This window comes from Chenopodium album, chromosome 12 (genome assembly GCF_948465745.1).
Source record: "Chenopodium album chromosome 12, dcCheAlbu1.1, whole genome shotgun sequence".
Taxonomy (NCBI): domain Eukaryota; kingdom Viridiplantae; phylum Streptophyta; class Magnoliopsida; order Caryophyllales; family Amaranthaceae; genus Chenopodium; species Chenopodium album.
In genome coordinates this window covers 50262689-50334496 of record NC_137845.1, presented here as the reverse complement: position 1 = coordinate 50334496, position 71808 = coordinate 50262689, and the positions used below count along the sequence as shown (strand labels likewise).

The 71808-nt window shown below is 35.7% G+C and overlaps 5 protein-coding genes and 1 pseudogene across 7 annotated transcripts; 4 read left to right on the top strand and 2 right to left on the bottom strand.

Moving 5' to 3' along the window:
• The first annotated feature begins 4781 nt into the window (after nucleotides 1-4781).
• Nucleotides 4782-4879, top strand: LOC145573547 (small nucleolar RNA R71; annotated as a pseudogene).
• A 21190-nt stretch (nucleotides 4880-26069) lies between these two features.
• LOC145572521 (uncharacterized) lies at nucleotides 26070-29807 on the top strand. Of its 3 annotated transcripts, none has more exons than XM_081631491.1 (11): nucleotides 26074-26405; nucleotides 26599-26651; nucleotides 26792-26849; nucleotides 27400-27591; nucleotides 28039-28115; nucleotides 28370-28452; nucleotides 28565-28616; nucleotides 28797-28865; nucleotides 28986-29072; nucleotides 29223-29287; nucleotides 29439-29807. In XM_081631491.1, exons 1-11 carry the CDS (start codon nucleotides 26267-26269, stop codon nucleotides 29548-29550), a joined length of 987 nt encoding a protein of 328 aa, XP_081487617.1. In that variant the 5' UTR covers nucleotides 26074-26266; the 3' UTR covers nucleotides 29551-29807. The 3 variants fall into 3 exon arrangements, with proteins under 3 accessions (XP_081487618.1, XP_081487617.1, XP_081487616.1); XM_081631490.1 differs by having other exon boundaries at nucleotides 26081-26405; nucleotides 26557-26651; XM_081631492.1 differs by lacking the exon at nucleotides 28565-28616 and having other exon boundaries at nucleotides 26070-26405; nucleotides 26557-26651; nucleotides 28370-28435.
• A 3645-nt stretch (nucleotides 29808-33452) lies between these two features.
• Nucleotides 33453-38409, top strand: LOC145572522 (uncharacterized). Its single transcript, XM_081631493.1, has 4 exons — nucleotides 33453-33658; nucleotides 34891-35002; nucleotides 37282-37353; nucleotides 37492-38409. The coding sequence occupies exons 1-4, from the start codon at nucleotides 33534-33536 to the stop codon at nucleotides 37570-37572; spliced, it is 390 nt and encodes a 129-aa protein (XP_081487619.1). The 5' UTR covers nucleotides 33453-33533; the 3' UTR covers nucleotides 37573-38409.
• Nucleotides 38410-39022: 613 nt separating this feature from the next.
• Nucleotides 39023-43986, bottom strand: LOC145572520 (uridine nucleosidase 1-like). Its single transcript, XM_081631489.1, has 9 exons — nucleotides 43566-43986; nucleotides 42015-42130; nucleotides 41853-41912; nucleotides 40492-40674; nucleotides 40303-40407; nucleotides 40025-40121; nucleotides 39833-39940; nucleotides 39397-39532; nucleotides 39023-39299 (listed from the first exon to the last, which is right to left on the bottom strand). Exons 1-9 carry the CDS (start codon nucleotides 43690-43692, stop codon nucleotides 39191-39193), a joined length of 1041 nt encoding a protein of 346 aa, XP_081487615.1. The 5' UTR covers nucleotides 43693-43986; the 3' UTR covers nucleotides 39023-39190.
• Nucleotides 43987-50398: 6412 nt separating this feature from the next.
• LOC145570585 (transcription initiation factor TFIID subunit 12-like) lies at nucleotides 50399-60727 on the bottom strand. The gene is made up of 8 exons (XM_081629706.1): nucleotides 59996-60727; nucleotides 59474-59635; nucleotides 52678-53286; nucleotides 52512-52586; nucleotides 51811-51889; nucleotides 51632-51696; nucleotides 51233-51268; nucleotides 50399-51142 (listed from the first exon to the last, which is right to left on the bottom strand). Exons 1-8 carry the CDS (start codon nucleotides 60683-60685, stop codon nucleotides 51035-51037), a joined length of 1824 nt encoding a protein of 607 aa, XP_081485832.1. The 5' UTR covers nucleotides 60686-60727; the 3' UTR covers nucleotides 50399-51034.
• Nucleotides 60728-64453: 3726 nt separating this feature from the next.
• LOC145571277 (uncharacterized) lies at nucleotides 64454-68579 on the top strand. Its single transcript, XM_081630341.1, has 5 exons — nucleotides 64454-65076; nucleotides 65296-65365; nucleotides 65735-66016; nucleotides 66231-66479; nucleotides 67992-68579. Exons 1-5 carry the CDS (start codon nucleotides 64454-64456, stop codon nucleotides 68577-68579), a joined length of 1812 nt encoding a protein of 603 aa, XP_081486467.1.
• The last annotated feature ends 3229 nt before the right edge of the window (nucleotides 68580-71808 follow it).

The window sequence follows — 71808 nt, the reverse complement described above, 5'->3', positions numbered from 1 at the left end:
GGGAAGACCGAGTATCTCAAGAGCCGATGAAGAACACGAAGGAACGGTTGGAATATATCACTTGCTAGAGAGTAGCGGGCAGTGAACTCATTCAATCCCGAGATATCATTCCACCATGCATTTTGGGCAAACCTATCAAAGAACTCATGCTCGGGAAAGAGAATATCCGCTCCCGGATTAAAGTCAAGGGTTGCATTGAATTCAGCCAAAGACATAGTCTCACAACTTTGAAGAGTTGAAAAGAAATTTGGAAATCTTTATCACCAACCAGAGTGGAAGATAATGAATCAAGAAACTCCCTAGTAGGCTCAAGGTAGTTTCGGTAGCATGTGTTAATAAAGCTACCCAACCGAAGGTTATCAAACAAAACCCATAAATCCTCATCAATCCCCAATTTGATCATACTCTCTCGATGATAATGCCGTGAGGGCTTTATGGTTCATTTTTTGTAGTCGGCAAAAAGTGGTTTGTGGTTTGGATTAGCAAATCATGTTTTTGGCAATGGTAGAGGATCATTGTTCGGTTGTGTTTGAGATGAGGGTGAATTTGTGGGTGAGGGTTCTTCAATTGTTATTTGAGTTTTTCTCTTTTAGGTGAGGGCTTTCATGATTTTCGACATATTTGCTTCACAAAGATCACAACCAAAATTCAATCACAAACTCCATTATCCACCATAATCACAAATCAACCACAATACTACTACACCACTTTCAAGCAAACCATTACACAATCACCAAACTTACTACCAAGAATTCTAAATTTCAATCTTTTTCAAATAGCCACCAAATTTCACAATCATGCTATAAAATCAACAAAAACACAATGTGAGGCAATTTCAATCAACAAACAACAAATATAAGCATCCAAATTATCTAAACAATCATCATATTCAACAAAATCAATACTACTACTATTCACAAATATGAATAATCAAATTCTCACTACAAATTGATGTAACAATGCAAAATAAAGGTAGAGAAGATGATTATACCAAACAAGAAGCAAATTTGACCAACTTTCGTGATCTAAAATCCACCAAAACGAAAAACCCCAATTTGCTCTTTAATGGAGGAAAGAGAATGGAGAAGATGAAATGGTGGAAAATAGTATGTATTTTGGTGAAATTGATGAAATTTGAGTAGGAATTTGGTGATTTTGTGAGGAATTATGAGGATTTGAGTGAAAGAATTGAAGTATGGTGGTTAGGGTTTCGTGGGTAGAGAAGATAGGAGTGCGGACGAGGATGAGGTTATGAAGGAAATGAGGAAAAGAAAGAAGAAAGGAAGAGAAATAGCCTCGGCTGGGCTCGTACGTGACCGCGCAGCAGGTGTGTGCGCCCGCGCCCCTACTGTTTCTCTTCTTTGCTTTGATCCTTCTCTTGGTGCGTTCGACCATGGGCTCTATGCATCTTCATCATCCCGAGATTATTGAACTCACTAAACACATCTGCTTCAAAACCCCTTGACTGTGGGTTCAACATCCCAAATTAATAAGAGCACCATAATGAACCCACCAAGCACAAATTCCCTTCTCATTTAAGCACATTTTTTCCTAATCTTACCTCCTTGATTAACTTACCCTTATAACTCGAATTTTAAGAAAATCGAGCATACTCTCATCATTTATCACGAAACTCCTTCCTATTATGCTCATGCTCATTTGAGGGATTCGATTCCCATGAAAACAACCTATAAATCCAAACACAAAATAAGTGAAAGAAAGAAAAGCAATTATAAGAAAGATAAGAAAGATAAAATCAAAAGAAAAAGGTTAGAAAATCGGGTTACCTTCTGGGAAGCGCTTGCTTAAGGTCCTAAGCTCGACCCTTCCTCCATATCACGGAGGGTCAAAGAAAACCACTTTGTCCAAGGTGGTAGAGGAAACAAACTTCATGCCATTCCTTGGCAACTCCACTTCCTTGTTGGATGCATTATCTTGTTTTGAAAATTCCGACTCAAGTTTGCTTTGTTTCAATTTCATTTTCTTCTTCATGAAAGCTCTCTTTTTCTTCTTTGTCTTCTTGCTCCTTGTAGTGGACGATTTCACACCATAAACACATTTGGAGTCATCTTCAACCTCTCTTGGATAGAGCTCAAACCATGAAGGTATATCAATCACATCATCATCCACAAGCTTTGAGGGCTTCATGCTATCTTCACCAACCGTCTTGCTTTCAACACTTAAAGGAAAATCATCACAAGCTTCAAGAACATCATTAGTAGAAGACACAAACATGCATATATTATCATTGGAATGAGGTGAATTGATACACATAATTCCTTTCACAAAAGACAAAGACTCATGCATTGACTTAAGCTCAAAACTCGCCTTATTGTTACCAACACGCAATGTAATAAGGCCACCTTTCACATCAATCAAAGCATCTGAAATAGCTAAGAATGGTCTCCCTAAGATGATAGGTATATTGTCATCTTCCGCAATTTCAAGCACAAAGAAGTCATCGGGAATTGTAAACTCACCTATCTTGAGGGGGACTTCCTCAATTCTTCCCTTAGGAAACTTAATAGAACGATCGGCCAATTATAAGGTCATGTTGGTTGGGAGAAGCTCACCTAGCTTAAGCTTCTTAAAAACCAAATAAGGCATTATGCTAACACTAGCACCAAGATCACAAAGAGCATTTTGAAACATTTTTTCATTAATCATGCAAGGGATTGAAAAATTGCCCAGATCTTTCATCTTTATGGGTAAGTCATTCTGAATCAAAGCACTACAAAACTCCCCAACTTTTACTGAATTAACTTCATTACACTCTCTCTCGCCACTCAAAATTTCCTTAAGGAACTTAGAATATCTTGGCATTTGTGCATAACTTCGGTAAAAGGGATAGAAAGATGAACTTCCTTAAGCATATCAAGAAATCTCCCAAATTGCTCATCAATCTTGTTTAATTTCTCAAAAACTTTTGGGGATATGGAAGTTTGGGTTTGATCACATCTTCATGTAATTTTTTTTATCAATTTTCTCTTCATCTTTGGCATCTTGACTCACCTTCCTTGACACATCAAGCTCTTTCTTCTCACATGAATCACTCACCTTTTCACCCTCCTTACTCTTCCTAGAAACACTCTCTTCAAGCACTTTACCACTCCTAGTGGTGATAGAATACACCGGTTTCTTAGAATCAACTCCTTGAGAGGGTAAAGAAGTAGGGCTAGCACTCACACTCTCCTTCAAGGTGTTTGCTAATTGGGTGATTTGTGTTTCAAGCATTTTGTTGCGTGTCATCATCTCATTGAACTTCTTGTCACTCACTAACATGTAAGTGTTCAAAATCTTGGTTTGGTTCTCAATGATTTCTTCCAAAGTAGTCCTAGAAGATGGAGGTTGGGCATAGAAATTGTCACCATTACCTTGAGTTCTTGGATCAAATTTGGGTAGGGGTCCCCTTTGATTGTTGTTTTGAAAATCACCCCAATTTTGGTTGCTCCAATTACCCCGATTTTGATTTTAGCCATTGTTTTGGTGATGATTACCATAACCTTGGTTTTGGCTTTGGTTTCCATACCCTTGACCTTGACTTTGATTATTATAGTCTTGATTGTTATAGTTGCCTAGGAAATTTTGATTTCCTTGGTTCTTATAATCACCATTTTGGTTATAATTATCAAAGTTCCCTTGTTGGCGAGAATTTCTATTCCCAAAATTCCTTTTTCCATCAAATCTTTGCCCATTATTATTGTTTGAAACAAAGTTCACTTGTTCATATTCATTATTATCAACATCATCACAATTATAAAAAACATGTGGACAATTAGAAGCATTGTGGTCATATGATCCACATACATGACAAAACAAACATCCATTTGGTATATTGTTTGAAGTAGAAGGAGGAGTTGAGTTAGAAGGTGTACCTCTCCCCTCATTGTGGGAGGGAAGAATTGGTGCTTGTGATGAAGCACTCTCAAGATTTGCTTTTATCAAGGTCATCTCCTTTCCCAAGTTTGAAATTTGTGAGGACAAACTGTTGATGGCATTGAGATGGTCGATTGAATACACCGTAGAACCACTCTTGCTTGTCGACTCTCTCTCACTTCTTGCCAATACATGTGATTTGAGTCATGAGCGGCTAAGAGGCTCCACCTATTTTTGATCAAATCCCGCAGCACCCGTGTGAGGAAGGGCGAGTGACGAAGAAAGAAGTGCCAAGGCGATTCCATCCCGATCTCTGTTCCCGATTCAGTTTGAGTCATGGTAGAAACCATAGACGAGAAAAGCAGCAGGGAGCTTGTGAGCAAGAGTTCTCCCCCGAAAGTGGCTTGACTCTTTGACCTGGTTATCACTGCTATTTCTCCGGTTGGACAGTACTCGTTTAAGGGGAGAAGAATTAGGCTGCTGTAAAGGCTTGTGCAGTGAAGGGTCTTTCGTCAGAAGCAGTCTTTCTTAACTTGGAAAAAGGGGATGTGATCGTGATGAGGTAGATGCCTTCCAGCCGGGGGGCGGATCGAATCGGAGGTGCGGCAGGTGCCCCGGGGTCCGGTCGGTCGATGGTGCAGCGGGGAAGGGGAGAGGTGAGGAGGGCCCCCTTCAAGCAGACTACACCAGAGGGTTTTGCAGACAAGCGCTTCAGGATCTTAATTACGGATTTTCTGCTGCCCAACAGACTTTGCTGTGCAACAGACCTTACCACATCTTCAATTAAGTCCACCACCTCATCCTCCGTTTTGTTCATGATAGGGCCTCCGGCACCGGCATCTAAGAAAGATTTTTCTTGAGGGCTTAGACCTTCATAGAAGATTTGGATGATTTGATGGGTGGGAATCCCATGATGTGGGCACTCTCTTTGGTATTTCTTATACCTCTCCCATGCCTCATAAAGACTTTCATTGGGCTTTTGCTTGACGCTTTGAATGAGAGCTCTTGCTTCGGCCGTCTTCTTTTGTGAGTAGAACCGAGATAGAAACTCCTTAGTCATTTCATCCCATGTTCTCAAAGAGTTTGGCTTCACCTCTTTATCCAACCACTCTAGAGCACGTCCGATAAGAGAAAAAGGGAAATGTTTAAGTCGAATAACTTCTCCAGTAACCCCATTCACCTTGATGGTATTGAAATACTTCTAAAACTCCTTAAGATGGTTGAGGGGACTCTCATGCTTGGCTCCACTAAATTGACGCCTCTCTATCAATGTAATCATCGTCGGTCTTATCTCAAAGTCATTTGTCGGTGTCGTGGGGGGAGCAATTCCGCTTTCAAACCTATAGGCTCCCGAAGTTCCCAACTCCTTCAATGCTACTATCGGATTAGCACCCATGCTTTCTCGTTCTTCTTCTCCTTCTTGATGGTTTTCCTCTCTTGAGGGACTTGAGCTTGAGGAACGATTAGCAACCCTTATCCTTGTTATGGTCCTCTCAATTTCCGGATCAAATGGCGCTAAATTTCGATTTCGTGCCCTACGCATACAAATCTTACACTACAAAAAAATAGCCTTTTTCCGACGGAAAAATTCAGTCGGAACAACCCCGAAATCCGTCGGAAAACTCGTTTCCGACGGAATTCTGTCGGAACGGGTTGTCGGAAAATGGTTCGTAGAAAACGGACCCTTCCGACGGAAACACTATTCCGAAGGAATTCTGTCGGAACGGGTTGTCGGAAAATGGTTCGTAGAAAACGGACCCGTCCGACGGAAACACTATTCCGAAGGAATTCGGTCGTCGGAAGAGGTTTTCCGGCATCGGATAAATCTGTCGTAAATCTCCGACGGACACAATTCCCTCGGAAAGTTGCGATGGAAAATTTGTCGGAAAATTATTAAAAAAAAAAAGTATCCCACCACCAGCTACCACCCCCCACCACCAGCCCTTAACCCGTATCACAAACCCACCCCTAACCCGTATCACCAGCCCCCCTAACCCGATCCACCACCCACACCCACACCCACCAGAACCCCTACCCACCTAACCCTAAGTCCATTTCCACCACCCACACCCACACCCACACCCAAACCCGAACCACACCACCACTCACCCCTAACCGAACACTAACCGCACCAAACCCACACCACCCACCCCTAACCGAACACTAACCAAAATCCCACCAAACCTACACCACCCACCCCTGACCGAACCCTGACCAAAACCCTACCAAACCCATACCCAGATCTACCCACCTAAAACACCCAAACCCAAACCAGACCCTGACCGAACCTAACCAAGCCCACCTAATCTAACCAAATTAACCCACCCCACCCTAACCCTTATCCCTGGCGGCACCCAAGACCACCGCCACCAACAAACATAAAAAAAAACACCACCGCCACCGCAATTCAACCACAATTCACCGTAAAATTAAAAAAAAATCTCAAAAACCAAAAAAATAAGTAAGAAAAAAAGTACATACCTTGAATTTCACCAATAAAACCCCGAAATTGGCTCGAATTTGACATGAAAAACCTTACTTTTGTTCAAAAAATTATATTTTCGTGAATTTGACATGAATTCGATTTTACATTTCCGTGAGAAGAAGAAACGAAAAAGAAAAGGGAAAGGGAGAAGAAGAAACGAAAAAGAAAGGGGAAAGGGAGAAGAAGAAGGGGCGAAGAAAAAGAAGGGACAGAAGAAGAAGGGGCGAAGGAGAAACCGAAGAAAGGATGAAGGAGAAGAATAGAGGAGGAGGGAGAAGGAGAACAGGAAGAGAGGAGAGAGAATTTGGGAGGAGAGAGAAAGAAAGGAGTGAGAAATGAAGGGGTAAGGAAGGGGACGGCTATCATCAAAATTAGGGTTTTGAAATTTTTTCTTATATTTTTTTAATCTAAATTCCGTCGGAAACCCACTATTCCGTCGGAATTTAATTCCGTCAGAAACTAATTATTTTCCGACGGAATAATCCGTCAGAAATTATTAAGTATTTTCCGACAGAATTAAATTCCATCGGAAATTTCCGATGGAAATTCCAAATTCGTCGGAAATTTTCTACGAAAATTAAATCCGTCTGAAATGTCGTATTTTCCGACGGATTTTCGTGTCCGTCGAAACCGTTTCGTCGGAAATGGACGATTTTCTAGTAGTGTTAAAGGAAAATATTAATAGCACGGCTACAAATGTAGCCTAAAAGAAAGAAAATCTTTTTGTATTTTTAAATAAAATGGAATAGACTCAATCAAAAATATCAAATAACCATGCCATTTCCCGGCAACGGCACCATTTTTGACGGGTGGAAAACCTAGGTCGTTGAGTTCTAAGTATCCCCCGATCAAACCAAATTTATAACCAAACCCAACCCTAAGTATAGGGGTAAGTCCGGGTCGAACCCAAGGGAATGAGGTATAAGCTAAGGTCTCTAGTTAAGCTATTCCGAAATCTTAACCAATTGGTTTGGTCTAAACTAGCAAATCAACACAATCAAAGCTAACAATAGAAATCAATATCAAAGTACTAGGGATTTAGGATCCACATGCATTCACGATAAACTTGCTAATTTGTCTAGAAATTGATCAATCAAGCAATGCGAGGGGAAACGGTATTTGCAATCAAAATCACTTAAAGAGCTATTTCCTAGGGTCAAGCTAGAGGTCTCTATGAATTATTTCAAAAGAAAATTGCAAAACAAGATCAATCGATAATAATAGCCTCCAAATCAATGTGTCGTATCATTGAAAACTACTATGCAATCTAGCTTGATAATCAAGGTAAGCTACTCCTCATCAATCAAACAAATGCACGAATTCCATCAACCAATTTAATCACATTATCTAATCAATCAAAAACCCCCAAATTAGCAATAGCTTATCATTCATACATGCTTCACCTCATCCCTAGAAAAGGAACTACTCACTACATATTGTAAAGTTGAAAAACATAACTAAATTAATTATCAATTTCATCATCAACATTGCAATCCAAATTTCAACAATCAATCAAACAAACTATAGAAATTCAACAATATATCAAAAATAAAACACTAAAATTGCATTAAAGAGAAAAGAATTCTTACAAAACTTTTATCAATATCAAAGTGAATGAAGATCAAAATGTAGCAATCATCAATTACCAAGTTTCTCTCTCTAAAATCTAAGAACAAAGTTTCCCAAAATCTTGAGCTTCTCTCTCTAAAACTAGTCTAATTCTCCTTCATCTAAATTCATTCTCTCTCTAAAAAGAAGAAAAATCTATATATAGTAAAACTAACAAAGTAGAATTTAGTTAGACGTCCAAAAAGAACCCCAATAAGCGCGCCATCTCCTAATCATGCGCGGCTGCAATGAAATGGGTACAAAACAAAAGGAGAAGAGCTGCACGGCTGCACCTCAATCTTGCGCGGCCGCTCACATGCCCTGCGTGCCCGCGCTTGGGAGAAGGGGAGGACTTTCTCGTGCGTCCGTTGATGTTTCCGTGCGCTCCACTTGATACATGATGGGGGTGGTAGTTTTCAAAGGCCTCCACGATGGGTTCAACACCATTTTTTATGCCCACACTGCTTGAGAGCGCGTCCTAGAAGACTTGGAATTTGCACTCCTTGACATTTGAGCTTCAAAGGGAGAGACCGGCGTGCACCTTGAGCCTTACAAATCACGTGAAAAAGCAATTGAGCTCCTTGAATGATAGGCGTGTCGCGTACCTAACAAAAATAACCGAACTAACTCTACTATGTAGTTAAGCAAGTAGGGGTCGAATTCCAAGAGACTAAGGACTAACTAATTTAACAGACTCAAATCAATACTAAGCAAGTAACAAATCAAAGTTGATAATATATACTAAAACAATATTAGCTAATAAAATAATAATAATAATAATAATAATACGGAATTAATCAAGAACTAAAGACATCTAAGATTAAGTATTCCCACTAATATGAATCAATGCAATAGAACAATCCCTTTCCCTCAATTAAATCAATAAATATTCCACAAGACAAATGCTCCCTTGAACAATACTAAGAGTTTCTTTCGATCAACTAATAGCTTCCACAACATGCAATCATACCTATTTTCATGGAATCATACATATTAAAGACATTAAGAACGACATCCTATAAGTCCTAGCAAGAACAATTAGCTATTTTCATGCATAAAAGCTCTTACTTTTAATTAGGGTTCTAAAATCAATTAAGAATCAACTTTCGTTGTAAACCTAATTACATTCAATAATACTATTTCTAGTTAATCATTGATAATAAAACCAACCCTAACAAAGAGGAATTATAAATTAATTAAATTGGGAATTGGGAATTAATTGACACATCAATCCATATTAGGGTTCAACTTAACCCTAGATTATGAAACTACTCACACATGATAATAGAAATAACAAGACAATTAATTAAAGAAAACATAAAAACAATAGAAATTAAAGAGAATAAGGAAAAGAAATCAATACTTGAAATTTAATATGAAATCTTCAATCTTCAAAGCAAAACCCTAGAAATTATTGTAGAAGAACGTAGTAAGAAAAAAATCTCTAAAATAATGTATAAAAGTGATTAATAAAATACTATCTAAAACCTATTTATGTGCTAGGAAAATAGTAGTAGTCTTTACTTAGGATTAGGACTCCTAAAATCCCAAAAATAGGGCTAATTTCGCCACTTAATAAGAGGTCGCAGCTAGGCTGCGGAGTAGGCTGCCAAACATGAGTTTGTTGCTCCTTTGTGAAGTTCGCCGCAGGCAAGCTACAATAAGCCATAGAAAACCGCAATCAAGCTACGGACTAGGCTGCCTTGAAGCTTCTTGGATGCTAGAAATGCTCCATATGAAGAATATCCGGCGTCCAAGTTGATTTCCACGCAAATCGAGCCCTATTCCTATAAAAACAAAAACAAACAAATCGAGAAGAGCAATATCGAAATAGGAAGAGTAATAACTCTAAAAGATTAGGATAATGAAGAAAACACAATAAAATATGACCAAATATCACATATAAATCATGTAAAATATCGTGTTATCATTGAACATCACCAATCTCCTGAAATCAAAGAAAAGCAAACAAATGAAAGAGAAAAAGCAAAATAAACTAAGAAATGCAAGAAAACGGGAAAACAACTAAGGAAAACATAAACTAGAGAAATAACAAGTAAAACTAAAGAAAAAGAGATAAAAGAGCTATAAAAGCGATTAATATCCATCCTAAAAGAGGCTAAATGAGTGCCATAAATGACACTCATCAGGGCCTTCTTATTTATTCTTGGATCTTTAATATAACTTTAATCTCTTGTCTTTAATAATCATGGCCTCTTTGTCTCGTGGTTTGCTATTGAGAATAAGGCTTTGGGCCATTTTCACTAAATCGATCCCTTATTCACTGAGCTAACTAAATTCCTTTAACAAGAAGAAAAAGGGATTTCATTAATAAAATATAGTCAAACGACACTTACTTATAATTCCTAAAAAATCAAGAATTCCAACATAAGTACACACCTTAAAACTAAATACATCGTAGATTTGATTAACAATCGCCTTAATAAAAAACTTCTTCAGAGGCAATACAATCTGTGAGTTCGCACTAATTTGGCTTGAAATGCACTTATGCGTAGTCGTTTGAGTGAAAATACTCATATGGTCCTCCGGATTACAGAGATTATGAAACCCTAGATCTACAATTTTCACCAAACATACACAAAAGAAAATAAACTCAAGAGAAAAATCATCACAATGATGAAATTTATTTATTGAAAGCAATTGAAAGGTTTTTGGGGCTTATTACCGGTAAAAATACCAGTGGAAGCCCCTACAAAGATTCACAACTGAGACCAAGAAGAAAAGAGATGGTAGAGATGGAGAGAAAAGGGAGAAAACAAAAGGAAAACCTTCAAAGAAATTGAAAAAACCTAGCAATGGAGGCTAGGAAAACCCTCCCAAGGGAAAAACCCTAGAAGGAACCAAAAAATCCTTCCCAAGGAGAAACCCTAGCTTGGTCTAGGACTTCAAATATACGGTCATAAAATACGATCCAACTCTAATGTCTTCGTAGTGTTTCAATTATTATTAGTAATAAAAACACTAATACCAACTATACAAATTCCTACAAAATAATATAAGCTCGGGAATTATTATAATTCTACAAATTCCTACAAAATAATACCAACTATACAAAAACACTAAAAAAAACACATATTAGTAATAAAAATAGCTCTATAGAGGTCAAATAAGCACAAATATGACCGTGGGACGGGGAATAAAAATGTATATATAATAGACTCATCACCAGCCATCCCGTCCCTTTCCTCTTCCAAGGCTGCCACCTATCCAACCCCCCACCTACAACCTTAAGTGTCCTAACACTGCACATTAAACCCACCCTAACCACCATGAACACCACTCACCCACCTGAAATTACCCACCCCACACACACCCGACACGACGACAAAACCCACCCAAAATCAGCCCCTGCACCCACTCATTCCCATCTGAAATCAACCCCTCCCTTTCTCCTTTCATTTCCTCATCTTCCCGATTATGGAGCACCCAATTCGTACCCTTGCTTCACATAATTATAAAAGCAATTAATGATACCTGTAAATTTGACACTTAGTTTGGAGGCGAGGAAAAATAGGGATTGACAGTAACAAATTTAATTGTAATCTTGTTTAGGTTGCATTATCAGTATTAAAGCTTAGTTTGTAGAAATAAATATTGTTAGGTTGGTGTAATCAATAATGAAGCTTGGTTTGTAGAGAGTTAGCACGACTTGTAGTGATTCTTGTTTGGTCTAGGGATATAGCTTTTGAAATCTCCATGGTGGTGGGGGTTAACTGGCGGTGTGGTGGTTGTGATGAGGTGGTGGTGGTACCAATGTATCATGGTGGGTTGCCAATTGCCATGGAAGAGATTGTCCGAGTCGTGAGGTGAAAGGAAAAAAAGATTTAATTAACAAAATAAAAAAAAAAATTGATTAAACAAGTAGTAGGTAAAAAGGATTGTTTTACAGTACTAGAGAACGCGCACCACGCTCAAGACCCAAAACCCAAAACCAGAATACTTCTTCAAGCCCCTAATTTCTCAAAAACCAGCCCCCTTCTACCAACCCAGGCGGGCTGCCGGGGATCAGAGTAGGTGGTCCCCCTTCTCGATTGCCGGCAAGTCCATTTTCGCCCAGATCGTGGTTACCCTATGTCCTCGTTGGTCGAGGAGTGTTGGGCTTGTGAGGGAGATTCGATCAATGGGCCGAGCTGTGATCTTGGTTACAGATTGCCTTTGTTTACGACTAGCCGGTTTCTCACGACGGGTGTCGGCTTGTCGCCGCTGGCTGCACCTCCTTTTCGCTAGCAAGGTTTCGATTTTTTGGGGGTGGTGGTTTGACCACCGATTGACTGCAACTGCCCTTATCTTACTTCATTAGAAGTTTTGTTATTTTATTTTGTAGTGCTAGTTTGTGGTTGAGCTTGGATACTGTAGTTTTGCTCAATCCCTCTCATTTGTGAATTAGATTCAGGGTCTATTTCACTTTGTTTCTTTTTGTGTTGGTATTGTTTGTGTGTTTCCCCTTCGTGAATTTGTTTATCATTTCCCTTTCGGGTTAGAGAGTTTGTTATGGACTGCCGGAATTTAGTTAACTCCCTTACGTACACCCACTTGAACGTTGATTTTGACGATAGCATTGTCAATTTTGCCAATGATAATTATCCCTGGAACATCCTTAATCAAGCAAAAGATTTAAAGGTGGAGGGCAATATTTACTTTAAGAAAGGTGAAGTCGTTCTTGCTGGGGCTAAGTATGATAGAGAGATGAAACTTTTGTGCTTTTGTCTACTAAGAGATGAAGATGATTGTGCCTTTTTATGGAACCTTGCCATATCCCTTGAGTTAAACCTCAAAGCTTGCGCGCTATAAGTCCGAGATGTTGAACATACTAAGGAGCTTTGCTCATTAGTCATTATTCTTGATGATAACAATACTAAAGCCCATTACAGAAGAGATTTAGCCGAAATCAAGCTTTATCAACTCTAGGAGGCCCATGAAGATCTTGGAAAAGCAGTCAAGAATGAGCCTAAAAATCAAGACATCCTTCGCGAGATGGAGAAGGTGGAGGGGTTGAGAAGACAAGCTAGCAAGATCAAGGAAAAGAGGGGCACCGAGGAAGCCGATTTACCCCAGATCATCTTCAACAAAAAGGGAAGATCAACAACCCCTCTATTAGATCTATACTCTTTCAGTTTGCCCAGTAGCGAGGCTCAGAGTGATATTATAGTCTTATCTACCATGGATGTTGCCAATGAGATGATGGTAGAGAGCCTTATCACTACATCTAATGTCCTTACCCTAAAAAGGGGACGATGATGCTACTAGCCCTCTGAACAACCAGGATTCTAGACATGATATGGACAAGGGACTGAGGAAATCTCATATTTTCCTCATTTGATCGAGAAATAATCAGTTCCTTAAGATTTTCAATTTATCTTATTCAAATCTCAGACAAGGGAAAACCTTGAGTTTCTTTAAGCATTCTGCTGTATCATGGATGACGGTACGAGTGAAAGAAAAGACCACCTATAATGGGCATCCTGAACCTCATAAGGCAAACGAATCAAAAGTTCCTGAAACCTTATTCACGCCACTAGGATGGTGGGTCCTAAGAAGAGGTGCCGCAATAGAAAGGGCCAAAGTAAAAAGGCCAAGCGACTCCTGGACACTGCCGAGGTCAGCCGTGTTGTCGGACCGCCCAAGCCTAACACTGTTGCTGTTAAGAAGTTGGATGATCATATACCTACTAGCCTAACTTCTAGCAGCAATGAGGGTTCGATTATTATTGAGAAGGGAATCAAGTTACCTGCGAGATATTTAACTACCACTGATATCGATGAAGTGGAATCCGTAGGCTCTAACAACGAAGATCCCATGACAATTGAATACGACTAAGTGCAGCGCTCTCCACCACTCTTTACCTTCACGTTCTCTTCCATGTTAAGAAAAAATGTAAGACCAATCACGTCAAGGGTGAAAAATAAGAAAGGTAAAAGGTATCCCCGTTGTTGTTTTTGCAGGATCAAGAAGCGCAAGGGAACAAGTTTGGAACAGCTTAGGGCTAATTCTGATGATGGATCTTCTCATCCCCCTTATTTGCATTGCTTAGCAGTTCATAGTGTTTGTAACCCTAATCCCCCGTTTAGTTCTTATATTAGTTTGGTTAAGAGGTTTAAATTTTCTCGTTGTAAGGTCGAGTCTGTTGGGAGATAGCCTCCTTTTGAACCCTTGCCAAAAAAAAAGGATTGTTTTAAGAATATAGGGGTAAAATGTGGGCTTATTCCCAAATTATTGAAAGGTGGATTATTTTGAGCAGAATGACAAAGGTGGGATTATTAGTTTTCATTTTTCCTACAAAAAATTGAAATTTTTAATTTTAACACCACAAAAAATACAAAAATGATTTTTAACACTACAAAAAAAAAAAAAAAAAAAACATTTATTTTAACACCACAAAAAGTTCAAAAAATTGGATATTACCACCACTTACCAGTTTTTGTCAAAATATCTGATAAGTCGATATTATACCATTACTTTTGAGCTATTTGGGATGCGTTTACCATAGAATTTCAACATATAATTTTTGTTTATGTATGTTTTATCCAAGTTCGACTCAATTTCTTCTATTTCTAGTTATTTGGTTGTTATGCTGTGATTTCAAGATGAATTAGAGCATTTGGAGTGATGATGAATATGCTATGACATTTTGAGATAGATTGGTGAGTTTCATAAGATGATTTGCAAGTCATAAGAAGTCGTATGTTAGAGTGAAGATGATGACAATACTACACGGTCATGTACCTCTAACTACACGGTCATGTGATATTTTCCAAGTACGACTGTTTGCTACATGGCCGTGTACCATGAGCTACACGGTCGTGTGATGCCATCTCTATATGAACGCAGCATACCCGTCATGTACCCCTTAGCTACACGACTGTGCACATACATGATGGAATCTGGGATCGAGTAGAGACTAGATACACGGTCGTGTACCCATCAGCACACAGCCGTGTACATGTGCGCAAAAGATAATTTTATTTTTATTTTTTATGTTTATTTTTAGGAAAGTATAAATATAATAGTGGTTTTAACCCTATTTTAAAACATCTAATTTTTAATATAGCTTTTTTCTATTTCATGTTGTTTTGTGATAGAACACATAGAACTCCATTGAAGCATTCAACTTAATTTAATTCAAGTATTTCTCTTTCATCTTTACTTAATTACTTTAATTTTCTATTGTTATTATGTTTTCTTTAATTATTTGTCCTGTTATTTCTATCATCATGTGTGAGTAGTTTCATAATCTAGGGTTAGGTTAAACCCTAATATGGATTAATGTGTTATATAATTCTCAATTCTCAATTTAATTAATTTATAATTTCTCTTTGTTAGGGTTGGTTTTATTATCAATGATTAACTAGAAATAGTTTTATTGAATGTGATTAGGTTTACAACGAAAGTTGATTCTTAATTGATTTTAGAACCCTAATCAAAAGTAAGAGCTTTTATGCATGAAAATAGCTAATTGTTCTTTCTAGGACTTATATGATGTTGTTAATATGTATAATTCCATGAAAATAAGTATGATTGCATGTTAGGGAAGCTATAAGTTGATCGAAAGAAACTCTTAGTAAACATCTATCCTGTGGAATATTTATTAATTTAATTGAGGGAAAGGGATTGTTCTATTACATTGATTCATATTAATGGGGATATTTAATCTTAGATATCTTTAGTTCTTGATTCACTAGTAGAAAAATATAAAAGTACACCGGTTTAAAACCCCCCTATAGCACCGGTTTTCAATCGGTGTTCATTTGAGGGATGCTAAAAAACTAAAAAAAATCGCACCGGTTCAAAACCGGTGGCAATTACTAACTTTGGCACCGGTTCAAAACCGGTGGCAATTATTAACTTTGGCACCAGTTAACCGGTGCGAATTAATTTTTTTGGCACCGGTTAACCGGTGTCAAAAAACCTTGCCGCATTTTTTTTTTTTTTTTGTTATTAATAAGATGTGCTAAATACACTTGAAAAAATTAAAACATTTTTTTTTTGTTTTTTTCCTCTAAACTGGTCAGCATTCAATATATATATAAAATCTTATTTACTTACATTAATAACTAGGTAATATTTACACTTTTCATCCAAAAAACCTATAAAAAAAATTTTACAATAGCCTTTTTTTTCAGGGGGAAAATTACAACTTAATTTCAATAAGAGTAACAACAGCCTGTCCACTATCCAGCAAAGCAGCAACAACATTGCATCTCACTGTTAAGCTCTACGTATTGCATACCCTTTTCCACTAATATCATTATCTTACTTTCTGCATTGCATATATTCCATATGGCTGATGCTTGTAGAACATTCAAATTTATTCCATCTCACTGCCAAATCTGTAAGAGATTTTAAACACATTAGCTTATCTTCCATAAAAACCAATTTGGTGTGCCTCAAGTTGTTTAAGATGATGATATTTTCAACAAAGCTTATCTCTACATGTTGAAAAATAAATGCACAAGATTACGGTAGTAGTAAGATTGGGGAATAAAGAGTTTAATAATACTTTCAAACACCCTCAATATACCCTAAATCACACAAGAAATCCCTAGAGAAAATTATAGAACAACCCTTCCAAACAGCAAGAATAAACCAATTCGATCTAAAACAGACCAATCCGAACAAAATAGTCCATTTTAATATCAAATAAGCTCCAAAAATTTTGAAATTTTATAGGAGGAAAGTAGGCAGAAAAACACCGAAATTCAAAAAAAGAATCACTAAAAAATCTTCTCTAACGAAGGAGAACGAGCTAAACGAAGTAAGCAGTCACAGAAGTTCCTACGAAAATCAATGCGATTTGTGATGGAATTGTGAGACGAAAAACAAGCGATCATGATCAATATTAGCCCATATATTAAGACATCACATTATAGACATTTGAGACAAAAGCTTCTACAATTATACACAACTATACTCCATACATATAAAGACATCAAAAGTGCAAGTTTTGTGTGTCCACAGACTCCACACTACGCAACTATTGAAAGTCATACATGTCTATTTAGACAAAAAACCAAATGGTCTAGTTAGGTTTATTTTTGTTCGATACGCGACAAGACACGCCTATCAATATCCGTTAAATGGTGTCCATTGTGCCACGTGTCTCTATATTATTAGTTAAAAAAATGAAAAATTTTAAAAAACCAAAAACCCTAAAACTAACCCAGCCACCCCAACTGGCAGCGAACCGCCACCACAGCCCCACCCTAACCCCTCTCGTTCCCAGCCTAGCCACTAAAATAATCCTATTTCTCCCTTTCTTCTTCCCCAAAACCAAAACCCTCTCCCACAAACTCCCTCAAAATCGGCCGGAGTTTACGAACTCCCTAAAATTCGCCACTAAAAACGACCACTAATGGTTGAAATCGGTTGATATAGGGCTTAGGTGCGCAATTTTGACCCCAAATCGGTTAATTCTAACCATTAGCGGCGTTTTTGGTGGTCGTTTGTGGGGCATTCGTAAAACGATCGACCTTTTTTAGTGGTCGTTTTGGGGAGATCGCCGGGTTTAGGGTAGGGGAAAGGGAGGGGGAGGAATTTCCGGTCATTGGGGCTGGGAAAGGGGTGTTAGAGGTCCGGGCAGGGGCGGGCGGCGGTGGGGTTGAGGTGGCTGGGGTTACCCACTAACGGATATGCCAACACGTGGCATAATAGACCCCACTAACGGATTGTGTCTAAGAACTAGTTAAGTGGTGGTTAAAGCCAATTTTGTAAACTTTTTGCGATGTTAAAATAAAAGTTTTTATTTTTTTGTAGTGTTAAAAACTAGTTTAGCGGATTTTTTTTTGTGTGTGTGTGTGTTAAAATTCAAAATTTCCAAAAAATTCATAATAAAAATATGTTCATGCATTTCTATATCATTGGATTTTCATATATAAATTACAGATGTTCATATACAAAATACATGTGCACTTCTCAATGTCACACAAAATGTTAGCTTTTCGATAGTCGACCTTCGTACTTTGGGTGTCAAACAGCAATAATCTACAGCAAGACGAGCAGGAAATTAAAATAAAAATGCAACAAAAAAGGACTTTGAGTTGTTTTATAAAAATTTCTTCACCATCATATGTAAACATTTTGCTATTATATCTTTACTATTGACACCATTATTGATTTTACGACATGTTTCACTTTTTATCTCACACTTGATAATTAGGAAAATTTCACATTTGCTACCAGGGAAAGCACCCTGCTTCACATTTGCTACCCTTTTAATTTTTTATTTTATATTACTACCACACAAACACACTAACTATTAAAATAACTACCACTTAACAGATTCCGTCAAAGAATCGTTAGTGGGGCCCACACAATTAACTACCTCCATCTAACTCCCTCTCTCTCTCCCTTTCTCTCTCTTCTCCCATTAATTTTACTCAACCTCCATAATTGACCAAGTTGAAGTTTTTTTTCCCCTTTTTTCTTTACGCATCTTTCTTTCTTTCTCTTTCACTTGGTCAATTTGTTTCTCTCTATATCTTATCCTCAGATCTAGGGTTTGAGTGCGTGTACGAATTTGATTGAAGGAGGAGGTCCAGCTGGGAGCAGCGTCATCTTCCTTGCTGAAGTGGAAGCTTGAAGAATCTTCTAACAGCATTTGACAGGTAACAATGCTTTTCGTACTTGTAGTGGTCCAATAAAGCTTCAATGGTGGTCAATTTGCAATATAATACTGTGAATGTGGGAAATTTAGACAAAGTTGTTGTTTTAGTATACCCTAGATTTCCGCGCTTAGGTAATTAGTTATTCCCTAATTGTGCAATTAATTAATCATGTGTGGGTATACAGTCATGTGTTATGCTGTGTTTGTTTACAATTGTCGCTTTGTGTTCTATGATGGATGAATTAAAAATTGATTTTTTGTATGGTTTACTTGCTTTAATTATAGAAACATATGGATGGTAAGGATGATACTATTGACATTAAGCTTAGATTATTTGGAGGGTTTGTGGAAAAGCATCGTAGGGGGAAGTAGTATTTGGTTTATGAAGCTAGGTTTGTTTATTGGAAGTATGTTGTCCCAGTGTCATTTGTGAGGAGTGTGACTCACTTAAGGTATCTGTGTAGTGAAGGATTAATAACTTTGGGGTGGGAGGTTCTTGAGATTTATAGCTTGTGGTATAAGGAGAAAGGAAAGACTTGGGTAAATGGGAAGAGAAAGATTGAAAATGATGATGATGTTAGGGGCTTCTTACAGTCCAAACACAGTGAAGGGCATGTGGAGCTGTTTCAAACTGTGGGGTTGGAAGAATGGGACAGGTATCACCCTCCTGTTGTAATTTTGTCAAACCCACATCCAACCCATCTGCATTTGGATCACAACCACCCCATTCTAATCCAAATGACCCAAAGCCAAATGATAATGGATCTCAACCTTCTAATTCAAACCCATCCCAATCCATACAATCTCAAACATATCAGCTTACTAATTCAGAAGCTCAGCCTGCATCTACAAACACCCCAAAACCAAACAAAGCCCATGTGACTAGGAGGAGCCCAAGGAATGTTAAGTATGCTGAGAGTAAGCCACCTACAACTGAGAGTAAGCCACCTACAACTGCCTTACCTAGAACAAAACTAAAGCCTAGGAAACCAATTCAGTCTGTGTGTAGGAGAAGCCCTAGGTTTATTAAAGATTCTGGAAATGGGGAGGGTGAGAGTGGTTTCAAGGAGAAGGAAGAGGGTGTGAGTGGTGTTAAGGAGAAAGGAAAAGGTGTAGCTGGTGAGGAAAGTGAACAGGGGAAGGTGAAAGAGAAGAGGAAGTCTGTATGAAGTGTACAAACAGGCTGTTCAAAGATGAAGATTCTAGATCATAATCTGGATCATCTTCTACAGAGCTGAGTGACTTTGATATTGAGTGGAAGGCGGGTGAAAAAGATTTGGAAGGTAGTGATGAGGAAGAGGAACAGTGGCATATCCAGACAAGAAAGGGTATATTAGGTGAGGTGGAAAAGAGTTTGCAGGTTGTAAAAGCTGGTAACAGTTCAAAGAAAGTAGTTGAGCACTCAGAGCAGAAGCTAAATCAGCTTGTGAAAGACATTGGGTGCACAGATCTTCAGCTGCAGGTGGAGGGAAGTGACTTAAATGAACTCAGGAGTCTTAATGGGTCAGATGAAGAAGAAGACTCAAGCCCATGGTTCAGGGAAGACACTGACTTTAAAAAGCCAGTTGTTCTTTTAGATAGGCAAAAGTTTAGCATTAGTACTGTGCTAAGGAGAGCACTGAGAATTCATGCTGTAGAGAACATGTATGAATTTTATTACCTTCACAATGGTGGTAAGAGGATCACTATTTTCTGTAGAAAAAGATGCAACTGTGAGTGGAATCCTAAGAGAAGCAACTTGCCTCAATGCAAGTGTGGTGATGAAGTGAAGAAGTGTGAGTTTAAGGTGTCTGCAAGGAGACTTTATAATAGTTGTGCTTGGCAAATCAAGGAGCTGAGGTTAAAGCACAGGTGTATGAGATCAAGGATGAATGCATGTATTTCAGCTGAATACTTGGCAAAGAGGTATGTTGAGGAGTGGGGGAGCAATCCCACTTGGAAAATCAAGACATTTAGAGCTAGGGTTCTGAGTGATTTAGGAATACACATTGGGTATTCATTAGCTTGGCTAGCAAGATCCAGAGCAAATTTCATGATTTATGGCTCTGCAACAGAGCAATATGCAAGGGTTTGGGATTATGGCAAGGTTGTGTTCAAGTATAATCCAGAAAGTGGGGTGTATGTGGTGGTTGAGGGAGCAGACAGACCAGAACCCCCTCTATTCATGAGGATGTACATGTGTTTGGCAGCATTGAAGAAAGGTTTTAACAAAGGTTGTAGGCCTCTCATAGGCCTAGATGACTATCATTTGAAAGGGGCCTATCCTGGTCAAATTCTTGTTGCAGTTGGCAAGGATGGGAATAATCAAATTTTTCCTTTTGCATGGGCAACAGTGGAGGTGGAGAACAAAGACATATGGGGCTGGTTCATACAGTGTCTGCAGAAGGATCTTGGAGATTACAGTGAAGGCTTGGGTCTGACATTCATGAGTGATAGACAAAAGGTTTGACTTTCTCTGACTGAATGCTTCTTTTACTAGTTGTTTAGCATGCTACAGTTGTATTTCTAGCAATTGACTTGTTTGTTTGACTTTTACCTATAGGGATTGCTTGAAGCCTTTGATGAATTAGTCCCAAATGTTGAGAAGAGATATTGTGTTAGGCATATTTGGGCTAATTTTAAGCTCCAATTCACTTGAACTACTTTCAAGGAATTATTCTGGAATGCAGCAAGGGCAACCACTTTGGTAAGTTTCTTTCATCATGAATTGTGTTCTGTCATCCTTTGTGCACTGTGTTCTGTCATGCTATGTGTTTTGTCCTTGTGTTAGTGTGATCTGCCATGCTTTGTGTTGTGTTAGTAGTTCTCTTATCATAGTCTATGGTTTTGTGATATAGTTTGACTTTGAGGTTGCAATGGAGTCCATTAAGTTCTTGTCAGAAGATGCATATGAGTAAATATCTCACCATCACACTGGTAAAGACATGCATTTTCTGATTGGTGTAAGTCTAACATGCTGCTAAACAATGTTTGTGAAACTTTCAATGTTGTTATAAAAGATGCAAGAGATAAGCCCATTCTTACTCAAATGGAGTGGATGAGATGTTACATGATGAAGAGGAATTGTGAGAAGTGGGAGGCAGTTCAAAAAATGGAAGGAAAGAACATGCCTTATGTGAGTAAGGTTTTTGGGAGGATTGAAAAGGCTGCTAGATATTGCATTGTCCAGTTGTCTATAGGAGATAGCTATAAAGTTGAATTGAATGGGGATAAAGTGGTGGTTGACCTAAAGATGAGGTCATGCTCTTGTTATCACTAGCAATTGACTGGCATACCATCTGTACATGCTTATGCTTGTATACTTGACAAAAGGGTGGATCCAGATGACTATGTGGATGCTTACTATAGTAGGGAAACCTATATTCTTACATATCAAGATGCAATCAACCCTATGCCAGGCCCCAAGCATTGGGAGAAGATAGACTTGAGACGACCACACCCACCTACAGTTAGGGTAATGCCTAGGAGGCCTAAATCAAAGAAGAGAAAGCTGGAAAGGGATAAGGAGCACCAGGCAGCAAAGAGGCACAACCAAAGGGTCTAAAGTTCCAAAAAAGGTGCATAAACTGTGGTAACCTTGGTCATTATGCCGAGACTTGTGGATCTGCATCTAAATTTGAAGCCCCAGCCACCTCTGAGCCAAAGATGTCAACCAAGCCTATCCTCAACACACCATGGTTGCAGGAACAGAGGAGAAAGAAAGCTCAGAGGGCTACTGCTAATGTAAGCTAACTGCTCTGTTTCTTTTTGTTTTAAAATTGTGAAGTTCATGTCCTGTAATTGATGGAATGGTGTGCTTTTAATGTTTACAGAGTGGAGCTACTGCTGGACCTAACAGTATTGCTAACAAGGCCTTTCCACAAGAACAACAGAAGCAGCAAGGTCAACGCTCCCAACCTGTTACTTGCAGCCAAAATACTCAGGCCTCAACAACAACAACAACAACAAGGTCAAAGGCTAAAGGAAAGAACAAAGTTGTTTGAAATTTCTGTTTTGGTGACTTGTGTAAACCTTTAACTTTGGTTTTAGTGAATTCTGAAGAATGTTTGTATTTAATTGTGTGTAAGAACTTGGTGCTTTAAATCTGCAACCTTTTATAACTAATACACTACTTAACTTTGCAATGGTGAAAACTGATGATTATTGTCTCATAAAAGTAGTCTTTTTCATTCATACTTGAAGAGTTTACAATTTTAAAATATCCACTTCATTATAGTAGACTAACCTACTAACATAACACTTAAAACCAAATAACATAACACTAAACACCTACTAAGATAGAACCTACACTAACCTAAGATTTCTTAAGCACAACTAACAACCCTAGCATCATCAAAACACAACAAATGACAACACCCACAACAACACGGCCAAACCCACCATTGTTCAGCACCACTTCCTTAGAGTATCTCTTCCTATCACCACTAAGAGCTTTGCACTTCAGTTTGAGGTTCTCATTCTCAGTGAGTAAGCACCTTCTTTGGTCACTAAGATCCTCAACTTCTCTTTGCAGTGAGCTTATCTCACCCTTCATCAGTTTTTTGTCAAGGATCAATTGGTTGATCACATCCCTTTGCCAATCAGTCCCATCATCTTCATCCACCCACTCAAAGCTCTTACAGCCCCTTGTTTCTGTTTTGGGATCATAGAAACTTGCATGTCAAGAACTTCCTGCTTGGATTCTCTCTAGTCCATGAGGTTAGCCTAGCCATGGGATTGCCATAGTCACACTTCTTGTATTTTGAGGGTGAACACCTAACCAAAGCCATAATTCCTTGCAAATTCACAAAATTAAGGAATCATTACAACATTACATACTTTAATTACCCACAAACACTTTCAATTTCATGATTATCACACCCAACAAAAAACCCCCAATTTAAAATTAGACTCAAGAACCCTAATTTCTTTTCCAGAAATTAAGTAGAAATTAAGCCACCGCAATTTGATTTAAGCCAAAACATCATTCCTATGTACTAATAACGTTACTAATTAATCATATAATTGAAGATTACTTGCCTAAATTGTTCGTTTAAACCAAAGAACTAACCTTTTTCCGCTTCGTAATTCTTCGCTATTCAACCCACCAATCACCAATTAACCACACTCACTGATTTCGCTTTTGATTGTTTGATGGAATTTGTGTTTCACTTTGATGAATTTGTGTTTTAATTTGATCCAATTAAGAGCAGAACGATTACAATCAACGCAAAGAATGATGAATCGTATTTAAATGGGAAGAATTAAGAGGTAGCCGTTGGAGTGGACCCCACTTGACAGAAACAACAATGGAGTTACCCAGGTGGTAGTTATTTTAACAGTTAGTGTATTTGTGTGGTAGTAATATAAAATAAAAAAATTAAAGGGGTAGCAAATGTGAAGCAGGATGCTTTTCCTGGTAGCAAATGTGAATTTTTCCTGATAATTACTAGTAAACAAATCTTAAAAGAATCCATGAAAAACAAAGATTAAAAATTTCATGAAAAGAGTGTCAAAAATAATGTAGGAGTAAAAAATTGAAATTATATATATATATATATACACATATTATATCACCACCAAAAAAACCAAAAAAATTGATTTTACCACCACCTAGTGGATGCTGTCCAAAAAACCGTTTGTAGTCCCCACTAAGTACACGTGTCACTTATATATTGGTAAAAAAATAAAATAAAAAAAAGGAAAAAAAATCCTAACTTAAACCCAGCCAACCCCACCACCGGCACCACCGTCTCCAGCCGCGCCGATGGCCTAACCCAATCTGCCGGCACTCCTTGCCCCCATGAAAACCGGCGAAACCCTCCCTTCCCCTCTTCCCCTAACACCACCCCAACCTTGTCTAAGCACCACAAATCACCACCTATCCACCGCAATTCACCACCTACACCACAACAACATCAACCCCCAAAACCACCCTCCTTTACCTTTCACCCTCAAAACGACCGAAATCGAACATGGCAGCCCTCGATCAGTCGATTTCGGCCGCCGATTTTGCGGAAATGGGGGAAATGGGTATAGATTTCACGAAATGGGGGAAATGGGTGTAGATTTCGCGGCGGAAATCGCGGAAATTGGGGTAGATTTCGTGGCTTGTGGTGATTTTCGGGGAGGGGGAAGGGGGGAAGAGGTTGAGCGGTGGTTAAAGGGGTTGGTTTCGTCGGCTTTTGTGGGGGCAAGGGACGCCGGTGGCAGTCAGCGGCTGGTGTGATGGTTTTTGCGGTGGTGGGATGGCTGGGTTGTTAGGGGTTAGGTTTTTTTTTTCTTTTTTTTTAAATTTATTTATTTAAACCACTAGACACTTGACACGTGTCTTCTAAGACCCACTAACGGATTTCATCCAAAAATCTGTTAAGTGGTGGTGAAATCAATTTTCGGGATTTTTTTGTGGTGTTATAATAAAAGGTTTTTTTTTTTTTTTTTTTTTTGGGTGTTATAATAAAAATCGTGACCTTTTTGTGGTGTTATTTTGTAAAATTTCTAAATAAAAATTACATATATTTAAAGTACTATACAAAATTTAAATGAGATGAAGCATATATGTTATTTATATGACCATTTAACCAGATAACTTAGGAGTAGAGGGGAGGGTAATGGAATCCCTACCCCCAAGTACCCTCATTTAGCGGAATTCGAACTCCTAACCACTAGGATTTGAGGTAAGAACCTTAACAAGTAAAGTCAACACTTTTTTGGTAGGGTTGGGGCTGATTACAAATTTTTACTAATATACTACAGTAATCCCCAAATTATTTCTTAGATTACACGTGTCAACACCACATAAAAAAATTTCCCTCCAAAACATTCTTTTTTTTTAAAAAAAATTTTATCAAGGTAAAAGATAAGATAGAAAATTTCAATTTTAATACTCCCTCCGTTTCAATATGATAGTGTCATATGGAATCAATCACATAAAAAAAAAAAAAAAAAAAAAAGAGAATATTTGAAATCTAACATTAAAGTAAAAAACAATTCATAAATAGTTTTGTCTTATTTAAATTTCTTGATTTTTTTAGGAAAGCATTAGCCATAATTGCATAAATTAAAGGAGTAATTTCTTTACTTAGAGTCATGTCATCAATTCCCAATCAATTAATTTAACGAATCAGAATTTAATATGTATAAAATAGGAAATAAAAACTAAGTTAAAAGTGGAATACATTCAATATGGATATATTTTTTTAAAACGTCCAAAATAGTATATGGGACTAATAAATTGAAACAAAAATAAATAAAAATAAAAATTGAAACGGAGGGAGTATACAATCCTATTTTCAATTTAAATGAATTCAAAAAGAATAAAGATTTGTTACACATTGATAATTTAAGTTATTGATGATTAAGTAAATTATTATACGGAGTTTAAGTTTATTTTCCATATAATGCATAATTAATTGAAAAACCTACTCGGGTATTAATTAGTGTAATAAATAGAAAGGACCGGAAGTAGTAGGATTAATTAATGTAAATTAAGTTGACTTGATTGAGCAACAAGTTAATTTAATTATACGGCATCAATAATGTCCACCAAAACAGCAAAACCAAAGAACAGACGCTTACACCTCATGTTTTGCATTATCTATTACATTAATGATATTATTTTTGCTACAAAAATTAGATTCAGTACCCAAAATACTTGCAATTCTTAGAATTTCGAACTTGAAAGAAGCCATCTTAAAATGGAAGGCAGGGGTTGCTGTAATTGGTTGAAAAATCATGAATCACTTTGTAATGTACTTTTCACACTATTTTTGGGTCAAATTATTTCCTTCACTTTGGCAACTACCAGCTTTGCTGCTTCTTATTTAGCGACTCGTGGTAAGTTACCTTCTTTACTTTTGGTTTGAGGAAAAGGTAGATCGGACATTTTATTAATGTAAATCAATTTCCGTTATAGAAATTATATGAAACATCGAGATATAATCAATCTTGATTTTATTTTTTTTTTTTTTATGTTAATTTATGACAGGTGTTGATGCCCCAGTGACACAGTCATTTTTTACTTATTTAGGTTTGGCTTTAATTTATGGAAGTATGATGCTCTTTAGGCGTAAGAAATTGCTGGTATGCTCAGTCTAAATTGTATCGAATCTCGCTGTTAGATCCTAAATACACAAGTCTATACGCAACCGAAAAGAGAAAATATCTACTTGACCAATTATGCATGGATAATGATTTTTTTATGCTGGAATTTGGATATGCAGGTTCCTTGGTATTATTATGCCCTCTTAGCATTTGTTGATGTTCAAGGGAATTTACTTTGTAAGTTAAGTACATTTCTTTGTAGTGCTACAATCATGCTTTTAGTATTGCTTAAACTTAGGCAGGTAAGCTCTTCAATGCTTCTTATTGGTATTGCAAAAAAACTTAACTCCTTGTTTTTCTATTATGGCTAGTAATCAATTTCAAGTTTTACTGTTGACATATCAGCAAAGATTTGTTTGTGTTGCATTAGTTGGCACCTTGCTCGTTCGATTGCTCGAATGTGTTGCTGTCTCATTTTGCGATTTTCAGCAATCTCTTTGGTTTTTATGGGCATCTTAAGTCTAGGCTTATTGTATCCCCTTGATTTCCTTAAGTTTATATGAAGAAAAAAAAATGAGGAAATTTTGATTATGAACTGATTATACTTTATAATTTGTTTCTCAGTGTTTTGCTCATATATACGCATGTAATCATATATTGTGTATGTATGTGTACATTGTTAGCAGTTTCATTTTAAACTTTGTAGGATTTTCATCTGTTGTTTTTACTGATATGTTGCTATTTGTATTGTTGATGATTTTCTGATGATCTAGATCCTTCTATGCAGTTATTAAGGCATTCAAGTATACATCTGTCACAAGTGTGACGCTATTTGACTGTTGGGCTATAGTTTGGGTGATGATTTTGACATGGCTCTTCCTAGGCACAAGATACACTGTATGGCAGTACATTGGAGCTGCAATATGTGTAGTTGGCCTTTGCTTCGCACTCCTCTCTGATGCTAGGATTGGTGGTGGAAGTTAGTGTTTCTTTATACTTTTGCGGTTTTGCCTAATGCCTATGACAACCCTTGAGACTTTAAGAGTCATCAACACTTCCTTTTGTTCATTTTAGAAAATTGCAGTATCTGTCTACCTGATTCAGGAGCCTCTCAGTTTGCATTATAACTTGTTGCCTCAAATTCCTTTTGCGCATTGTAATTCTTTAATATCTCTTATGCACACCAGATATCCTTTCATTAAGCTAATATAAGCATATACAATGTTGAAGAACATTTCTTTACATGTTTAAACTATTCAGCACATCACAAGAAGTACTAACGGAACCTAGCATTCCATTTGCTTATTTTCATTGCTACAAAGGCAAAATAATGGTATACTTGTAAGTAGTATCTACAAGCCAGTCCACTGCATGTATTATCTGGACATGGCCGATTTAGCTTTACATTCTTCATTGATTTTTTCAGGTGGATCTAGACCTCTTTTTGGTGATTTTCTTGTAATAGTTGCAACTCTGTTTTATGCATTGAGTAATGTTGGCGAGGTAAGTTGTTTACCGTTATCTTACTGTACTGGTTCAGTTGCATTCCTTTTGTTCTGCACTATCTTGCTATTGCATCTACATATTTATCATACTCTAACATCAAGTATCTCGAACTATAAAACAAAGAAACAAAATTAATTAAAATGTTTCCGTCTGGCCTTGAGACAATTTGGTCTCAGTCATATTCCTGCAACTGTTAGCACAATGTTTGGTTGTTTTCTTTTCTCTAACGTACTTAAAAACCCTGTATGCAGGAGTTCTGTGTCAAACAGAAAGACATCGTTGAAGTAATTTCAATGCTTGGTGTCTTTGGAATGCTGGTGAGCATTTGTCAGATGTATCCTTGTATAACAGCTGCTATATACTCTTTTATTAGTTTTCAAGATTTAAGCATCATGTTGCATAACGAAACTCTCTAGAAATTGTTTCAATACATAACATTTTATCAGTATACTATTTGAAAGGCACAATTTGGAAGCAATTGAGTGGTCTACAGATATTGTAAGTATAACTTGTTGCACAACAGCTTGATTTAAGGTCAATGTATGACCTTTCTAACTTTTAGATGAGATGATGAACTTATCATTAACCAAGAAAATTTAATAAGATACTTGGTCAGTTCTGGCTTCTCTAAAATGGCTCCTCTGAAATGGTAGAATGACTGATTTTAATTTATTTCAGATACTAGTATTTGCTGGATTTGCAGTAGGAACTTGTTTGTTCTACAGCCTTGTTCCTTTAATTTTTAAGGTAGGGCGCGTTTAACCTTCCTATTTAAATTATATGTGTATTGATTCTGTTCAACTCTGATTCTTTCTTAGACCAAGTTAATTACTGCTTCTGATGTGTATGCGTACCTTTCGTGTGTAGTTAAGTGGAGCTACATTGTTCAATCTATCTATACTTACATCTAATATGTGGGCAGTTGTCATCCGCATACTATTTTATCACGAGGAGGTACTAATTTAACCCTTATTATCCTCTATATACAAGTTCATGCATGATTAATTCTTAAAATTTACTACTTTATTTTGATGAATTAGACCTGTAATTCTTGAATTGAATTGCTGATGTGATAATTAAGAGAACATATTTTTGTATGTACAGGTTAATTGGTTGTATTATGTTTCTTTTGCAATCGTGGTTGTGGGACTTGTCATCTACTGCAAAACGTACACACTGATCTCTCTCTTGCATCTTCTTTTCCATTATCTAAATTTTGTAACGCAATTGCAGTCCATGTCTATTTCCCATCTATGATCTAAAAAATTGTCTTCATTATTCTGTTAAGTATGGATGCTAACATTTTGCTAATTTTCGTAGGGAGAACAAATCTGAACCAATAGAAATTGATGTGGATGGGCATTCGAGTATACAATATGAAGTTCTTGGTGAAGAAAGCTTAGAGTCAACAGACGGTTCATTTAGAGCATGAAAGGTGGAAAATGAATTTAAAGGACCTTAACCATGTTGTAGTTATATAGTAATCCCTAGTGAAAAGAGGATGAAGAAGTTGGGAAATTGCACATAATTTCTTGTCCATGTTCATTACATATGTTGTGACTATAAACTTATTTTCTTTCTTAAAAATAAGAAGAAAAAATAAATCTTCACTTTGTAACCCAATGAATTGTGAAATTTGAATATTTTTTGAAGAAAAAATAAATCTGTAAATAAATCTTCACTGTGTAACCCAGTGAATTGTCAAATTTAAATATTTTTTGAAGAATTTTATTTTTTTTATTTTTTTATTTTTTTTTATTTTTTTGTCAAATTTGAATATCAAGTACTTGTGAGTTGTACAATCTTAAACATGAGCGAATCAAAATTTTGATATAGCTAACTTGAAAGTTAATAGAAAAAATATATATATACTTTGCATATATATTACGGCAAATACAAGTTTATCTACTAGATAAACGAATTTTTGTTAATCTGGTGGCATTTCTGTAAATATATTGAAAAAGCGTGATTATTTATTTAGTATTTTTGATAAGCTGTCAATTACTGTTTGCAACTTGTATTTACTGTTTGGAGAGAAAATTACACATGTACCCCTCAACTTGTACATGAAAAGACGCATGTACCCCTCCATTGGTACTTAAAAAGATGATTATACCCCCAGATAAACAAAATATAAGTGTTTGGAGAATTAACAAATTTGTTTATCTGGGTAATTAACTAGGCACAGCTCTATATATTATGTATTATCCTTCCAAAAAAAAAAATGAAGTAAACAAAATAAAATGTAAGTGTTTGGAAAATTAGAATTGGCACATAGAAAATTATAGAATCTTAACTGTATCTATATTAATATATTAAAAACCGTTCCTCAACGAGTTTAGATGCTACGTATCACTTTTTATCTCATAATCTCAAGACTATAAATATTAACACCTTAACCATTAAATCATGTAAATTTGGATGTTATCTTAAAAACAAATTTTTAATAAATGAAGATACGTTCGTTGACTTGAGGCAATGTTTGTGCTAAGAACTAGTTTTGGAATATTTAAATAGAATATTAATTTATTTTTCTATCTACCTTATAAAAAGTAGTACAAGCTTACTCTTATGAATAGTGCTATATTAATTTTACCCTTTAAAATGTGTATTTACATTTATACCCTCATTAATATATAAAAATTTTATAAATGAATAGTGTTTGAACAATTAACCATCTAATTAAATGTTTATTTATTTATTTGTCTTTATTAATGATAATTACCATTTTATTTTAACTCTTAAGAATAATATGTGGACATTTATTCCCCTAAATATATTTCTGTATATATTTCTCTCAATATTATTTTTATTTATTTATTTTTTTTTATAAAAAGTACAAGCTTACTCTTATGAATAGTGTTATCCTTCAAAATTAGTATTTACATATATACCCTCATTAATATATACAAGTTTTATAAATGAATAGTGTTTAATTTGGACAATTATACCGTTTAAAATGTTTATTTATGGGAAATTCTCAATGGTAACCTTCTACTTTTTAAATTTCTCAATGGTAACTTCCAATATTCAAAATTATCAAATATAACCCCAAATTAATAATTAATCATTAAATGTGACATTAGTAGGTTTAATGCATGTTTAATGAACCTTTTTCTGTTAAATAGTCCTAACCTTGGTTAATTATTATTGTTAATCTAATTTCCTCCATGATAATTGACCAACTAACCAGAAACTGTCTTACGTTCATGATAATTGATTATGCTTTGCCTCCATGAAATGAAAGAAAAAGTGGCAGCTACTAGCAACTAGCAATAGGACTCTAAAAGGCAAATAAAAATACTCTCGTATATTTAAAATTTCAATCAAGTTGGAGTACTATGTGAGTATGAGGAAAACCTGCTTCCCCATATTTTTTCATATACATTTTGTATTAGTATGGCAACATATTTTTTCCCTTTCTATTCAATTGTATTTGCCATTCACTACCTTTTGTTTTATGTCAAAGTTTACTGATATTTTCTAGCCTCGTCTTCTAGTGCAATTAGTCAATGACGCTACACTAGTTGGCTAGGCAGTGTAAATTGATTAACAACATGTCATTAGTTCTTCAATTGAGTCCAACAAGTTATCAAATTCCAGGTAAGATCACAAATTTGACCAAATGAGTACTCTGCTATAAAAATTATAAATAAAAACTAATAGCTACTTACAAGAATTTTCTCACAATTCCATCAATTTCTATTGTCATAATCCACCCACTAATTTCTATATATTTAAACAAATAAATTTTCAGCAAAATTGACACAAATTATACAAACCCAACCTAGAATTCTACCAAAAATTTTGACACTTTAACCCAAAATTGAGAGAATGCACTTGTAATCTGAAGCTCTAAACAACTTGAAGGTAAAAAGTCAAAAATCATTGGAATGAAAACACCAAGACCCAAAAAAACCCTTTGAATGTGTTGTGTCCCTCGTTTTCAATCGTTGTCCACAAAAGTTTGAATGGAGAATTTGCTACTTTTTTGACGAAGAGAAGAATGTCTATAGCAGGAAATTGGTTGGCGGCACTAGCAGTAAATCAATATAGTAGTAGTACTACGTATATGCTAATTTAATTTTTAACCATGGTTAGCAAAATAACTCATTCACCCACAACTTAACGGAAAATATTGTAATTTAATTTTTTTAACCCACTAATGTCACATTTAATGATTATAATTATTAATTTGGGGTTATATTTGATAATTTTGAAAATTGAAAGTTACCATTGAGAAATTTAAAAAGTAGAGGGTTACTGTTGGGAATTTCCCTTTATTTATGCCTTTAAAACTGATAATTACCACTTTATTTTAACTCTTAAAAATTATGTGTGGACATTTATACTCCTAAATATATTTCTTTTTATATTTCTATCATTATGCTGTCAATAACAAAATTTGTTATATAAGGCGAAACCGAAAGAGATTACGGATATAACTAGCTATGACGCGCGCACCGCGAGCGTTGGCTACCCTAGTAAATGGGAAAATTTGAATTGATGAAAAGTTGACATGGAAACTATGATGTTAGCAACTTTTGTTTTAGAATGGAGTAGTTTTTTTTTTTTTTAAGATAAGAAAAAAGGAAAAATATTTGGTAACCCTCCTTATGAAGGGGAATTGATCCTAATGCATCCGAAGAAAAAATGGGAATTTAAGTAGAGTTATCAGTAACTAAATGACTCACATTTGCTATTCGATCTAATACACTTTTCACCTCTCGACTGACATAGTGATTGGTGAATGCTCCAATTGTGAAACCGAGAAAGAAGTGCTCTAACATTGAAGCTCTAACATTGAATATGATGTGCTTGATCTCCCGTGAAATGGACCAAATACATTGTACATAGTTGATAATTAAAAGGTTGTTGCCCTTAATTTGAATATTGCGAATATAATACCTTGTTGGAGATTTTAGTACGGAGTAATAGTTATAGATTCTATGTGCCTTTCATGCAATACAAACATTATATGAAATAACCGTGAAAGGTTGTCCAATTCTCAAAACTAGTCCTTCATAACTTCATCTCTAAACACACTTGAAAATTTTTATATGCACGTGAGTATAAGATGTATCCAAGGGTATTTTTTTGCTCATTTAATATTTTATATTATACTTCGTAATAATTTATTCAAATTGTGTCGATTTCAATATGATCAAAATCCAAGATGACCCGATCCAGATATGACCCAAATATGTTAATACCCGAATGATAATTCTGTCGGCTTGGCCCAAAAATAAAGCAAATCCATATTCGAACATCAGTCACTTTATCAGTCTAAACAAACAAAACCCCCATTTCAACTGTAATCGAGCCCGTAATCTGCATCCTCAAATACTCCGACAAAACTCAGTGATCATGAACATTACTACGAGCGGTTGACACACCAAAAGGAGGAGAGAGAAAATGGGCATTTCAAGAAGACCATTGCTTCTTGGATTAGCCATTGTTATGGGTTTGGGTTTTCTTGTTTACTTCAGGTTATGGATTCTGGATTACCGCATTTCTGCTGATGATACTGAATTGCTAAGGTATTCACTTTCAAACCTCTTCAATTTTTATTATTTATTTGATACTTAGATTGTAAAATGAAATTATGTTATTGATTTTTCGAACCCTTGTTCAATTTTTTTGCTTACAAGCTGTAATTTAATGGGATTTTAGCTTTTTGTAATTGGTTTGTCTGATCAAATAATAGTCAAATTTAGGATGAGAATCAATCAGTGAAAAGGAAAATGTGGCATGTGATTGATGTGAATTCGGTGCATCCGGAATTTGATAATGTAATGCCACAATTATTTAATCGGAGGGATGCGAGTGATTGATGTGAATCAGGAGTTTTCGGAATTAATAGTCACATTGATAGTGTAATTGGAACTAGTAATGTGACCAGTAAAAAGGATGAGGGATCCATGCAATTGATGTAAATTAGCAATGTCTGGAATTAATAGTCATATTGATAGTGTAATTTGAGCTAGTAATGTAATTTGGATGGGGGATGGAGGGGGGAAGCTAATCGAGCCAATAAAGTGGCATTTGATAATGATAAAAAATTTAGTCTCATGTTTTAAATACCTATTGAAGATGAGACAGTAGAGTGCAAAACTACATGCCTCAAATGATCAATTTTTATGTCAAATATGTCAACTTACTACTTTGACCTTACAAGCATTTGTGGTTAGTTATTTTTTTGTTAATTTAGGCTAAAAGTTCTTATAGGTTTTGACATTTAGTTTGAATAATTAGGTTTCAAAATTGTATTGTATATAGTTACATGAGGTGCCCCAGTTAATCTCTGTGATCATGTGATGAACAAGTTTCGTTTATCACAGAGCAAAACTGCTACTTGAAGTTACCACAAAACTTACACTTTTGCCCCTGTAAACTTGGATTTTCGGTAGCTTCGGAGGAGAAATTTGTAGGAGCCAAATTGTGAAATCTGAATGAATTATCCCGGTGTTTTGAGTGTAACACTTAAATGATTTGGAAAGGACCATGAAAGGCTCTCATTCGCTTTCTGTCTCCTGCAGCATTTTTGTGGTCCATTATGGATAGATTTTGATTTGGTTCTCTCGAAGAAGCTTGAATTTTGCTGGTTTTAAAAAAATAAAAATTATGTTGGTAATCTGCTTTTGACTTGGTAATGAGAATATTGCTTGAAATTGGTGTAGTCAAGTGTATTGGTAATATGTTCAGCTGCCAAATCATTGAATTTTGTACTGGAAGCTACACGAGTTAAATTGTTAGTCATACCAATGGGCAGGAGACAATTTGATCTCGCCCATAGGGAAGCAGTGGACGAGTCAGCGGAGTGGAGGTCAAGGTTCGATGAAGAAATGGAGCGAGTCGCTGAATGTATGAAGGAGCTTAACGAGGTATGCTGTTTTTCCTTTATCCTTATCTTATGATGTTACTGAATTGATACTTTTTATGTTGGATTTAATAGTTATGCATTGTTAAATTGGTGTTCTACTAACACCCATCAACATATCAAGAATTTGTGATTTTTCGGCGTTTGTTTCTGGTAATTATTCTATGTATAACATATTATTTGCATTTGTTTTTGGTAATTAAATTTCACCAACCAAAATTTGAGATAAGTACACTAAGCCTGAACTCTCCTATGAAGGGTTGCCTTGGCATTGGAGGAAACCTGAGTACAAGTACCTAAATACAGACTTATCTACTTCTAAGAAACCTTCTTATTTACTTATTAGTGCTAACTCTATGGAACGTGCTTATTTTAATTACATGAATGCAACAAGCTATAGATTTTTGAAAGTTTTTAGAGCACTTAGCATTCCTGACCTGCCAAATTAAATAAACTGTATGGGCTACAGGGCTAGACAGTAGACACAGTATTAGCATCTCTGGAACCATTTAGCAAACTATTAAACTTCCAAAGACCATGTATTTAACTGAGGAGTGATGTATTACAATCCAATTAAGAACTTTATGCCACTCTTCTTGACTAAATGCACAACTACAAAGAATGCTCTATAGTTTTCAAGTCTGTATTAATGTCCACAAAGAATGCAAAGTTGATCTCAGAAAAAACCAAATCGAACAATCCTAACTTTGGCAGGTAACATATCCAAAAAGCCATCCACAAGAAGAAAATAACACTCTAGAAGTCTCATTACCACAGAATAATTAATGAAAAACTTGCCTTCAATGACAAGCTGCTGTTACTTTGATGGTCATGAGTTATTGAGTGAGAAGATTTTATATGAATAGAAGCAATTACATAATCAAACATAAGTCTTCTGACTTGTATTCAATTTTGGATCAACTAAACTGGGAAATCAAATTTATTACTCTACCAATTTAGGGTGAATAAGAATCTCTCTTACTCATGAGCATGAATCTCACATGTTCACACAAGTTTTTATGAAATCTGAAAAACTCAATATACTCAACCTTTGTTACAACCTCAGGCCCTTTATATAGGCTTATCAGTCCAACATTAATCAAAAATCCTAATTACATTAATAGACAATCTTCTTTGTCACGTGTAATATCTTATACATAAACTATCCTAAAAAACTATACTACTTTCCTAAGGACTTGAAATAATATTGTAAGTCCCTTACAATTTGGTTCACACTTATTTAATGGTAATAAAATATTAACTAAAGTCCCAAACCCATCAAATTCCCATAATATCCATATTACCTAGCTATTTATGATATAATTGTTTAATATTTTGGGTCATGTCATGTCTGAGTACATATTTTTATCAAATATTAGAACTATTCAAAAGTGTGAAGCAAGTTCTAAGTTTTCAAATTCAGAAGTGTCCAAACTATTTGAATCTAACCTAGTTTGCAGGCCCATAATATCGATGTGATCCTGTGTGATGTTTGGAAAGATAGAGTGGAAGAATTAATGTATCCCATGATAGCTTTAATCAACAATATGTTGTATCTTTCCATGGTCGTCTCTAACTGTGAAAATATTGTGTGACCTTTAGAGGGGTCTCTGCATCAGAAAAGGCAGTCCTTTGTAAAGTAGCTGTTGAAAAAGGAAGTTTTTGATGGTTTTCTTCTTAGCTTTAAATCATTCTCATTTGGGTTGTATCCGAAGAAATTAAAAATCCTTGCAAATTCTGCTGCTGGAATGAACTTTCTTATGTGATGTATAGAATAATCCTGTTCTAGTTAATTTCTGTTTTTCACCAGTGAACAGGTGTTATTTAGTGGCTCTTTATATCCTGACAAGGACTTATTGGAAATTTGGAATGATGCAATGAAGCTTTGAAATAATAGAAGAAAATATCTTAAATTTATCTTACCTTTTGTTCTTCCCAACTAGAAAGCTCATAGGTGGGGCAATTTCTTTAGGATCAGCCTTATTTTGTTAATACCTTTTATTCCAATTGTTCTATGAAGATTGAAGTCATGAAGAGTAGACCACCTAGAAGATAAATTCCTTAAATTTTTTTTTTTTTTTTTAAAATTTTTTTTTTTAAAATCTAAGTTTGTGTTGTATCCTTATTTGGGAATTAGCCTTGCCAGTTTTATATATACTCATGTAGGATCCTTGTAACACTTTTTTTTTTTTTTAAATAAATAATCACCATAATTTTTATGGTCAACATTGATTGAACATCAACTGTGTAGGTGATTAACGATCATGCATCATTTTTTTGCAGTTGAAGGAGTCCCGTGGTAAGATAGCAAAGGACATGCCTAGTGTTGATGAAAGAGTTGAAAGGCTACAAAAGGTAATTTGTGTGATTTGATATTAGTTTTACCTGTGAAGTTCTAGCTCTCTTTCCTAAAAGTTCAGTGCAATGGAGTTTGTTATGTTTTGGTAACCCTTGATAGTTTGCAGCGTCATAATTCTTCATTTTTGTGATCAGGAGAACAGAGACTTGCGTGAGAGGTTAGTGTCTTTGAAGCAGGAGCTTGAAACTGTGAAGTTGAAGTGCAGGTTGCAGTAGATGAAGTGCATACAAGAGTAGTGTTGAGAGAACTATCTGAACATTAGGATCATATGAATTTTCACCATTGAATATGCTCATGCTGGAGTAGCTCACATATTTTTTCGAGTGAAACAGTGGTTTCCTGTTAGTAACTTTACTAACAATGATTTTGATAGAAGACAAAATTGAATTATGTGAAAGCTAACTGCTAGTTTGCTGTCATGGAGGTGGGTATCAGCTGTTATGTAAACTTTTCTTCCTCTGGCGAAAATTGGCCAAGATCATTAGCGTTATTCCCTGTATTTATTCAAAGATGAACACTTGGGAGCAGGTTTTATGTAGCGCAATGTAAATTTCTGCGAGCTCTCCCATTGTACTATATGACTGGTGATCTCCCCAAAATTTCCATGGAATTATACGTAGATGGTACTGGTCTCAATTTTGTTTTGCAGTGAGATTTGCTCACCCGTTGAGCAGTGTGGAAGATGGACTTGTTTCCTTTTCATTGTATCGTCCACTCTATCGAATTTGCTCCATATAAGGGCTTGCTAAATGCACTCAATGGTCCTCTGTATTACCCGCAATGATACATGTTTTCAGCAGATGCCAAGTGTTCTTTCCAAGTGAGATACTTCAGCACTGCTCTAATGAGGAGGTAATTGCAGGTTCAACTTTCAAGGATGTGGATTCAGAATAGGGACTAAATTCAATTTGTAGATTCTTTTATTTATTTTTTTAAAAATTAATTTTTGAAGCACTTGTAAATTTAATATACACAACTAAACACCTTTTAAAACGTTTAGTAGTACCATCTCATCCTACAATTGTTTTTTTTTATTTTTATTTATTTATTTTTTATATAAAAAACTTATTTATTTAATAACTCAATTTTTTTTTAAGGTAAGGTCAATCGGGCCCCAGCCGAAGGTTCCTATCGCAGGAAACCTAGCTGGCAATACCCTATAGGGGTATGGGGTGGGATTTGTCGCTAGTGAGAATCGCACCTCGAGGATGCGAGGCGACTTCTTGTGCAGTTGTGCGTCTGCACCAAGAGGTCTCCCTCAAAAAAAACAAAACAAACAAAAAAAAAAAAAAAAAAAAAAAAAAAAAAAAGATCTAATTAACAAATATACAAGTATTAAATTGAAAACATAAACCTGATCTGTTGTTACATAATTGGAGAATACTCAACTTAAGCAAGGAGGTGGTGACAGGAGCTTTGGCATGGAACCCTTTGTATGCCAATGTGACTTGACAATTTGAAAAGTTGTTTTAATGTCGGTATTAATGAAATTACATAATTGAAACAAAAGTAAAAATATAATTTTACATTTACTGTGTTTGCAAACTGCAATTAGCGATATTATAGTAAGTTGAATAATCTGATAATAAGCCAATACTAGTTATATATTGGATGTCCCTTAACAATGTAGCCTTTAATAATAATACTGGGGGAAAGAAGCAAATATTTGAAGAGGCAAGAAACTGATTATAGAAATGTTTGAATAGGCAACTGTAGGCAGAAATCAATCTGCCCTCAGAACCCTGAATATGGGTTAACAAAGAGAGTTACAATATTAACAAGACAAACTCTGGGTTGTAGGTTTAAATAGCAGTTCTAAACATCCCATGTTCATCAAGATTGCATCAATTGGTTCTTTATATACATTAAAACTTCTTCGACGTTAACTGTCCATGCCACTGAAATAGGTGAGTATCCTGTCCATGGATTTTCTGAATTCCACCTGCATCACAAAATCAGAAGTCACTCATCTTCGTCAGCTAAGAAACACAAAAAAGATTCAGGGAGAGGTTGAAGTATAAGACAGCGTTTGGACTAACTTTTTAAGCCCTTGATCCATTAGTGTATGCCCTGTGCAGATGCCCTGTGTCTCAACTCTTACAACCCCTTTTTTGTATGTAAAAAGATCTGGTCTCACAACAGCTACAAAGCTAACAGGATCATGAAGGAATATACCTGCAGGCATATGTTAGTGATATGGTCCGTATTAAAAGAAATCTGAACACTATTATTATTTTCAAAATGTCCACAAAAATAGCTGCATTTTCTAGAAATGTTACGGGTCATGATCTTACAAATAAACAACGAATAGAAATGGACAACTATCAATCTATCATAATAGGTATATATATAATCGAGACATAATTATGAGATATTGAAACAATGTGACAAGTCTGATAACTCATTTTGACAGGATGGTATAAATGTTTCCAAACACTTCTGTCAAATAAATATGAAAAAAGAGCAAAGAAATACCATATACACCGTCTGATTTCACATGCCAATCTCTGTAAAATTTGCACATATCAGTGACTAGTCGAGTATGTCTTCCTTTTGATTCCCTTAGTCCATGAAGATCAATGTCTGATATCATAACAGAGTTCAATAACAATAAACATATCAATAACTGATAGATCCTAAGGTGACATGCATTGGTGGGAACTTCACCTGTTAATTTGACTTGAGTTGTGATGTTAATCCCAACAACTGTTATATTTGCCCCTGAAGTAAAAACTACATCAGCTGCCTCAGGGTCCCCATAAATCTGAATCAAGGACAGGCAAAAACCAACATAGGTTACATTGAATCATAGAGATTTGGTAACGATTCACAAATGACAAAATTAGAGCAACTTAAGGAACTAGATCTAAAGAAAATGAAAAGTATCTTGCATTCTCACATGATATTCAACAAACTGTAAAAGGGAAAAAGGAGTAAGGAATTACATTTGCTTCAGCAGCAGGATTAACATTTCCAAGAGCAAAAAAAGCGCCCCCCAGAATCACAATTCGTTTTACTTTGCTAGCAAAGGAGGAATCACTTTTGATTGCCTGCAATGAATAAAAGTGTCATGAAAATGGCTGTACTAAGTGAACCTTAAAGGCTTAAAACAACCTGAGAAAAAGCAAGCTCACCAGAGCTACATTTGTTAATGGCCCTAAAGCAAGTACAGATACTTCACCCGGGTGTTCAGAAACCTTGTCCACCAAAAATTGTGCAGCACTTTTCTCAATCTTTTTTGCCTTGGGAGGTAATAAATTTATATTGCCCAATCCATCAGCACCATGAACGAAATCAGCAACACGTGGCATGCCACCCTGTTCAAAAGACAACAACTTAAGATAGGTACAGATACAGTTGACATACATGAGCGCCATAACCCCAAAAAGCCAGAGATATAATTTCAGTATTGACACAATTGCTGAATTGATCTCATATAGAATCTTGAATTCCTCCCTAAATCCCTATACTACATCATTAGATGTAGCAGTGTAGCACAACCTAATCCAAGAACTATTTCATGGGAAGAAAACTCCATGAATTCCTGAATTGATGTGCTAAAGGAAAGGCTGCGACATGAGTCATTATAGCAATTCATTATATTATTTTACAAATTACTTATACTGCAATGGAACAAAGAGGGGGCACAGAAGCAGGTTGCATTTGAGTGAGGTTAGATGAAGATAAGTATAGCAAAAGGACCAAACAATCAAAATCACAGCAGGCACCTTAGTATAGATCATATCAAGGGCAGAATAAAAGCAGAACTAGAATCTAGAACCTCAATTAGAATTGTCCGTCCAAAAAACCATTGATCAGATCACACTGTTCACTTAGTAGAGACTAGTGTAGTACATGCATGAGTGCAATAGTAAAATAACACCCCAAGTTATTATGATGCCATTAAGTTTGTGCTCAAGCATTGTTGTTTTTGTTTATGTTACAGGTTTTTAAGATGTTGAACATAGAAATTTTTAAAATTTGAGAGGTCACGTAAAACTAATCCCTCTAAGAGCAAGAAGGAATTCAGGTATATGTGGCCAATCTGACTACTGTCTCAGACACCCCATCCAACCCCCCCCCCCCCCCCCTCTTTTAAAGAAAAAGTTTCCTTCCTGTAGAAGTATCAGTAGACAACTTGTGTTTGAGACATTTGAGAAACAAAATGAAGTGTAGAAATAAAATTTGCCATAGGATTATGAATAGATAAAAGTATATGTAATTATGTATACATTTTGCTCAAAAGAAGCAAAATCGACACAATAACTGATTATCAGTCAACATAACATTAGCTACAAGAATATTAGAAGGGATAAACAGCGTTGCAAAAATCTGGCCAGGTTAAAAAAAATTCATTCTACCAGAAGAGAATAAGAGAGAAGGGGTGGGGGGTGGGTGGATGGGGTGGGGGGGGGGGGGGGGGGGGGTGTGTTGTGACTTCTGCAAATGGATAAATGAAGCTTCAGTAGTCAAACAACTAGTTCATAAAAAATACCTTCAGTGGCCCAGGACTGCCCTCTGCAACTGGAACATCAGGACGACCTGCGATCTCACACTATCCTTTTGCACATTAAAAACAGTGAGTGCCAATGAATCAAGAAGATATCTTTGCTATGAAAAGTAATTTAAATATGACTAGGTGAAAAGACCCACATACCAAGAGCAAAGCATTTCGAGTGGCATCCTCTGTCATCACATTTCCAAATATTGTAGTCAACCCAATGACATCCACCTCTTGAGTTTGAAAGGCCATTAAGATGGCCATGGTATCATCTATTAGAAAAACGATTTCATGTAAATATACTATGTAATACCTATGAGAGAATAAATACAAGTGTACAAGCACGCATCCAAACATATAGTTCGAAAGAGGAAGGAAAGGCTGAGAGTGCACAATTGATATTCTTTAAGAGATAACAAGTCCCAAATAAGCACCATATTAAGCAGAAAGACCTTTTTAAGCTAGTTCAAGTTTTCAAGAAAGAAAAGGTATACAAACCCGTAACAAAACATGCAAGTAAAAGTTTCAGTTCAAATGATTTTGGTCATACACTAACATTATAAAAATAGCATCAAACACTACACATAGCCATATAAAAATAAAATTGGTGCACTGATCCACCACAAAGTGCAAGAAAAATCTGTGATTTCCAGAATTTAATGCTTGTTTTTCCATGAGAATTGTGAGACCATTGTTGATAAATCATAAAGCTTAACTAGCAAAATCAGGTGACAAATAAACCTTACACGCGAAGCATGTCTAAGATATACAAGTAGCATGGATAACCACCTAGACATTAATACTTACAATTAATTAGCAAGGTCAGAACCACAATAATACTCCGTATAATTTAGTCCTGTGACTTTAGAACCCTGCTTAAAACACTATTCTAATCACATCTTCCCAATGGTGAGTATTCACATACATAATTCTCATGAATTAGAAGTCGTTTACATACACATATACAATCGCCAGAACACTATACAAGTAATATGAACTAATAATCTGAAGGCATCAGCTGATATACTACTGTAGATGAAACAAGTCACTCATGAGCAAGTTTCAGCTTTGCATAATAATGGGCACGTAATTTTGATAAAAAAAAAAAAAATTAGCAACCATCCTCTGCTACTTTACTGTCAAGTTACAACATTATCCAATATTCAACGAAATCTTGTATACCAAACGAGAGTATTGCACGCAACAGGCTTAGTCACCTCAAATCACATACGGTGTAAAAAATCAACTTTTACAAAGAGATAACAATTATGTAATTTGAGACAACACGAATACATACGTTGCATACAAGACCAACTATTACTATCGATGTGACGTGTAATTTTTAGTTAACTTGATCACTTCTAACTCACGTTAAACATAAATTGGAATTGGAATTTAAAAGGTTCAAAACTATTGATCAAACAAATTACCAATAAGCTTTGAGTTCATCATCTCAACAATTAACAAACAAAAGGCAAAATTATAATCAATACTTAACCATAATCCAAAAGTATTACTTAAATAAATAAAAAAAAAAAAAAAAATCAAAATAATCCAAAAGTATCACTTAAATATCAAAAATCCAAGAATAATTTTCAGAAATAAAAAATACCCATCATTGTGATTCTAGATATAACCCATAATTCGATATAAATTTCTTGAATTTCTAAGTCAAAATTAAAGAAAAATTAGGAGAGAGAAAATCACCAATTCCAGGATCAGTATCAATGATGAGCTTTTCACACTTAGGAGAAGAAGAATCATCATAAAAATTTATCCCATTCGAAATGCTTCCTCCAAAGACAGAATCAACAGACTCCTCAATCGTCCCCATCAAATCAAAAGGTTCAAATTAATTTTTAAGGAATTTTATTTTAATGAAGAAAAAGTGACAGTAAAAAGTTGGGAGATTGAAAAGGGAAGAAAAAATAATTCCAAAGTGGAAATTTTGGATCTTCTTTTTCCCCTAAAAAAAAATCAAATCAAAACAAAGTGACACCACAATCTTATATTTTCCTGTATAATTGAGGATTTTGTATTTTTATAAGATAACAAAATAAAATTATACAAAATTTTTTGTTCTTTTATCTTGAGTTTTTATTGAGGTTTTTTGTAAATTTCTTGAAATTTTGGTTCTTCTATCTTGTGTTCTTAATTTTTGAGGGATTTTGTATATTTATATGAAAACAAAAAAAAAATACATGTTGCTTGGAGGATCAACCAATGGGATTTATACAACTGTGGCAAATGAGTCATTGACAGGTAATCATATGTCAAAAAAATAACTATGGGTTACGTTTACCTTTGTTTTATTCTATTCTTGCTAATTACCTAAACCACCACCTTCTCTAATGATTCCTCAATTATCATGTGTTTATATAATTGATGTCTTTGAAGATCTACAAATTTGCAAATCACATGGCTCTTCTCCAAGTACTTCTAGTTAATTTATCGGTTATTTCACCAAATATCACTGAGTACTTACAAAACTCACCAAATGCCATCAAAGTTTTCAAAATTCACCAAATGTCACTGACAAACAATACAATGACACCTCGTGCCACTAATAGCATATGGACGTTAGTTTTCCATTAATGCAATTCTTATTTCACCAAATGTCATTACTTTGGAAAATTATTTCACCAAATGCCATTACTTTTTAAAATTAATACACAATAATAATTTATTTTAATGAATACAAATAATACATTTTTTCGATTTTCGTGACGAATATTGTTCGGGTAAGGTTTTGGGGGTCACTTTGACCCTTTATGGGTACAAATTAAACTCAAAATTGGCAAAAAAAAAACGTAAATACCCTGTTTCGCATTTTTTTCCGAAAAAAAATTACGATATCGACATACAAAACGGGGCATATATGTTATTTTTTAGCCAATTTCGAGCTTAATTTGTTCCCATAAAGAATCAAAATGACCCCCAAAACCTTACCCGATCAATTTTGATGGTTAAAAAATAATAACACGCTAATCGAAATATTTTTCAACACACAAAACGGACCATTTACGTTTTTTTTTTTTTTTGTCAATTCTGAACTTAATTTGTTTCCATAAAGGATCAAAATGACCTCCAAAACCTTACCCGATCAATTTTGATGGTTAAAAAATAACGACACGCTAATCGAAATATTTTTTAATACACAAAACGGAGCATTTACGTTATTTTTTTGTCAATTCTGAGCTTAATTTATATTCATAAAAGGTCAAAATGACCCCCAAAACCTTATCCGATCAATTTTGATGGTTAAAAAATAACGACACGCTAATCGAAATATTTTTCAACACACAAAACGGAGCATTTATGGTTTTTTTTTTGTCAATTCCGGGCTTAATTTGTACTTATAAAGGGTCAAAATGACCCCCAAAACTATACCCGAGCAATTTTTGCCACGAAAATGAAGAAAAAAAATATTATTTTTATTAATTAAAATAAATAATTAAAATGAACCAATCATATTATGACACGTGTCAAGATTTAATTTTAATGACTAACGGAGTTAACGGTCGTTAGTCATTAATGGCATTTGGTGAATTTTTTAAAAGCTCGATGGCATTTGGTGAATTTTGAAAACCTTAATGGCATTTGGTGAATTTTTTAAGTACTCAGTGGCATTTGGTGAAATAGCCGTTAATTTATTTGACATTGACATTGACATTAACCGGAAGGATCGACCTTGAGAACATCAATTGTGGATTGAGTATAGATAGCAACGATGCCTTTAACTAATACAATATTTGGTTTATAATGCATTTTATTTAAAAATATTAACGGACCAACTCAACCAAAAGTTTAATTTGATAATTAAGGTCTGGGATTTTGTGTACGGGCGATGTCCAGATGGTTGATAATAATTTAAAATAACATTTTTACATGAATGTTAAGTACGGTCAAATAATCCATTCTGATAAAGTAGGATATGTAGACATACGACATCGGCTTATATTAGTGCATTTTTGTAGTTTTGTTTGTAAATAGATACATGTGTAATTATTGACATGAAATTATTTTTATTGAACTTAAATTATTTTCACCAAACTAAAATTATTTTTAATAATTAAAACAATTCTCTAATTTTTTTATAAATAAATTAAATAACAATGCATTTTGTATGCGACTAGCCACGGTATATGGCCGGACAAAGTAACCCTTATAAAACTGGCTGAGTAACCCATGTAACACAGTAATAGTAACCGAGTAATCTCTAACAATGACTAAGTAACTCCTATCTATAACACTGATTGAGTAATCGCTATAACACCGATCAAATGTCAAGTGTCGCTGTCTCGTGACCTGGCTGCGAGACCGGCTTTATATATTAGTGATATGATAATTTATCACGCCCCCTAACACGAGAGCCCATTGGGTTTGAAGTGGCCCTCCACATACTCTGCGCAAAATATTCAAATATTCTACTTGAAAGTGGAGGTGGATGAGATTTGAACCCGTAACCTTTGTGTCACGTTAGCTCCGTTATCATGTTAAAAAACCAACTCAATCAAAAGCTTAAACGGATGGTTTACACAACCACTTTTAATATGAGTGAATACATTCATTTCTAAGTGACTATAGCACAAACTTCTTACATTCTGTCACAAATTCCTAACTAATTACTATTTCATCGTACTGATACAATATCCAAAAAAGTCGTCATCAACTGATGGAGAGGAGAATGCCTTTGTTAAAATGGAATTCAATTATGTTCATCTTCAACAAGAAGCTGAGTACAATAAGGAATTGAAGGAGCATCAAGTTCATGACCTAGATATGAAGGACAGCAGTGGGCCAATAATTCTTAGGAAGGGCAACATACTTCCTTCGCCCAAGTTCAAGAGTAAGTCAAGGAGGAAAAGCTTTTCTGAAGCCATGGCCAACAATCCAGATTTGCAGAAGTGGAAAACCAGAGAAAGGGCTAGAAGAAGAAAGAAGAGTTTGCTTCTTAAGATTGTAGCCTATCCTAACATTAAGTCTAGTTTTCATGCAGGTATGAAGAGGAAAGGTGGTACGGTAATGAGTCTCTTTGAACATCCAAGGAAGAAGCTTAATAACAGTTTTTGTTTTCGTAATTCTAGTTCTAAGTGTAGTTGTATCCATTTTAAGACTACTCACAATCTAGCTTGTAGCACTAGAGAAAAGAAGTAGTCTTTGTTTCCCTGTTTTGCTTACTACGTTGTCAAAAACAACAAAAAAAAAAAAAAAAAAAAAAAACTACTCGTATAAAAACCTTCCATTTAATGATGTCTAGTCTCTCAAAGTGCGTATGGAGAACAATAAAAAGTTAAATGAAATATGAAAATTTAAGCTTTACAAAATGACTTTTTTTTGTTGAGCTTGAAACATACTACCTCCGTTCCACAATGATGTTTCTGTTTGGAATCTTTGACTTTTGAAAAATAAAAGAGAATCTTTTAAATTTCTTTATAAAAACAAATATAGTCATGTGGGATCTAATTTTATTCGTCTTGGTGAGTAGATTATTAATATCTATTTTCTATAATTTTTGCTAGTTTGAGATTAAAGATATTTACGGTCAAAGATGAATAAAAATTTATATCGATTTACGTACAAAGGTTTGAAACGGAGGAAGTACAATGTATAGATTAGACATAGAGATATGCATTATTCATAAAAACCAACTAACCAATAAAAAGATTTTGTCAAAAAAAAAAATAAATAAATAAATAAATTGTTGCTACCAAGTAAAGCCTGGTAGAGTTGATGGGTAACTCACCTTGTGACTTTGAGGTCACAAGTTTGAACCCCACTATATAAAATGTTTGGGAGAAGGGGATTTTCTTAAGAGTCGGTTCGATAGAGTTTTTATCTCACCATTTAAAAAAAAAAAAAAAAAAAAAAAAAAAAAAAAAAATTTGAATATATTCAAGTTGACAAGGTATAGTCGGAAAAACTACAAGTAACATAAAAGGGTCTCCGCTTTATTAAATGAGAACTAAAGTTTCATACAAGTTGCTTAACCCACTGCATCTTGCTTTTTGAGGATTACTTGCTGGTTTAAACTTTTTAGTCATAAAATCATCTTCTACTAAACCGTTAAATGGAGTACTAATTTAATGTATTATATAAACCGTTGAATTTGATTTTTCCAAAAAATGTCCATCCATTCAAATATTCAATTGGACATTATCAAAGTTCAAACAAAATTCAAGAGTTGGGCTCACGGCATAGAATGCATTAATGCAATTACGTAAGCTACTACTTGTATTTAATTTCTTTTTCAAAGTCACCTTTGAATCTTTATATCTTAACTAATGCTTAGGGTCTATTCCCTTCGGCTTAATTTCAATTCAGTTCAATTCAGGTCTAATTTCCTTCTCTCATAAAATATTCAATTTAATTCATTTCAGTTCCAATCAGTTCAGTTCAATTCAACTCGGTAAATAAGAACATGCCCTTAATTAGTTAGTTTAATTTTAAATATTCTTTGTCTCCCTATTTTGTTATAGATAGCTAAATACCCCTCATTCTTAACTCGTTCTAATAAAAATAAAAATTAATAGGATTTCGCGAAAAAAGCTTTTGATATTCATCTAGCTCTAAACACAAAAATCTAAACATTTAATAAAACAGGAAGAGTCTTTCATAGTTCCATATCTAGAAAAATTTACATCAAAGGAAAATAGATATTTCCTAAAATATTATAATATCAATTTAAGTAAAAATTATAACAAAATCACAAAAAATGTTGTTAGCACACAAAAAATTGATTGACACGATTTTTTTTAATCAATCAAAGATGGTCAAAATCAACTTTGCAAAATTACACAATTAATGTAATTTTTTTTTATTGATTTTCTTTTCTTTTTATGATTTTCGAAAAAAGAAAAGAAATCAGTTGACTTCAAGAAAATTACTCTACATTATTACAAAGAGATTAAAGAGTATAAATGGAGCCCAAGCTCCGACATGACACTAATTTCACCCCCAAGGCTTTAACTAACCTCAATGATTAGACTTTAATAGAATACTAATCAACCACAAGTCCACAAGCATATACGACTAGAGTTGTCAATTCGGGTAAACGGGTCCGGTTTAAGTCGAGTTAGTGTTGGTCGGGTTAGTGTGGGTCGGGTCAATACAGGTTAATATCGAAACCTATGCAGGTCGGATTTGGGTTGGGTCATGCTTGAGTTGGGTCACGTCGGGTCATACATCTTCCCGGGTTTGAGTTGGGTTAATAAAAGGTCGGGTTACATTCGAGTCGGGTGAATAATAGGTCGGGTTAAATTCGGGTTTTTACGGGTTAAAACGAGTTAGGGTCGTTCTCGGGTTTGAGTCGGGTTCGGTTCAAGTCAACTGTTTGCGGGTTATAATCAGGTCGGGTCATTCTCGAGTTCAAGTCGGGTTCGGTTTAGGTTAATAATTTGCGGGTTATAATCAAGTCGGGTCATTTCCAAGTAGAGTCATTCTCGGGTTCGGTTCAAGTCAATAATTTGCGGGTTATAATCAAGTGTGGTCATTTCCAAGTCGGGTCATTCTCGGGTTGCGGGTTATAATCAGGTCGGGTCATTTCCAAGTCGGGTCATTCTCAGGTTCAAGTCGGCAAGTCAATAATTTGCGGGTTATAATCAGGTCGGGTCATTTCCAAGTCAGGTCATTCTTGTGTTCAAGTCGGCAAGTCAATAATTTGCCGATTATAATCATGTCGGGTCATTTTCAAGTTGGGTCATTATCATGTTAAATTTTAGGTCGGGTAAAATTCGGGTCGGGTCAATAACAAGTCGGGTTGAATTTGGGTCGAGTCAATAACAAGTCGGGTTGATTTCGGGTCGGGTTTGTAACATGTCGGATTGAATTTCGAGTCGGGTTAGTAACAAGTCTGGTAAAATTCGAGTCAGGTTAGGAATAGGTAGGGTTGAATTTAGGTCGGGTTAAATTCGGGTTTTGACGGGTTAAAACGAGTTTGGGTCAATTTCGGTTCAGGTCGGGTTCAGTTCAGGTCAATAATTTACGGGTTATATTCGGGTTGGGTCATCTCTAGATCGGTTCATGTTCGGGTTCGGGTCTTAAATTGGTCAACTCGGGTCTAGGGTTGGTTTCAGGTCGAGTCAGGTCGGGTTTGGGTCACCATTTTATCGGGTTCAGATGGGTCGGTTAATAATCGGGTTCGGGTCGAGTCAGCTTTTGACAGCTCTATATACGACGTAGAATATATGGCAACTTAGGGCATGCTCTCTTCAGCTTATTTTCTGTTTAGTTCAGTTCAGCTCCAATCAGTTCAGTTCAATTTCTAATTTCTTTCTCTCATAAAATATTCAGTTCAGTTCAGCTCAGCTCCAATCAGTTCAGTTCAATTCAATTCAGCTCAGTAAATCAGAACATGCCCTTACTGGGTGAATCGCCTTCAATAGTTCAACAAACGCATTTAGAAACGTCGGTAGTATGGTACTCGATCGCTAAATCAGATGCTGCCGAAGATGAAAATTTTCTAAACGTAGTATATATTCCTGTTAAGTTTACTCAATATACATCAGACCTGACCAAAGATGAAAAATTTTCTAAACGTAGTATATATTCCTGTTAAGTTTACTCAATATACATCAGACCTGACCAATTCTCCCATATACAATCAGTAGTAATGCAGAGAATACTTGTATAACTTTCCAATAGCATACCAAAAGAGATGAGTTTAACCAAAATACAAACAGCATGACAATGGATGCTCAATGTTAATTACGTACGAGTTGTTGGAATAGGCGACACAAAGCTTCACATCTCTACAATGTCTCCCACCGTTTGCTTCCTAAATAGGAGTATATATATGCAAATGTTTTAAATGCTGTAAATTAAGATAATCAATACCTCATATTCCGATCATCCAAAATCATCTCTCTCTATACCACTCATAAAATTAGTGGTCGGTATGTGACAAAACTCTTCCTTGCCTTCCCTAATTGGCCCTTTCCCTTTACAATTTTCCCCCTCAATGAACAGATGATATTCACTAACAGTTGGAAATCTAACAGTTCCGAACCAAAAGCCGCTAAATACACAGCATCTGTACTCCCCAAAAAAGGACTTCAGGAGCTCGGAGTTGGGTCACATAATCTGAGTTACAAAAATACTCCAGGCCAAATAATTTGAGCCTAAAGAATAGAATGTCACCAATATATCTTCTGAAGCAAAGACGAGTCAAACGAGACTCATGATCCCACAACGTTGGGAGTTGCTTTAGCCAAATGCCCTTTAACATTTCCAGTAGCCGGTCCAGCAGAGGTTTTATTGTCAGCTCCAGTGAGAGATTTCTTTATCTGCCCAAAGATGAAAATGAGAAACAGAGTCAAGGCAAGGACATATTAGAGAACAATAAAGTAGAATCTACAAAGAAAATCATCAAGTACCAGTGCTAGGCGCTCTTTGTGAACATCATTAACCACCTATGGAAACCAAAACAGATCATCAATATGATACGTAGTAAATCAATTAATGAAACAAAAAATTTACATGGATAACTCAATTTCAACCACATTCAAGAAAAAAAATCCCACCTTTTCATTTTTCAGGGAATAATCCTGAGTAATATAAAAAATTTGGTTATATTTATCTCTACTGTTATTTTCTTTGTCTTTGTCAGGTCAGCTATTGTATATAAGAATAACACTTCCGATTAATTTCATAAAGCTGGAATTATTCTTAAATAACAGAAAGGTGGGATTGATCAAGATTATTCATGTCTAGTTTTCTATTAAGTATATTTCATGTCTCATTTTTCTTTAGCACATTATCTGATAGTAGCTTACTGGTTTCTTGTAGGTCTTAATTTCATCTCCAGTAAACCCTGGAAGAGTCATATTCCAAGTTCTTTCTGCAATGACAAAACACATTCACAAATTAGAATATAGACAAACCAGATATTGATAGCTTAAAAAGTATGATATGACAGTACACGTTATGTATATGTATTATCCACGTCACTGACCTAGATGCAGCAATATGTCCTTTGCTTCCAATGTGTTTGACTTCCTATGTTTGGCCAATGAGCAGCCAAATGTCGTAACCTGCTCAGAAATGATGCACAACAGCATTATCATATTAATTTGATGCATGGGAGGTTTGAGTAAGATATACTAAAGATGTTTCATAATTGATTGACAAGAAGGGTACAGTGAGGATGCAGCTTCCAGGATGTCAAAGGTGACAACATGCTTCAAACAAGAAGAAAAATTGGAATATATATATATATATATATATATATATATATATATATATATATATATATATATATATATATATATATATATATATGAAACAAAAGGTGTACAACATATAACTAAATCAGTTAAGGAATTGAATTATTCAGTAAATCAGTAGCACAACTGAAACACAGTATGGCATTATAAGAGCCTTACAACCAGCAGAATATGAGCATAAGCAATTCAATGGTATAAGAAATACTCAAACTAGCTACATCCCATAATATTTAACACCTTCTAAAATAAGAGGGGGAAAGGGGTCTGTACAGCATTCTCAGCACTATCTCATATGTACCAAAATAATTTTTTAAGCTTAACTAAAAAAATTGACCAGTCAATAAAATCTTCAGCAATATTGATCAATAAAGGAAGTGAAGGTTAAAACTCAAAGATTATCAGAATAAAGGAGGTGAAGGTTCAAACTCACCGAGTCAATAAAATCTTCAGCAATATCGACTAGAACATCTTCAACATCAGGATCTAATTTCTCAGATGGATCAATCTGTTGATCAAAAGTGAGAACTTAAAATATTCAGAAATCTTGACCAATGCAACTATGCAAGGGCAAATAGTAGATGTTAAAGATCATTCACCTGGTTCACAAGCTCCTGGATGCTTCTTTTGCTGAGTATAGTGCTACAAGGTTCAGGAATTTCTGCAGCATTTACATTCTCAATAGGACCAGAATGGACAATGGCTACTTGCCCCGTTGCAGAGGAGGGAGGCTTCTGATTTGCTGATCCCTGTACCCTGACAATTTGTTGTTGATTAGGTAAAGGTTGCAACACTCTTGATGCTGGGAGCTGCTGTCCATAATTCTCTTGAGACTGATTTGATGCTGAAAAATGTTGCTGCTGCTGCTGCTGTGGAGATGATAAGAATTGATGTTGCTGTTGAGAGGGATGTAATTGCTGTTGCTGTTGAGAAGGATGTAATTGCTGTTGCGGTTGTGATTGCAATAATTGCTGTGGTTGGGAATTTGCTTGAACGGGCTGAGGTGGCTGCTGAGGGATATGAGGTCTCTGCTGTAGTGACTGGGGATTCACCTGGGGTCTAAAAGATTGAGAGGGCAAAGGGGGGCGCCCTTGTTGAGCAGACAACCATGGCTGATGTGGAGACTGCTGGGTTTGTGATGTACTGGGTGTTGATGTATTTGGTGAAGTTACAGAAGAGGCCCTCAACATGCCATGTCCTTGGAAATTCTGCATATTTAGAAAACAGATGGCATATACCACATCATTACATTGTCTAGGCACAGAAAGTAGATTACATACAACGAAAGACAAGCGAATAAAAAATTCTACAGAAATGCAATAACTTTTGATCACCGCAAGTCCACAACAAACAGCTAAGTATATATGTGACACATACAACCAATAAAACAATGGGAACAAAGGGCATGCTAAAAGAAGAGCATGAGCGGTGACAACCAGGGCCAAATGAAGAAAGGGGTGGGTAAATAAGCTGGTTGACAGCAAAAACTCCCCTTTGGTGGGGCCTTCAACTAAAAATCCAACTTCAAGTGTAAAATTATATAACCCAGCCCTTATGTAGCATTCATCAATCAAACCTTAAGCCTTAAATTTTCCCTCAAAAAAAAATATATATATAAATAAAAATAAAAACTAAAGAATAAAAATAAAAAAATCAGTCAAACCTTACATCTAGTATGAAGATTCACATCCACACTCAATTTTCAGCATTTCCCTCTTCCAAAAAAGGGCAGAAATGCTTACATTTTAAAAAGTATAGATATACATTCACATTAATCAACAAAAGCCAGTAGAAGATGTTGACTGGAAAACAAATTAGAGCTTAAGAGTGGCTCTCTGTGACACCCGTAGTTAAGGGACTTTTGTGATCAAAGCCCCACTTAGGAATAATTTTGTGCTAATATATTTTTAGTAAATATAATATTATAATAATATCATGTAGAATTGTAGATATCAAAACAAGTCACAGACATCAGCTGACTTTAAATAGAAATAATGAATAATCCAAAGATTGTGCAGACAGCTACAATGAGCGGAGAAAATGACTTTACATAATAATAGAGGCCCAGAGTACATGAACAATCCAGAAATACATTATCACATTCCCTATGACGGTAAATTTAAGCAACACAACTTTATCCTGATGAAAGTGAAAACTCTCAGTCTATTTATTCATCCAAGACCTGACAAACACTTCAATACCCAAGTCCTTTAAACATATACATCATCAGATACCTGACAAACTGAGAACTCAAAATAGATACGTGTAATTTATTATTATTTGAGAACCCATCAATCCATCAATTTGAAATCATTGAGACTCACAGTGTCTTCTAATTAAATTCCAGTTGTGTACAAAATTAAACATTAAATACTCTACTACTACAAATGTTCAGAGCCAATTGAAATATAAGCTGTCAAAATAAATAAATAAATAAAATAAAAATCACTCTCATAGAGTCATAGCCATAATCAAATCTAAGGAGCATATGTAAAGGAAAAAAAAAAGGAATATCAATGTAAAAAATAAAAAAAAATAAATAAATAAATAAAAAGGAACCAAAATCAAGTTTTTTCAATATAAATTTCTGCTCAGTGTTTGTCAAAAAAAAAAAAAAAAAAAAAAAAAGAACCAAAATCGTGAAGCTCATAGAGCTTATCCTTCTTCAAGATTACTAATGATTTGAAATGTAAAACCACAAGTGCACATCAATTGCTGAAAAGCAACAAAGGCACCACTTCATAAAATTTTCACTCCCAAGTTTCAAACGACATTTGCCAATAATAGAACCCACGTTGCTCTTGGCTTTTTATTCAACTATATATTAGTGCATAGTCTTGTAATTTGGTGAGTGAGTTTACTTGAACTAACCAGGGTCCAACACAATAAGCTCCAACAAGAGACAAACACAAATGCCAATACCACAAGAAGAGCAACTAGGAACAAGGAACTAAAAGGTATTAACAATATATATATTGTTTGAAAGAGTGCATTTCAGAGAAATAAAGAATAAATAAGAGAAAGAGAGGCCTCTAGAAAGGTCTAAATCAGTAGCTCTGAGAAATTAGTGTTAATACCCTGTCAACTTGCAGAACTACCAACAAGCTGATTTGAATATTTTGAATTCAACCAATTGCAGAATTTTGGTCGGTGGATTCAAATGTAACTTCAAGAATTAAGCTAAACACTACAAGCACCTCCATATAATCAAGAATTTTAGCATTTTAGAGATAATGTCCCAATGCTTTGCATTCTAATTTCCACAAACCACTTCATACCATGTAGCTTTCTTACTACAGCTGTTGTAAAGAAGGGAACTGAAACATCATAGGAACTCCATGAAATAACATCATCCAAAATGTACTCTAAACCCTTGCCCCAAATTGTAACAACAAATTAGATACTCCAACCTGGTCAAACACCATTTCCAAGAAACTAGGTATTTCAACAACCAAACCCGAACATTGTGTCTTACATTGGAGACTTTCTTCCAAGGGTAGGCTACTCCTTTGGTCATATCAAACAAGGACTTTATCTTTACATCTTTCTTAAATATATAAATGAATTTCATGCCAATAAAATTCAACTATATTTAGATGGAATTCATGGAAAAGTAGAAAACCTTGATCAGTTGATTCTAAAAATATTATTTGGATATTCTCCTACTATAGCTGCACATGCAAAGATGTAAAATTGATATGAAGACTTGGCATAGCTCTTCAATAAGGTCAACATTCGACCTTCTCCCTCCAGGTAAAATGCAATCCATCCTCACTAGAATAGCCAACACAGACATAAACTCATGTAAAGAATTGGCATTACCCTTCAATAAGATCAACATTCACCCTTCAAATGGAAGAATTTTGTAGCCCCATACAACAAGGCTCAAACAAAGACATGCAATTATGCTCCTCCTTTACTAAAATTTTTCATAAGATATAGCTTTAGGGAAAAAATCTTATAGAAGTTATTCCAAATCGATAAAAATTAAAACCCACTTCATGGCAAGGCAATGTGAAGTGAGCAGCTCATATGAAAATGGCACAGAAAAAAAAAGTTCATGACAATCAGTCTCTATCACGCTCCCACACATCATTCTTGTCATGACATATTTTTTCTTGAAAAATCAGCCAACTGAAAAAAAAGTATGCCATCCCACTATTGTTAATCGCTATAGCCCTCCACATTTTCCTCTATCTTACACCAAACACAATTCCCCATTACGTAGGTCAATTGGTGATTACAAAAATACACCCTTAATAAAATAATAATGACAATTACCACTAGTAAAAATCAATCAATATGGGTGCCTTCTTTCTTAAAAAAAAAAATCAATATGGGTGCCTATTTATAAGTTCCATTTTTTTTTCTTCTATATTATAGAAAACATGTCATTGGAAATTTTTTAGTCGTGTTGTGGATATAATTAGAAAAATCTAAGCAACATACAAGTATGAAGCCCAGATTGGTATGCACGCCACATTAGCCTTGCTGACAAACTTTAAAAAAAAAATTGAAATAATTTTGGCTAGTGCACCCTAAAACAGCGACTTCACAAGTATTTGAGTTAGCAATAAGCCAAAAAACTTAATTCCATGAGATGATACAGAACCCACTCATACATGAATCAAGGCATGATTTGGTTCATTCCATCAGTAATTCATAAACTTGTCATTACATAAGCTCAATTTTTATACTTCAGTATAGCCTTCACACAATTTTATGTCATGAATATGGTCCACAAACCAACTTTTATGGATAAATCTTACTCCATAATCCATATTTCACAATTCACAAATAAAAAATAATTAGTGGACCACATTCATGTTAACATGTCTTTACAAGTTCATGAACTATAAAATGATTATATCATGACTCAATTCAAGTTCATATGGAAGTGGCCCTACATGAACCGACTAAGTTAAAAAAAAAAAAAAAAATATTTTAAAAAATTGGCTGATAGCTCAACAAAACAATGATCGCTAGTGTGTCCTAAGAAGACTACGCACCAAAACTTGTCATTCTGGTGAGTAACATCCATTTGTACCCCCAAGTAGTGATCTTAAGCATGCCCAATCAGTCCAATTTCAGGTTCAATTCCCCTAATTTTTCTTTGAGCTTATCTTATAACTAATTTGAATATAACAAACACATCACAACATATTTTTACTTATATTGGTTGTCAATTGAACATGAAACTTCACTCATCAGAACTTATTTTTCCTATATTTATAAACTCTTACATGAACTCAATTTCTCTATAATAAGTGAAAATAAGTTCAACAAATATAGGGCATAGTATGAATTCTCTTCAACAAATTTTTTTTGACATCATATAGTTTAAACTCTATAACTAGCCACCCATATTGATTTATTTTCACTTTTCTCCATTTGGACTTCTTTTCTCTCCATAAATTACTTGTGATATTCTTAATTTCTTCTTTGCTAATTAATCATGGTAATTGCTTATTTACTTTTTTCCATTATTATTATTGCTATGACGATTAAAATCTAATCATTATTATCATTTTACTATGTACTTTGATGATTAATCACCAATTCACCAAGCATAAGAGAAAGCATGTGGTGGTGTATCGCACTAATAGCAGAAAGTAGATGAACTACTTTTTATTAGTTCTTGAGTGGGGTGGGTGTTGAAGAAAGAAAAAAATTTGTTATAACATGAACAATGTGAAGGGATGAGAAAGAGCAAGAGAGGAAGCCATGGACTATTTGTTTAGTTAATGATTGTACATCCTCTAAAGGAAGATGAATGAGGTTACAATGTAATGAAAGCATAAAGCTCAAATAACTAAAGTTAGCCTTCCACCATGTATCTTACTGAATTGAATCTAGACATATTTGAATATCCCAGACACCAAGGACTATTCCCAAGGGACATGATTTATGCTATTTTTCAAGATAACGCTTCTTCAACTTATTTAAATTACATATACGAGATAAAATCCTCTCATGGAATCCAACTAGACACAAGCACCAGATTCCGAAAACACTAAATTATTCCACTGATCAATTCTAAATAATTAATTCTCAAACAATGCAAACACACATACTTCAACTAGAACCGTCCACAGTAAAACTAGATGCATCAACCAGCATACAGCCTTAATTTAAACTACTGATTTCACAAAGAAAAGCACCACACTTGCTGCAAATCAGTCCTTACGAGCATTTAACTAGTTTGCAACCCTCTTCTTTTACTGAATGGTGGGCTGCCTGTTTCGAGCATTTGGCAAGTAATATGTTGGGGGAATTAATAACTTCTTGTTGGGCAATTTGGGGAGCTAGGAATAAATTTGTGATTGAGGGGGAGATAATGGAGCCATTGAAGACTTTTGAGTATGCAAAGAAGATTATTAATGAGCTGCATTCTGGTTGTTCTAATGCAGCGACTACTTCAAAGGGTGGGTCACTCACTCTTTCACATCTTCTTTGGCGTCTCCAAGTGCAGGTCAAGTAAAGGTGAATGTGGAAGCAGTAGGTTAGGTTGATAAGGGATTAGGAATTGTTCTTAGGAATGAGGAGGGCAGAGTGGTGGCAGGGGCATCAATTCAGTTTGTCGAGATTTGGGAGCTGAGTAATTGCATGGCTCTAGAACTGAACATGAAGAATGTTTCTGTGGAAAGTGATTGTCTTCCAATAATTCAAACTTTGAGTGACAAGAAGAGGGGTAGCAGCAATCTGTTTTTTATTTTAGATATTTATGCCTTGTTATCTAGCTTTGATTTGTTGTCTTTTTGTTTGTTAAGTATAGTGGTAATAAGGTTGTTAATAGTTTGGCACAATTCCATTTTCCAACCCATGGAGGTTGGCAATCGATTATGGGTAGACAGTATTCATAAAAGTATTGATGTTGTAGCTCAGTCAGATTATCAATATAATCCCAATTGTTGGGTTTTAAGAAAAATACTTCCTTTATGCTGGTCGTCCACTTGTTTATACTATTGCAGACATTGAATACAATTACTATCTAGAAATAAAAGTAGACTATACTTGATTCACAAGATATTCCCAAAGTATACTAGGTTTGATGGAAAATATGATTCTCCTAGATTCTACCGCTTAATTCAAGGTCATTGCTGTTGTTATTGCAATTCTTCTTTATAATTAGCTTAAAGAATATATTGGAGATATCATGTCAAATTTCTAACGAGAGATAGCGAAGATGCGAATATAATGTGTATTTACTAATAAGACTTGTTCCTCTTCCTCTACTGCAGCTCTAAAGTTATCTGTTCTCAATCTTATATTTACACAAAAAGATACCAAACAAATGAAAAACTCACTACAACTCACTAAATGAAACACTAAACCTGGACTTTTGATCTAATATAATAAAACCAATGAAGAAGATCCAAAGAAACCAAACATAACCTGGGTCGCAGACGGCATATTATTGGAAGTAGCCTGGGGTCTAATTCCAGAAGCTGCCTGCATTGGTCTTTGCTGGTGAAGCGCCGAAGGCGAAACCCCACCAGACCGTATCTGAGAACCTATCATCCCCATGCTCGGCATTCCATGCATTATAGGCTTTGCCTGCAAAACATTTCCACACACAACTGAGCATATAGTGATCACAAAGTATGAAATCAACACAATTAAGCATGATCAAATACTACTTCATCAATCTCCATTTCTAGCATAAAAACCAATTCTTGCTCCAAACAACAGCAATCTATAAACAACATATACTTTGAAATTTCACAGCACAAAATCAAATTTCAACCAAAAACCTAAAGCAACATTCAACATAAACTCCCACAAAAATCCAGCATCGACCCATCAACCCCAGAAAGCCGAATTCCAGTATTTGACATCGATCAATCAAAAACAAATCAACCCAATTCATGAAATCAAAAACTCAAATCAATCAAAAACACAAACATGACAAATTACCGGAGAAGGGGAGGAAGAGGGGACAACAGAAGGATCGGGAAGACTGACAGGATTGCGAGGAAGAGAAGCACCATACTGAACACCAAAAGCGGAAGAAAACGAGGCGGCGGGTTGAGTCGGACCAGATGAAGCATGAGCAGGAACCCCAATAGCAATGCCACCCCTCTGCGGCGGCGGAGGGGCAGCAGAAGATGAAGTTGATGACTGGAATTGGGAAGAGAAATGTGAATATTGGGAAGTAGGTTGTGACCATGCTGGTCTACTAAATGCAACCGGTTGCTGTTGTTGATGTTGTTGTTGGTGTTGTTGGTGTTGCTGGGGGTAAGAAGGGTGTGAATTTGTGGGGTTCAGATTAGGGTTTGAAGGTGGTTGTTGTTGTTGTTGGTGGTGTTGTTGCTGCTGCTGTTGTTGTTGGTGGTGTTGTTGCTGTTGTTGTGGTGGTTGTTGCTGTTGTTGTTGTTGCGGTTGTTGCTGCGGTTGTGATTGTGATTGTGGTTGTTGCTGCGGTTGTGATTGTGGTTGTTGCGGCAGTTGTGGGGGTGGAAGAGAAGGAGTAGACGGCAGTTGTTGCGACGGCGGTTGTTGCGACGGCGGTTGTTGCGAAGGCGTTGGTGGTTGAGAAGGAGAGGGAGAAGGGTCTGTTGGGTGTGAAGTAGTGGTTTGTGATGAAGGTGGTGTTGGTGGTTCCATTGAATTAGAGTGATTAAAATTGGGGGGTTTTTTTCAAAGGAATTGAATTGGGGGATTTTTGGATGAGGTGAGAAGGGAGTGACTATTTATATGGATTGAAGTGGAAAGTGACAACTTGGGAGTTCCAGTACTATAGTTGTGGCTTTTGTGGGGGAGGTTGTGCTCTTTGCCTCTTTTTATTGGTGACATTTAGGCCTTGTTTGGCAATTGAATGCCGGCTGTTGGTTGTCGGTTGGTTTGATTAAGTTGTTTGACTGACTGTTTGTATTGGTTTTTTGTTGGGTGTTTGACTTTTTATAGTCTAAAAACATGTTTGATAAAATTGGCTGTTGGATTATTAGTAACTTAGGTAGCCAAAAGCCAAAAGCTACTCCAAGTAGATTTTCATTTTGGCTTAAAAGTCAGCTTTTAGCTAGCTAAAAAAGCCATTTACCAAACACAAATTTTGGATGTTTGACCAAATAAAAAAGCCAAAAGCCAATAAAAAAAAAAGCCAATGAAAAGCCATTTACCAAACAAGACCTTAGTCCTTTACGTAATATCAATAGGGTAATTCATAAATTCAACAAATAAGTTAGGGTTAATATTGTAACTTTGAAGTAGAAATCTGATGAGGTATCAACGATTCAACGGCTTCAGTGGTGAAAGTAGCTTTAATGGAGACTGAGTAATCAAAGCTTATAAATAGTTTCAATGGAGGAGAACGATAACCTTCTCTTTTAATGGTTAACCATGCCCTAATTTCTCTATTTTTTTCTTAGGGTTTTCGTTTAATTTGACGACGAAGCCGCTGAAAATAATGGTGGAGATGGTGGTTCCTGTGCAGTTTCAATTGAGGAGGAAAGCATGAGTAGATGGTGGAGGGAAGTAGATACAAGGGTGATCTGATTTGCGCAGACGAAGGACGAATATGCCGAGTCACTTTACTCATATTGTGTTGTCAAGTCTAGGTTGCTTTATTTTCCTTCCCTTTCTATCTAACTAGTATTTAGCCCGTCACGAGTTAAACTTGTTAGTTAAAATTTTTTTTTATTGTATACTTGGATTGTTGTACATTTAATTTTCACCAGGCATAGTACACCTGGATCAAAACGACAAGCCCAAATGAATAAAACGCGTGCTTATTAAAGCAAAGAAAGGCGGAAAGAACATTAGGTATAGATACAAAGAACGAGACATTAAATATGGATATTTACTTTCCTTTAATTTAGGAAAAGATAATTATTAATTGATCTTTAATTGCCCACATATTAGCTATCATATCTTTTCAAAATATTTGACTTTTCCAAATTCATTTTTTCTCTCTCTTCATATTAATTTATCCTAAAAAAATTCAAACTTTTCCAAAACAAAACGTTCAAGTTTGTACTGGGAATTTTTTTTCAATAAATAAAATGAAATTTTGACTTTTACCACCTCCATAAAACGACATATTTGCTTTTACCACTTACATAATTTAAAGTTTTATTTTACCACCTCATAAAAAATTAAAGTTGGCTTTTACCACCAAAACCCAACTCCGGTGACAGAAAAGTGTTGTGGGACCACAATAATGACTCCTTTTCTAATTTTTCCCCAATTTCTTTCGATTTCATTGTTTATTTAAATACGTCTTCTTCATTTCTCCTAAATGAACTTTAATTGAGCTTTAAGTTGGCAAATTCTCCCAAAATCCTCAAAATTTGCTCTTCCCTAACAATCTTATCATCCAAATTTCCAGATTTGTGCTCTTTGAAAAAGCCAGTTGATTGAGAAATTGGAAGAAGGTAAGTTGTTCACTTAATTCCCAAATTACATGAATTATTAAATGTATTTTCGCAATTATTGCCGTAATTATCTTCCAATGTTTTGGTATCATTGTAATTGTTAATATCATTTACGAATTGAGCCCCAAATTCAAAGGTTCAAAATTAGGGTTCGTGTTAAGAAAAATTAATTTGGGGTTTTTTGAAATTGTAATTGGTTGATATAATTAAGGTTTGGCAATGATAATTGTGTTCAATTAGAATAAATATTAATGTTGTTGGTTGTTAATTGCAGAAGCAAATGTCTTCCATAAGTCTATCACCTTCAAAAGAGAAAAGATGCCAATGTAGAGTTCCAATGGCAAGGCTTACTTCTTTGTCAGGATTCTCGAATCTTCGTCAACAAAGACCCAAGCTTTTGGTCCCATCCTTGTTGAAGATGACGACGCCTTTCTTAGTTGTTCTGCTTTTGTGGTGTCACCTCTCCTTCAACTGCCAGATGACAAAGTAAAGGAAAAAGGTGAGAAATTTAGGGTTCAATTTTAACAAAGAGATGAAAAATCTAAGGAAAGAGAAGAGAAATTCATAAATTTTAATGGAAGGTGGGTGAGAAATTGAAAGGAAATGAATAGGGAATATGGGGTTATTGAAGAGAGAAAGGGAAATCGGGTTCGGAGACATTTAATTTGGAGGGAAACATAAAACTGTGGACCCCACAACACTTTTCCATCGCCAGAGTTGGGTTTTGGTGGGAAAAACCAACTTTAATTTTTTTATGAGGTGGTAAAATAAAACTTTAAATTATGTAGGTGGTAAAAACAAATAAGTCGTTTTATGGAGGTGGTAAAAGTCAAAATTTCCTAAAAAAATTATGGCAAATGCTATATATAGCACATAGCATTCAATTCAACGTGTTACTTTTGCCAAAAGTCTATTTTTTTTCTTCTTTTGTATAATTGTATAGTTTCAGTTATAGAATTTATTTGAATTTGTTTCTTTTGCATAATCCCTATTCAATGAAACCCACATGAAATTGGAATGAAAAGTGAGTGTTTTTGGGGGTAGTATATGGAGTTGAAATTTAACGAATATAGACATTGAGTTAACTTCTGCCATATTGAATAACACCCATATAATAACATGAAATTTGGCCTAAATTTTTTTACGAATATTTTAAGGTTTATCAATTTGGGTTGAAATATTTTTGGGTAGTAATATATATGCTATTGTGATGATTTTTAAGTAGATGCTATAGCTTTTGTTTGAGATGTTTCTAATTAATATGCAATAAACTATGTTTTGTTAATAAAAGGCTACTTATTTTCATGTTTACAGAATTTACCATGCTTGATTTTAATTTGAATGGACCTTTGATTGAAGAGGAAAATAATGATGATGAACCTTTTATTGGCCAAACCTTTGAGACTCAAGAAGAGGTATTTGTCTTTCATAAAAAGTATGCTAAACAACATGGTTTTGTTGTTCGTAAAGATCGTTCGGACACTAGACATGGTAGGACTATCAGACGTAATTTTTTTTGTCATTGCGAAGGGAAAAAACCTTTGAAAGTAGTTGACTTTTCTAAACCTCAAAGAAATAAGGAATCATCAAAATGTGATTGCAAAGCTCATATGCGAATTACATTGAAAAAATGTTTCGATATATATCCAGAAGAATGGCATGTATTGTGGATATATTTTCCGAGATATTATAGTATATTTGATAGAGTTTGTTTATGGTAATTGTGTTTATCTTTGTGATTATTTCCTAGTTTCTAGGTTACCAAAGATAAGGTAATTCTAGGTTTGCTTGTACTCTATATATTGGTCGGTGTTCCATAATTAATAAGAATTAAGCTGTGTTTCCACAAAGTTTAGCATGGTATCGGAGCCCTAGGTTATTTTAATATTATATATATATATATATATATATATATATATATATATATATATATATATATATATATATATATATATATATATATATATATATATATATATATATATATATATATATATAAAACATGGTGGACGAATGCAATACTCCACCACCATCAATCATTGAGTGCAATAGTGGCCGTGGGGTTGCCATTACATTGACCAATCAAGGTCTTGGTTTGAGTTCTAATTGTCAGTTATTTATACATGACAAATCAAAAGATATTACAGGTTTGGTGGGCAATACCACAATTGTCGAGAATCGTGTGAATAATAAATTTGATGATACATCTTGGATTATTGACACCGGAGCTACACACCACGTTACAGGAGAAAAATCTTGGCTTTTTGACACAAAGAGTCTTGAATGTTCAGTAGGGTTACCAAACAGTGAAACAGTGTTGACTTCTCTTGTTGGTTCCGTTCGTTTGTCGGACAAAATTACTCTAATTGGGGTGCTTTATGTTCCTAATTTGAGTTGTAATTTACTTTCTGTTTCACAGCTTAATGATGAGCTTAATTGTGTAGTCCAATTTAACTCTTATATGTGTGCTATACAGGATCAAACGAAGGAGTTGATTGGAATGGGAGCTAGGAGGGACGTATTGTACTATTTTAGCAAATCAGATTCGTGCATCATGTTGGTGCTATCGACGCAAGGTCTAATTTGGAGCTATGGCATCGTCGTATGGGTCATCCTTCCGAGAAAGTAGTTAAGTTTTTTTCCTACTGTTAATAGTAAAGATAGTCTAAATAAAGGGTGTGAAGTATGTATGTGTGCTAAACATCCTAGAAATAGTTTTCCTTTGAGTGATAATAAGGCATCTAGAATATTTGAGAAAGTTCATTGTGATTTATGGGGTCCATATAATCATGTTTCGTCGTGCGGAGCTCATTATTTTTTAATTATTGTTGATGACTATTCCAGAGCAGTGTGGATATACTTGTTGATTGATAAAACTGAGGTGTTACGTATGTTTTTGATGTTTGTTGCTATGGTAGAAAGACAATTTTCCCAAACAATTAAAGTCATGCAAAGTGACAATGGTACCGAGTTTAATTGTTTACTTGATTTTTTTGCTGCAACTGGGATTATTTTTCAAACCTCTTGTGTGGGTACACCGCAATAAAACGGGAGGGTTGAGAGAAAACATAAACACATTTTGGAAGTAGGGAGAGCTTTGAGATTTCAAGCCAAATTACCTATTTATTTTTGGGGTAAGTGTATTCTTGATGCGGCTCACTTGATTTTTAGAACTCCTACTCCTTTACTTCACAATAAAACTCCTTTTGAAATTCTTTTCAATAAACCACCTCAATTTGATGCTATTTGGATGTTTGGGTGCTTATGTTTTGCTCATAATTAGAAAAACAATGGAAATAAATTTGCAAGTCGGAGTAGGAAGTGCGTCTTTGTAGGGTACCCGTTTGGAAAGAAAGGTTGGAGGTTGTATGCTCTTGAGTTTAAGGTTTTCTTTGTTTCTCGTGACGTTAAGTTTGTTGAGGATATTTTTCCGTTTAGTTCCCCGAAAGATGTTAATATTATTTCTCAAGGTTATGAGTCACGTTGGGATGTTCATGACGATTTCATTAAGTATGAAGTGCGGGATGAGAATGTAGATTTTTTGGGTGAAAATATGGGGCTACAGGTAGGGGACGAGGCTACCAATTCTAGCTCCCAGCAGCACTCGCCACGAAGAACAGCAACCACTAGGCGCTGGAAAACCAGCGGGTGCTGGTGAGGCCACGCACCACCAGCCCCCAGCTACTATTCTACCCGCTGGAAAACCAGCAGACGTTGGTGCGTCTGGCAGCCCATCTAGTGACCATGGTGCATCTGGCAGCTCATCCAGCGAACACTAGGCACCTCAGCCCGTAGAGCAGCATGTTCATAGTAAGCAAAGTTCCACAGAGTTATTGAGCCATGGCTTTCGTGAAAAGTTTCCTTCAGTCAAACTTCGTGATTTTGTGACTCATTCCGTATTTGCTAAAAATCTGTCACCTTCTCCTCCTCCGTCATCCACACCTTCTTTAGGTACCCCTTATCCTATATCACATTATATAAATTGTGATAATTTTTCTATGAATTATCGTAAGTTTCTTGCAGCAATTGTGAGTGGGCATGACCCACGGTTGTTTAAATAGGCTATGAAATCTGAGGGTCAGAGGCATTCGATGAAGGAAGTGTTGGGTTTCGGTGAGTCCGACCCACCGCGGAAGGAAACCCGACCCCAAAACCAAACTCACAATAATTATAACCATAAGCATAATTAACATAAACACAAGACTAAGTAAGAGATTATTACCTTTGTAGCGTGCTTCGCTCACCAAATTGAGCTCTTACTTGAAAGCCCTTTAGCTCCGCTCACACGGAGACCTCCTTCGAAGTCCACCCGCAACGCGAGCACCAAACTCGGTCTATTGCCTTGGAGTTAGCAAGGCCCGACCTCAAAACCCAAGTAATTAGTGTTCAAAGGTTTTCACACTGTGATGCCTTTTTCAACACTTACTCAAGTGAAGAATCATAACACCCAAGGTTGGTATTTATAGGCAAAGGCTCTCAAAATTCCCATCATCTTTCCATGTGGGAGATTTTGATTTTATTCATTTTATTTTAAATCTAAAATAAAATAAATAAGCAAGCTACTAATAAATCAACAAGTGTCAAGCTCACATGAGAGGTTAGGTGAGGACCATTTGGAGGAGGGGGGACCAAACTTGCTCCCCACTCTCCTTGTAAAAACTGACCAACTTACCTCCTCACTCCCCTCTTTGCTTGCGCCACATGGCAGCCCCATTTGGGCACCAAGGCACCCCAAGTGGGCTGCCATGGCTTGCTACCACCTTCCCCCCAACAGGCTTATGCGTGCGGGATGCTGCTGGCCGAAGGCCACTGCTAGGAGGCCTCGCACTATGTGCGGGCTGCTAGCTGCAGCATGCTAGCACGCCACGCACTAGGTGCGGGCTACTAGCTGCAGCTTGCTAGCAAGCCTCGCACTTGGTGCGGGCTGCTAGCTTCGGTTTGATGCTCGTGCTGGGCGTGGCGCGCCATGCCACATGCATCGCTGCCCTTGCGCGCCAGCACGCACGCACTGCTAGCAGTGCTAGCACGCTAGCTAGCTAGCATTGCTAGCTTGTTGCTGCTAGCGTTGGTGTGTGGCACGCACCAGCCAGCCTAGGCTTGGCTTGATGCGCTTGCTAGCCACCTTGCTAGACTATATGCCCCTAGCACTCGGGCATTCCGACACTAGGGGTATTTTAGTCATTTAGTTGATTTATTAGTAATTTTCCCGTCTCGTCTTTTATCATTTTCGACTCGACTTCCGACGCTCGATTTCGACGCTCCAAGCTCGAATTTCCGACGTCTAAATATTAATTACTCGGGCGACTCATTAATTCCTTTCGAATTAATTCATCGCTTCGGTTCGCTAGTTGCTTGGGTGTGACGCGAAGGGTTCAGTCAAGATTAAGCTGTAATATTAATTATACATTAATATTATTGATCGGAAGCGGCCTCCACCCAGGCATTCCGATCACTTGACCTCACTGAATAATTAGCTTTCTAATTATTTCGAACCCTCTATCGGAATAATATACTTGTTTGAAGGACACCATTCCTTTCAGGAAGAGATACAAGATTTGGAGAATAATGGGACCTGGACTCTAGAGCACCTTCCACCAGATAAAAAGGCTCTAAGGAGTCAATGGGTGTATAAGACAAAATTTTTGTCCAATGGTGAGGTTGAACTTCTTAAGTCTCATTTAGTTGTTTTTGGGAATCATCCACGGGAAGGTATCGATTATGGTGAAACGTTTGCTCCAGTTGCAAAAATGACCATAGTTCGAGCATTTCTCGCAATTGCCGCTTGTAAAAATTGGAAACTCCATCAGATGAATGTTCACAATGCCTTTCTGCATGGTGATCTTCGGGATGAACTATACATGAAATTGCCTCCTAGTTTTGAGAATTCTGACCCTACTCTAGTTTGTCGACTGAGAAAGTCATTGTATGGCTTAAAGCAAGCTCGGCAATGTTGGTTTGCAAAATTGACTTCAGCTTTGAAAAAGTATGACTTGTTACAGTCTTACTCTGATTATTCTCTGTTTACATATAATAAAGATAAAATTCAGATTAATGTCTTAGTATATGTTGATGATCTTATTATCTCTGGTAACAATTCCGCTGCACTTGTTGGTTTTAAGGCTATCTAAGTGACTATTCCAAGATGAAAGACCTTGGTCCTTTGAAATATTTTTTGGGTATCGAAATTGCCCGCAGTTCGGAGGTTTGTTTCTGTGCCAAAGAAACGTATACTTTGGACATTATTTTCGAGTCCGGTTTGTTAGGGGCAAAGCCAAGTGGCTTACCCATTGAACAAAATCATAAACTGGGTCTTGCCACTGGCGAATTTTTATCAGATCCTGAGGCTTAACGGAGGCTTGTGGGACGGTTGATTTATCTTGGGGTTACTCGAACCGACTTGGCCTATTCTATTCACATTGTCACAGTTTATGCAAGCACCGCATATTGAACATTAGGAGGCAGCTTTGCGAGTGGTGCGGTACTTGAAGGGTACCCCGGGTCAAGGAATTTTGTTAAGTGTAGATAGTGAGTTGCGTCTGGAAGGTTGGTGTGAATCTGATTGGGCGGCATTCCCCTTGACACGTTGTTCTCTAACAGGTTGGCTCATGTTTCTTGGTCATTCTCCTATCTCTTAGAAGACTAAGAAGCAACATACTATGTCAACATCTTCTGTAGAAACAGAATACATGTCTATGGCTGGTGCTACTTGTGAGTTAAAATGGCTTAAAGCTTTGTTGTTGAGCTTGGGTATTAATCATCCCAAGGCAATTCCATTGTTTTGTGATAGCCAGTCTGCTTTGCATATTGCAAAGAACCCCGTTTTTCATGAACGAACGAAACACATTGAGATTGATTGTCACTTCGTTCGTGATGCTAGTAATGAAGGTCTTATTTCTCCAACGTATGTTTCTACTTCTTTTCAATTAGTTGATATCTTCACGAAGGCTCTTGGGAAGTCGCAGTTTGATCATCTTTTATCCAAGTTGGGCAATTTCGACTCTCGTGCTCCAACTTAAGGGGGGTATTGCGGATATATTTTCCGAGATATTAGAGTATATTTGATAGAGTTTGTTTATGGTAATTGTGTTTATCTTTGTGATTGTTTCCTAGTTTCTAGGTTACCAAAGATAAGGTAACTCTGGGTTTACTTGTACTCTATATATTGGTGTTCCATAATTAATGAGAATTAAGCTGTGTTTCCACAAAGTTTAGTAGCATGTCACTAAGTATTCCAAGCAACACAATCATGTAATGTTGCCACCTGTAGGGAATATTTCAAGCATTATGATAACCCCAAACTTGAACCCCACTGTGATCATACACTAAAGTACGGTGGCGTTCCAAAGGGAAAGAAAAAGAGCAAAAAGAGTCGCCAACAAGTTTTAGGAACTTGTAAACCCAAAAGACAATCCAAAAGGACCATCAACTACTCCATAAGGTCTTGAACCAAACAGGGTCCGGGGATGAGGGTACGAATCCAATCTACAAAAGAAAAGACCCGCCCTATAAAATAGGCCTCTACTTTATTCTGCTCGTATTCATGTGCGCTTTTCGAATAACATACAAACATTATATTAAACCTACCCTGTTTATCTATGTTGGTTGAATATTAATGCACAAACAAAACTATTATTGGCGATCACTTGAATTAAAATCACATTAGCCTAAACCAAATTATTAATTATCTTATTAAGCGTGATTTCAAGTACAAATTCCCTTTAACAATCATAAAAGGTGTGATCAAGCAATAACAATATAAAATAAATCAAGCAACATAATAATAAAGCAATAATAAATAATAATAGCATGATAAGGCATAATAAAGCTTAATTATAATAGCAAGATCCTAGACATGATACTAACAAGATTAATAACAAATCCTAGCATGTCACTAAACAATAAAAATCAAAGCTTTAAACCTAACATGGTACTAACATGATATTAGAAAGAGTAAAGGCATCCTAAACATGATACTAGAAAGCATAAAAACATCCTAACATGATACTAGGAATTAAACAATAATTAACATGCTAATCTAAACATGTTTTCTACATTGAAAGAGAGTAATAAGATTACATACTTTGAAGCCTCGTACCTCTTTCTAATAACAAAATACACAAGTTAGTAAACTTCAATGAAAATAATAAACAATAATTAAAGAATTAAATTGAAATCAAATTAAATAAAGTTTAGACTAGATTTGGACCAAACCCTCAGAAATTATCAAACCTTTCACGTCTAGGGCGAAGGCAACTTCGAACTTGGCTAAGAGACTCTAAGTCTTGTGAACGCGGAATATTGTTTGTAAAAGCTAGTTTAGAAAGAGAGGGAGAAAGAAAGCATATATTGCTCAAGAGAGAAAAGAGAGAATTAAGGAAGAGTTAATGAGAATTGATGAAAGTTGATGAAGAGTTAATGAGAACTGATGAAAGTTGATGAAGAGTTAATGAGAATTGATGAATAAAAACGGAGGTTTGAGACCCTATTTATAAGGAAAAAGTCCGGAAAATCATAGAATTTGATAAGGAATAAAACTACACGCTGTCGCCAGGAATTAACTCTGTCGCGACGCGACAGAGTCTGTCGCGCGGCGACAGACTTGTCGCGCGGCGACAACCTGTATTAGCGCGTTTTTCTTCACGCGGAATCCGATCTTTAATCAACTTGATCTACGGAATCCGTACAGAAGATAAAATATATATTTTAAGATAATAAAATAATATTTTATTCCAAATAAAAATTATTAAAGATAATTAATCATTAAATCTAATAATATTAGAATTAAAAAGAACTTTCTAGAAGAAATTAATCCTAATAATTTTAGGAATAATAATTAATATTGGGCCCTCCTCTAGATCATTGGGCCGTATTAAAATACTTAACCAGGCCCAGTTTAGTATTTTGGCCATAACTTCCTCAATATTCATCGGAATCGGGCTTATAATATATCGTTGGAAAGGTCTCTTCGAGCCCCAACCAACTACACCATTATTGGACCCTTATCATGGACCAAAATAAACTGAATTGGACGTTTTCATAAAATAGAGTGGGTTTTCGAAAACAGAAAGAAGAGAATTTTAATAAAAACTAACCGCAACACTTGACTTTTCACACTTTCACCTTATTCGATTATGGTTCGACGCAAAAGGTATTCATCACTGGGTTTGGTTTTTGGGAGACACAATTTGGTGTTTACAGAAGCCCCCACTTTGACTGAGTTTGAAGAAACTTATGTTTCGAAAAACGAGAGTCAAAGTATCGATAGGGACGGAGAATGATTCAAAACGTTCTGCGATTCCAAATCATTCTTATAACGCCGATACCTGTAAAAAAATCATTAGTTAAACAGATAAAAGA

Coding starts and splice junctions, on each gene's coding strand:
- LOC145572520 (XM_081631489.1), bottom strand. CDS start 43,692: ATGGGGACGATTGAGGAGTCTGTTGATTCTGTCTTTGGAGGAAGCATT. Junction 39,941..40,024: donor AACTCAAGTCAAATTAACAG/GTGAAGTTCCCA, acceptor TTATGATATCAG/ACATTGATCTTCATGGACTA. Junction 39,300..39,396: donor ATGGATCAAGGGCTTAAAAA/GTTAGTCCAAAC, acceptor TTTGTGATGCAG/GTGGAATTCAGAAAATCCAT.
- LOC145570585 (XM_081629706.1), bottom strand. CDS start 60,685: ATGGAACCACCAACACCACCTTCATCACAAACCACTACTTCACACCCA. Junction 51,890..52,511: donor CTGAAGATTTTATTGACTCG/GTGAGTTTGAAC, acceptor ATTTCTGAGCAG/GTTACGACATTTGGCTGCTC. Junction 51,697..51,810: donor GGACATATTGCTGCATCTAG/GTCAGTGACGTG, acceptor TTGTCATTGCAG/AAAGAACTTGGAATATGACT.
- LOC145572521 (XM_081631490.1), top strand. CDS start 26,267: ATGGAAGGCAGGGGTTGCTGTAATTGGTTGAAAAATCATGAATCACTT. Junction 28,116..28,369: donor CATTGAGTAATGTTGGCGAG/GTAAGTTGTTTA, acceptor CCCTGTATGCAG/GAGTTCTGTGTCAAACAGAA. Junction 28,866..28,985: donor TTGTTCCTTTAATTTTTAAG/GTAGGGCGCGTT, acceptor TTTCGTGTGTAG/TTAAGTGGAGCTACATTGTT.
- LOC145572522 (XM_081631493.1), top strand. CDS start 33,534: ATGGGCATTTCAAGAAGACCATTGCTTCTTGGATTAGCCATTGTTATG. Junction 35,003..37,281: donor GTATGAAGGAGCTTAACGAG/GTATGCTGTTTT, acceptor ATTTTTTTGCAG/TTGAAGGAGTCCCGTGGTAA. Junction 37,354..37,491: donor GAGTTGAAAGGCTACAAAAG/GTAATTTGTGTG, acceptor TTTTGTGATCAG/GAGAACAGAGACTTGCGTGA.
- LOC145571277 (XM_081630341.1), top strand. CDS start 64,454: ATGGTGGACGAATGCAATACTCCACCACCATCAATCATTGAGTGCAAT. Junction 65,077..65,295: donor TGGGTCATCCTTCCGAGAAA/GTAGTTAAGTTT, acceptor TGACTATTCCAG/AGCAGTGTGGATATACTTGT. Junction 66,017..66,230: donor GTGAAAATATGGGGCTACAG/GTAGGGGACGAG, acceptor AGCGAACACTAG/GCACCTCAGCCCGTAGAGCA.